Here is a 72,089-nt window from a genome sequence, read left to right as displayed (position 1 = left end):
TACTACTACTGGTCTTCCAGGAATCGATCAAAGCACAGACAGTTTGAGACATTACTCAATTGGAGATAAGTGGGCATGGTACCTGTTGTATCCAATCCCGAAGCAATCTCTGTGTTTCATCAACACCCTGAAAGTCCACAGATTTCAGAATGTATCAAGATGAGCTTCGGATACTACTATTGGTCTTCCAGGAATCGATCAAATCGTACACAGTTTGAGTCAATACTCCCATGGAGAAAAGTCGGCAGGGTGCCTGTTGTATTTAATCTCGATGCAAATTCTGTGTTTCATCAACACTCTGTGGGTCCATAGATTACAGAATGCCTCCAGATGTGCTTCGGATATTACTACATTTCTCCCAGGAATCGATCAAAACGTAGACAGTTTGGGACAATACTCCAATGGAGAAATGTCTGCATTATGCCTGTTGCATTCAATCCCGCTGCAATTTCTGTGTTTCATCGAAGATATGAATGTCCACAGATTACAGAATGCCTAGAGATGTGCTTCGGATACTACTAATGGTTTCCCAGGTATCGATCAAGGCGTAGACAGTTTGAGACATTACTCCTATGGAGAAAAGTCAGCATTGTGCCTGTTGTATTCAATCCCGATGCAATTTCTGTCTTTCATCAACACTCTGAAGGTCCACAGATTACAGAATATTTCCAGATGTGTTTCGGATACTACTATTGGTCTTCCAGGAATCGAAAAAAACGTAGACAATTTGTGACATTTCTCTTATTGAGAAAAGTCGCCATTGTGATTGATGTATTCAATCCCGATGCAATTCCTGTGTTTCATCAACACTCTGAAGGTCCTAAGATTACAGAATGCCTCCAGATATGCTTCGAATACCACAACTGGTCTCCTAGGAATCGATCAAACCGTAGACAGTTTGGGACATTGCTCCCATGGAGAAAAGTCTTCATGGTGCTTGTTGTATTCAATCCCTATTCAGTTTCTCTGTTCCATCAACAATCTAAAGGTCCACAGATTACAGAATGCCTCCAGATGTGCTTCGGATACTACTATTGGTCTTCCAGGAATCGATCAAAGCGTAGACAGTTTGAGACATTACTCCCATGGCGAAAAGTCGGCATGGTGCCTGTTGCAATCAATCCCGATGCAATTTCAGTTTCTCATCAACACTCGAAATGTCCACAGATTACAGAATGCCTCCAGATGTGCTTCCGATACTACAACTGGTCTCCTAGGAATGGATCAAAGTGTAGACAGTTTGGGACATTGCTCCTATGGCGAAAAGTCGGCATGGTGCCTGTTGTATTATATCCAAATGAAACATCTGTCTCTCATCAACACTCGGAAGGTAAACAGATTACAGAATGCCCCCAGATGTGCTACGAATACCACAACTGGTCTCCTAGGAATCGATCAAACCGTTGACTGTTTGGGACATTACTCCCATGGAGAAAAGTCAGCATGGTGCTTGTTGTATTATATCCCTATTCAGTTTCTGTGTTCCATCAACAATCTGAAGGTCCACAGATTACAGAATGCCTTCAGATGTGCTTCGGATTCTACTACTGGTCTTCCAATAAACGGTCAAAGCGTAGACAGTTTGACACATTAGTCCCATGGAGAAAAGTCAGCGTGGTGCCTGTTGTATTCTATATCGATGCAATTTCTGTGTCTCATCAACAGTCTGATTGTCCACAGATTACAGAATGCCTCCAGATGTGCTTAGGATACTAGCACAGGTCTTCCAGGAATCGACCAAAGCGTAGACATTTTGAGACATTACTCCCATAGAGAAAAGTTGGTATGGTACCTGTTGTATTCAATCCCGATGCAATTTCAGTTTTTCATCTACACTCGGAACGTCCACTATTACAGAATGCCTCCAGATGTGCTTCGGAAACTACTATTGGGGTCCCAGGTATCGATCAAAGCATAGACAGTTTGGGACATTACTCCCTTGGCGAAAAGTCGGAATTGGTGTTTGTTGTACTCAAGTCCGATGATGTTTCTGTGTTTCATCAACAATCTGAAGGTCCACAGATTACAGAATGCCTCCAGAGGTGTTTCGGATACTACTACTTGTCTTCCAGGAATCGATCAAAGCGTAGGCAGTTTGAGAGATTACTCAAATAGAGATATATCGGCATGGTGCCTGTTGTATTCAATCCAGATGCAATTTCTGTGTTTCATCAACACTGTGAAGGTCCACTGATTTCAGAATGTATCCACATGTGCTTCTGATACTACTACTGGTCTTTCAGGGATCGATCAAAGCATAGACAGTATGAGACATTACTCCTATGGCGAAAAGTCGGCATGGTGTCTGTTGCATTCAATCCCGATGCAATTTCTGTGTGTCATCAACACTCTCAAGATCCACAGATTACAGAATGCCTCCAGATGTGCATCGGATACTACTACTGGTCTCCCAAGGGTCGATCAAAGCGTAGACAGCTTGGGATTTTACTCCCATGAAGAAAAGTGCTGGTTGTATTCAATCCCGATGCCCTTTCTGTGTTTCATCAACACTCTGAATGTCCACAGATTGCTGAGTGCCTCCAGATGTGCTTCGGATACTACTACTGGTCTCTCAGGAATCGATCAAAGCGTAGTTAGTTTGGGACATTACTCAAATGGAGAAAAGTCGGCATGGTGACTGTTGTATTCAATCCTGATGCAATGTCGGTGTTTCATCAACACTCTAAAGGTCCACAGATTACAGAACACCTCCATATGTGCTTCGGATACTACTACTGGTCTTCCAGGAAACGATCAAAGCGCAGACAGTTTGAGATATTACTCAAATGGAGATAAGTGGGCATGGTACCTGTTGTATCCAATCCCGAAGCAATCTCTGTGTTTCATCAACACCCTGAAAGTCCGCAGATTACAGAATGTATCAAGATGTCTTTCGAATACTACTATTGGTCTTCCAGGAATCGATCAAAGCATAGACAATTTGAGTCAGTACTCCCAAGGAGAAAAGTTGGCATGGTGCCTGTTGTATTTATTCCGGATGCAATTTCTGTGTTTCATCAACACTGAAGGTCCACAGCTTACATTATGCTTCCAGATGTGCTTCGGATGCTATTACTGGTCTTCCAGCCATCGATCAAAGCGTAGACAGTTTGAGACATTACTGCCGTGGAGAGAAGTTGGCATGTTGCCTGTTGTATTCAATCCCAATGCAATATCTGTGTTTCATCAACACTCTGAATGTCCACAGATTACAGAATGCCTCATGATGTTCTTCCGATACTACTACTGGTCTCATAGGAATCAATCAAATCGCAGACAGTTTGAGATATTACTCAAATGGAGATAAGTCGGCATGGTGCCTGTTGTATTCAATCCCGATGTAATTCCTGTGTTTCATCAAGACCCTGAAGGTCCACAGATTACAGAATGCCTCCAGATGTACTTCGGATACTACTACTGGTCTCCTAGGAATCGATCAAAGCGTAGACTGTTTGAGACATTACTCCCATGGAAAAATGTCGTCATGGAGGATGTTCTATTCAATCCCGAGGCAATTTCGGTAATTCATCAACACTCTGAAGGTCCACAGATTTCAGAATGTATCAAGATGTGCATCGGATTCTACTATTGGTCTTCCAGGAATCGATCAAAACGTAGACAGTTTGAGACTTTAGTCCCATGGAGAAAAGTCGGCATGGTGCTTGTTGTATTCAATCCCTATGCAGTTTCTGTGTTCCATCAACAATCTGAAGGTCCACAGATTACAGAATGCCTCCAGATGTGCTTCGGATACTACTACTGCCCTCCCAGGAATCGATCAAAGCATAGACAGTTTGAGACATTACTCCCATGGACAAACGTTAGAATGGTGGCTGTTGTATTCAATCCCGATGTAATTCCTGTGTTTCATCAACACCCAGGACGTCCACAGATTACAGAATGCTGCCAGATGTGCTTCGAATACTACTACTGGTCTCCTAGGAATCGATCAAAGCGTAGACAGTTTGAGACATTACTCCTATGGAAAAATGTCGTCATGGTGGGTGTTCTATTCAATCATAATACTATTTCGGGGTTTCATCAACACCCGGAAGGTAACCACAGAATTCAGAATGTATCAAGATGTGTTTCGGATACTAGTATTGGTCTTCCATTAATCTATCAAAACGTAGACTGTTTGAGACATTACTCCCTTGGGAAAAGTCGGCATGGTGCTTGTTGTATTCAATCATTATTCAGTTTCTGTGTTCCATCTACAATCTGAAGGTCCACAGATTATAGAATGCCTCCAGATGTGTTTCGGATACTACTACGGCTCTCCCAGGATTCGATCAAAGCATACACAGTTTGAGACATTACTCCCAAGAAGAAAGGTCGGCATGGTGCATGTTGTATTCAATCCCGATGCAATTCCTGTGTTTCATCTACACCCTGAAGGTCCACAGCTTACATAATGCTTCCTGATGTGCTTCGGATACTATTACTGGTCTTCCAGCCATCGATCAAAGGGTAGACAGTTTGAGACATTACTGCCGTGGAGAGAAGTCGGCATGGTGCCTGTTGTATTCAATCCCGATGCAATTTCTCTGTTTCATCAACACTCTGAAGGTCCACAGATTACAGAATGCCTCCAGATGTGATTCGGAAACAACTACTAATTTTCCAGTAATCGATCAAAGCGTAGACAGTTTGAGACATTGCTCCCATGGAGAAAAGTCCGCATGGTGCCTGTTATATTCAATCCCGATGCTATTGCTATGTTTGAACAACACACTGAAGGTCCACAGATTAGAGAATGCCTCCAGACGTGCTTCGGAAACTACTACTGGCCTTGTAGAAATCGATCAAAGCATAGACAACTTGAGACATTACTCTCAAGGAGAAAAGTCCGCATGGTGCCTGTTGTATTCAATCCCGATGCAATTTCTGTGTTTCAACTACACTCTGAAAGTCTACAGATAACAGAATGCCTCCAAATGTGCTTCGAAAACTACTGCTGGTCTACCAGGAATCGTTCAAAGCGTAGACAGTTTCAGAAATTACTCCCATGTCGAAAAGTCAGCATGGTGCCTGTTGTATTCAATCTCGATGCAATTTCTGTGTTTCATCAACACTCTGAAGGTCCACAGATTACAGAATGCCTCCAGATGAGATTTGGAACCTACTACTAATTTTCCAGTAATCGATCAAAGCGTAGACAGTTTGAGACATTACTCCCAAGGAGAAAAGTCGGCATGGTGCCTGTTGTATTCAATACCAATGCAATATCTGTGTTTCATCAACACTCTAAATGTCCACAGATTACAGAATGCCTCATGATGTTCTTCCGATACTACTACTGGTCTCATAGTACTCGATCAAATCGCAGACAGTTTGAGATATTACTCAAATGGAGATAAGACGGCATGGTGCCTGTTGTATTCAATCCCGATGTAATTCCTGTGTTTCATCAAGACCCTGAAGGTCCACAGACTACAGAATGCTTCCAGATGTTCTTCCGATACTACTACTGGTCTCCTAGGAATCGATCAAAGCGTAGACTGTTTGAGACATTACTACCATGGAAAAATTTCGGCATGGAGGATGTTCTATTCAATCCCGAGGCAATTTCGGTATTTCATAAACACTCTGAAGGTCCACAGATTTCAGAATGTATCAAGATATGCATCGGATTCTACTATTGGACTACCAGGAATCGATCAAAACATAGACAGTTTGAGATATTACTCAAATGGAGATAAGTTGGCATGGTGTTTGTTGTATTCAATCCCTAAATAGTTTCTGTGTTCCATCAACAATCTGAAGGTCCACAGATTACAGAATGCCTCATGATGTTCTTCCGATACTACTACTGGTCTCATAGGAATCGATCAAATCGCAGACAGTTTGAGATATTACTCAAATGGAGATAAGTCGGCATGGTGCTTGTTGTATTCAATCCCTATTCAGTTACTGTATTCCATCAACAATCTGAAGGTCCACAGATTACAGAATGCCTCCAGATGTGCTTCGTATACTACTACTGCTCTCCCAGGAATCGATCAAAGCATAGACAGTTTGAGACATTACTCAGAAGAAGAAAAGTCGGCATGGTGCCTGTTGTATTTAATCCCGATGTAATTCCTGTGTTTCATCAAGACCCTGAAGGTCCACAGAGTACAGAATGCCTCCAGATGTGCTTCGGAAACTACTACTGGTCTCCCAGGAATCGATCAAAGCATACACAGTTTTAGACATTACTCCCAAGAAGAAAAGTCAGCATGGTGCCTGTTGTATGTAATCCTGATGCAATTTCTGTGTTTCATCAACACTGAAGGTCCACAGATTACAGAATCACTCCAGATGTCCCTCGGAAACTACTACTGGTCTCACACTAATCGATCAAAGCGTAGAAAATTTATGACATTACTCCCTTGGGAAAATGTCGGCATGGTGCATGTTGTATTCAATCCCGATGCAATTCCTGTGTTTCATCTACACCCTGAAGGTCCACAGCTTACATAATGCTTCCTGATGTGCTTCGGATACTATTACTGGTCTTCCAGGGATCGATCAAACCGTAGACAGTTTGAGACATTATTCCCATGGAGAAAAGTCCTCATGGTGCCTGTTGTATTCAATCCCGATGCAATTTCTCTGTTTCATCAACACTCTGAAGGTCCACAGATTACAGAATGCCTCCAGATGTGATTCGGAAACTACTACTAATTTTCCAGTAATCGATCAAAGCGTAGACAGTTTGAGACATTACTCCCATGGAGAAAAGTCCGCATGGTGCCTGTTATATTCAATCCCGATGCTATTGCTATGTTTGAACAACACACTGAAGGTCCACAGATTAGTGAATGCCTCCAGACGTGCTTCGGAAACTACTACTGGCCTTGTAGAAATCGATCAAAGCATAGACAACTTGAGACATTACTCTCAAGGAGAAAAGTCCGCATGGTGCCTGTTGTATTCAATCCCGATGCAATTTCTGTGTTTCAACTACACTCTGAAAGTCTACAGATAACAGAATGCCTCCAAATGTGCTTCAAAAACTACTGCTGGTCTACCAGGAATCGTTCAAAGCGTAGACAGTTTCAGAAATTACTCCCATGTCGAAAAGTCAGCATGGTGCCTGTTGTATTCAATCTCGATGCAATTTCTGTGTTTCATCAACACTCTGAAGGTCCACAGATTACAGAATGCCTCCAGATGAGATTTGGAACCTACTACTAATTTTCCAGTAATCGATCAAAGCGTAGACAGTTTGAGACATTACTCCCAAGGAGAAAAGTCGGCATGGTACCTGTTGTATTCAATCCCGATGCAGTTTCTGTGTTTCAAAAGCACTCTGAAAGTCCACAGATTACAGAATGCCTCCAGATGCGTTTCGGAAACTACTACTAGTCTTCCAGGGAACGATCAAAGCGTAGACAGTTTGAGACATTACTCGCATGGGGAAAAATCCGCAAGGTGCCCGTTGTATTCAATCCCGATGCAATTTCTGTGTTTCATCAAATCTCTGACGGTCCACAGATTACAGAATGCCTCAAGATGTGCTTCGGAAACTACTAGTGGTCTTCTACAAATGATCAAAGCAATGACAATTTGAGACACTACTCCTAAGGAGAAAAGTCCGCATAGTGCCTGTTTCATTCAATTCCGATGCAATTCCTGTGTTTCAAAAACACTCTGATGATCCACAGATTACAGAATGATTCAAGATGTGCTTCGGAAGCTACTACTGGCCTTCCAGGGAAAAATAAATCGTAGACAGTTTGAGACATTCCTCCCATGGAGAAAAATCCGCATAGTGCCAGTTGTATTCAATCCCGATGCAATTTCTGCATTTAATCAACACTCTGAAAGTCCACAGATTATAGAATATCTCCAGATGTGCTTCGGAAACTACTACTTGTCTTTCAGTGAACGATCAAAGCATAGACAGTTCGAGACATTATTCCTATGGAGAAAAATCCGCAAGGTGCCCGTTGTATTCAATCCCGATTCAATTTCAGTGTTTCATCAACACTCTGAAGGTCCACAGGTTACAGAATGCCTCCAGATGTGCTTCGGTAACTACTACTAATTTTCCATTAATCGATCAAAGCGTAGACAGTTTGAGACATTACTCCCATGGCGAAAAGTCCATATGGTGCCTGTTGTATTCAATCCCGATGGAACTGCTATGTTTCAACAACACACTGAATTTCCATAGATTAGAGAATGCCTCCAGACGTGCTTAGGAAACTACTACTGGCCTTTTAGAAATCGATCAAAGCATAGACGACTTCAGACATTACTCCCAAGGAGGAAAGTCCGCATGCTGCCTGTTGTATTCAATCCCGATGCAATTTCTGTGTTTCAACAACACTCTGAAAGTCCACAGATTACAGAATGCCTCCAGATGTGCTTCGGGAACTACTACTGGTCTACCATGAATCGATCAAATCGGAGACAGTTTGACACATTACTCCCTTGGAGAAAAGTCCGCATGGTGCCTGTTGTATACAGTGCCGATGAATGTTCTCTGTTTCATCAACACTCTGAATGTCCACAGATTACAGTATGGCCCCAGATGTGCTTTGGAAACCACTACTGGGCTTCCAGGGAACGATCAGAGCGTAGACAGTTTGAGACATATCTAACATGGAGTAAAGTATGTATGGTGCCTGTTGTATTCAATCCGGATGTTCTTTCTGTGCTTCATCAACACTCTGAATGTCCACAGGTTACAGAATGCCTCCAGATGTGCATCGGAAACTACTACTGGTCATCCATATAAGGATCAAAGCATAGACAGTTTGAGACATTACTCCCATGGAGAAAGGTACGCATGGTGCGTGTTGTATTCAATCCCGACGCAATTTCTGTGTTGCATTAACACTCTGAAAGTAAACATATTACAGAACGCCTGCAGATGTGCTACGGAAACTACAACTGATCTTCCAGGAATCGATGAAACCATAGACAGTTTGAAACATTACTCCCATGGAGAAAGGTACGCATGGTGCGTGTTGTATTCAATGCCGATGCAATTTCTGTGATTCATCAACACTCTGAAAGTAGGCAGATTACAGAATGACTCCAGATGATGTGCTTCGGAAACTACTACTGATCTTCCAGTAATCGTTCAAAGCGTAGACAGTTTGAGACATTACTCCCATGGAGAAAAGTCCGCATGGTGCCTATTGTATTCAATCCCGATGTAATTTCTGTGTTTCATACACACTCTGAAGGTCCACAGCTTACAGAATGGCCCCAGATGTGCTTCGGAAAGTAACCTAGTATCCAGGAATCGATCAAAGCGTAGACAGTTTAACACTTTACTAACATGGAGAAAAGGCCGCATGGTGCCTGTTGTATTCAATCCAAATGCATTTTCTGTGTTTCATCAACACTCTGAAGGTCCACAGATTACAGAAAGCCTCCAGATGTGCTTCGGAAACTACTACTGGTCTACCAGGAATCGATCAAAACGTAGACAGTTTGAGACATTACTGCCATGGAGAAAACTACGCATGGTGCTTGTTGTATTCAATCCCGATGTAATATCTGTGTTTCTTCAACACTCTGAAGGTCCACAGATTACAGAAAGCCTCCAGATGTGCTTCGGAAACTAATACTGGTCTTCCAGGGAACGATCAAAGACGTAGACTGTTTGAGACATTACTCCAATGGAGAAAGGTCCACATGTTTGCCTGTTGTATTAAATCCCGATGCAATTTCGGTTTTTCATCAACACTATGAACGTCCACAGGTTACCGAATGCCTCCAGATGTGTTTCGGAGACTTCTACTGGTCTTAAAGGGAATGATCAAAGCGTAGTCAGTTTGAGGCATTACTCCCATGGAGAGAAGTCTGCATGGTGAGTGTTGTATTTAATCACGACGCAATTTCTGTGTTTCATCAATACTCTGAAGGTCCACAGATTACAGAATGCCTCCAGAGGTGCTGCGGAAACTACTGCTGGTCTACCAGGGAACGATCAAATCGTAGACACTTTGAGACATAACTCCCATGGAGTAAAGTCCGCATGGTGCCTGTTGTATTCAATCAGAATGCAATTTCTGTGTTTCATTAACATTCTGAAGGTCCACTGATTACAGAATGCTTCCAGATGTGATTCGGAAACTACAATAGGACTTCCATAGAAGGATCAAAGCGTAGACAATTTGAGACATTACTCGAATGGAGAAAAGTTCGCATCGTGCCTGTTGTTTTAAATCCCGTTGCAATTTCTGTGTTTCATCAACACTCTGAAAGTAGGCAGATTACAGAATGACTCCAGATGATGTGCTTCGGAAACTACTACTGATCTTCCAGTAATCGTTCAAAGCGTAGACAGTTTGAGACATTACTCCCATGGAGAAAAGACCGCATGGTGCCTGTTGTATTCAATTTCGATGCAACTGCTATGTTTCAACAACACACTGAAGGTCCACAGATTAAAGAATGCCTCCAGTTGCGCTTCGGAAACTACTACTGGTCTTCCAGGGAACGATCAAAGCGTAGACAGTTTGAGACATTACTCACATGGAGAAAAATTTGCAAGGTGCCCGTTGTATTCAATCCCGATGCAATTTCTGTGTTTCATCAACACTCTGACGGACCACAGATTACAGAATGCCTCAAGATGTGCTTCGGAAACTACTAGTGGTCTTCTACAAATTGATCAAAGCAATGACAATTTGAGACACTACTCCTAAGGAGAAAAGTCCGCATGGTGCCTGTTGCATTCAATCCCGTTGCAATTCCTGTGTTTCATCAACACTCTGATGGTCCACAGATTACAGAATGATTCAAGATGTGCTTCGGAAGCTACTACTGGCCTTCCAGGGAAAAATAAATTGTAGACAGTTTGAGACATTCCTCCCATGGAGAAAAATCCGCATAGTGCCTGTTTTATTCAATCCCGATGCAACTGCTATGTTTCAACAACACACTGAAGGTCCACAGATTAGAGAATGCCTCCAGACGTGCTTAGGAAACTTCTACTGGCCTTGTAGAAATCGATCAAAGCATAGATGACTTGAGACATTACTCCCAACTAGAAAAGTCCGCATGGTGCCTGTTGTATTCTATCCCGATGCAATTTCTGTGTTTCAACAATACTCTGAAAGTCCACAGATTACAGAATGCCTCCAGATGTGCTTCGGAAACTACTACTGGTCTTCTAGGAATAGATCAAAGCCTAGACAGTGTGAGACATTATTCCCATAGAGAAAAGTCCGCATGGTGCCTGTTGTTTTCAATCCCAATGCAATTTCTGTGTTTCATCAACACTCTGATTTTCCACAGATTACAGAATGCCTCCAGATGTGCTTCGGACACTACTACTGGTCTTCGAGTAATAGATCTAAGTGTAGACAGTTTGAGTAATTACTCCCATGGAGAAAAGTCCACATGGTGCTTGTAGTATTCAGTCCCGATGCAATTTCAGTGTTTCATCAACACTCTGAAGGTCCACAGATTACAGAATGCCTCAAGATGTGCTTCGGAAACTACTACTGGTCTTCTAGAAATCGATCAAACCATAGACAAATTGAGACATTACTCGCAAGGAGAAAAGTCCGCATGGTGCCTGTTGAATTCAATCCCGATGCAATTTCTGTGTTTCATTAACACTCTGAAGGTCCACAGATCACAGAATGCCTCAGGATGTGCTTTGGAAACTACTACTGGTCTTCCAGGGAATTATCAAAGCGTAGACAGGTTGGGACATTATTCCCATGGAGAAAAGTCCGCATGGTGCCTGTTGTATTCAATCCCGTTGCAATTTCTGTTTTTCATCAACACTCAGATTGCCAATAGATTACACAATGCCTTCAGATGTGCATCGGAAACTACTACTGCTCTTCCAGTTGACGATAAAAGCGTAGACAGTTTGAGACCCTACTCCCATGGGAAAAGTCCACATGGTGCCTGTTGTTTTCAATCCCAATGCAATTTCTGCGTTTCATCAACACTCTGAAGGTCCACAGATTAAAGAATGCATCCAAATGTGCTTCGGAAACTACTACTGGTCTTAAAGGAATAGATCAAAGCGTAGACATATTGAGAAATTACTCATATGGAGAAAAGTTAACATGATGCCTGTTATATTCAATCCCGATGCAATTTCAGTCCTTCATCAGGACTCTGAAGGTCCACAGATTACATAATGCCTCCAGATGTGCTTCGGAAATTACAACTGGTCATCCAGTAATCGATCAAAACGTAGGAAGTTTCAGACATTACTCCCATGAAGAAAAGTGCGCATGGTGAATGCTGTGTTTAATCCCGATGCAATTTCTGTGTTTCATCATTACTCAGAAGGTAAACAAATTACAGAATGCCGCCAGACGTGCTTAGGAAACTACTACTGGTCTTCCAATGAACGATCTACATTACTCCCATGGAGAAAAATCCGCAAGGTGCCCGTTGTATTGAATCCTGATGCAATTTCAGTGTTTCATCAACACTTTGAAGGTCAACAGATTACAGAATGCCTCCAGATGTACTTCGGAAACTGATACTGGTCTTTCAGTGAACGATCAAACATAGACAGTTTCAGACTTTTCTCCCATGGAGAAAAGACCGTATGGTGCCATTTGTATTCAATCCCGATGCAGTTTCTGTGTATCACCAACACTCTGAAAGTCCACAGATTACTGGACGCCTCTAGATGTGTTTCGGGAACAGATACCGGTCTTCCAGGGAACGATCAAAGCGTAGACAGTTTGAGACATTTCTTCCATGGAGAAAAGGCCGCATGGTGCCTTTGTATTCACTCCCGATGCATTTGCTGTGTTTTATCAACACTCTGAAGGTCCACAGAAAACAGAATGCCTCCAGATGTGATTCTTAAATTACTACTTGTCTTGCAGTAATCGATCAAAGCGTAGAAAGTTTTAGACATTACTCCCATGGAGAAAAGTCCGCATGGTGCCTGGTTTATTGAATCCCGATGCAATTTGTGTGTTTCATCAACACTCTGATTTTCCACAGATTACAGAATGCCTCAGATGTGCTTCGGACACTACAACTGGTTCTCCAGTTAACGATAAAATCGTAGACAGTTTGAGACAATACTCCCATGGAGAAATGTCCGCATGGTGCCTGTTGTATTCAATCCTGATGCAATTTCTTTTTTTTTCATCTACACTCTGAAGGCTCACAGATTACAGAATGCCTCCAGAGGTGCTTCGGAAACTACTACTGGTGTTTCAGGAATAGATCAAAGCGTAGACAGTTTGAGACATTACTCCCATGGAGAAAAGTCCGCATGGTGCCTGTTGTTTTCTATCCCAATGCAATTTCTGTGTTTCATCATTACTCTGAAGGTAATCAAATTACAGAATGCCTCCAGATGTGCTTCGGTAACTACTACTGGTCTTCCAGAAATCGACCAAAGCGTAGATAGTTTGAGACATTACTCCCATGGAGAAAAGTCCGCATTGAGGATTGTGTATTTAATCCCGATGCAATTTCTGTGTTTCATCAACACTCTGAATTTCCACAGATTACAGTATGCCTCAAGATGTGCTTCGGACACTACTATTGGTCTTCCAGTTTACGATAAAATCGTAGACAGTGTGAGACAATACTCCCATGGAGAAAAGTCCGCATGGTGCTTGTTGTATTCAATCCCGATGCAATTTCTGTTTTCCATCTATACTCTGAAGGTCAATAGATTACAGAATGCCTCCAGATGTGATTTGGAAACTACTATTGGTCTTCCAGGATTAGATTAAAGCGTAGACAGTTTGAGAAATTTCTCCCATTAAGAAAAGTCCGTATTGTGCCTGTTGTATTCAATCCCGATGCAATTTCTGAGTTTCATCATTACTCTGAAGGTAAACAAATTACAGAATGCCTAAAGATGTCTTTCGGAAACTACTTCTGGTCTTCCAATGAACGATCAACGCGTAGACAGTGTGAGACATTACTCCCATGGAGAAAAATCCGCAAGGAGACTGTTTTATTTAATCCCTATGCAATTTCTGTGTTTCATCAACACTCTGAAGGACAACAGATTTCAGAATGCCTCCAGATATGCTTTGGAAACTACTACTGGTCTTTCCGTGAACGATTTAAGCATAGACAGTTTGAGACATTACTCCCATGGAGAAAAGTCCGCATGGTGCCTGTTGTTTTCAATCCCAATGCAATTTCTGCGTTTCATCAACACACTGAAGGTCCACAGACTACAGAATGCCTCAAGATGTGCTTCGGAATCTACTACTGGTCTTCTAGAAATCGATCAAACCATAGACAAATTGAGACATTACTCCCAAGGAGAAAAGTCCCCATGGTGCCTGTTATATTCAATCCCGATGCAATTTCAGTATTTCATCAGGACTCTGAAGGTCCACAGATTACATAATGCCTCCAGATGTGCTTCGGAAACTACTACTGGTCTTCCAGGAATAGATCAAAGCCTAGACCTGTTTGAGACATTACTCCCAAGGATGAAAGTCCGCATAGTGCCTGCTTATCCAATCCGGATATAATATCTGTGTTTCATCAACACTCTGAAGGTCCACAGATCACTAAAGGCCTCTAGATGTGCTTTGGAAACTACTACGGGTCTTCCAGGGAATTATTAAAGAGTAGACAGGTTGGGACATTATTCCCATGGAGAAAAGTCCGCATGGTGCCTGTTGCTTTCAATCCCAATGCAATTTCTGTGTTTCATCAACACTCTGATTTTCCACAGATTACAGAATGCCTCCAGATGTGCTTCGGAAACTACTACTGGTCTTCCAGATAACGATCAAAGAGTATACAGTTTGAGACATTAACCCCATGGAGAAAAATCCGCAAGGTGCCTGTTGTATTCAATCCTGAGGCAATTTCTGTTTTTCATCTACACTCTGAAGCTTCACAGATTACAGAATGCCTCCAGATGTGCTTCGGAAACTACTACTGGTCTTTTAGTGAACGATCAAAGCATATACAGTTTGTGACATTACTCTCATGGAGAAAAGTCCGTATGGTGCCATTTGTTTTCAATCCCGATTCAATTTCTGTGTTTCATCAACACTCTGAATTTCCACAGATTAAGGAATGAATTTAGATGTGCTTCGGACACTACTATTGGTCTTCCAGTTTACGATAAAAGCGTAGACAGTTTGAGACAATACTCCCATGGAGAAAAGTCCGCATGGTGCCTGTTGTATTCAATCCCGAGGCAATTTCTTTTTTCCATCTATACTCTGAAGGTCCACAGATTACAGAATGCCTCCAGATGTGCTTCGGAAACTACTACTGGTCTTTTAGTGAACGATCAAAGCATATACATTTTGTGACATTACTCTCATGGAGAAAAGTCCGTATGGTGCCATTTGTTTTCATTCCCGATTCAATTTCTGTGTTTCATCAACACACTGAATTTCCGCAGATTAAGGAATGAATTTAGATGTGCTTCGGACACTACTATTGATCTTCCAGTTTACGATAAAAGGGTAGACAGTTTGAGACAATACTCCCATGGAGAAAAGTCCGCATGGTGCCTGTTGTATTCAATCCCGAGGCAATTTCTTTTTTCCATCTATACTCTGAAGGTCCACAGATTACAGAATGCCTGCAGATGTCCTTCGGACACTACTATTGGTCTTCCAGTTAACGATAAAAGCGTAGACAGTTTGAGACAAGCCTCCCATTGAAGAAAGTCCGCATGGTGCCTGTTGTATTCAATCCCGATGCAATTTCTGTTTCCCATCTATACTCTGAACGTCCACAGATTACAGAATGCCTCCAGATGTGCTTCGAAAACTACTACATGTCTTTCAGGGAACGATCAAAACGTAGACAGGTTGAGACATTATTCCCACGGAGAGAAGTCCACATGGTGCCTGTTGTTTTCACCCCAGTGCAATTTTTGTGTTTCATCAACACTCTGAAGGTCAACAGATTAAAGAATGCCTCATGATGTTCTTCGGAAACTACTACTGGCCTTCCAGGGAACGATAAATCGTAGAGAAATTGAGACATTACTTCCATGGAGAAAAGTCCGCATGGTGCCTGTTGTATTCAATCCCGATGCAATTTCTGTTTTTCATCAACACTCTGAAGGTCCACAGATTACAGAAGGCCTCCAGATGTGCTTCGGAAACTACTACTGATCTTCCAGAAATCGATTAAAACGTAGACAGTTGGAGACATTACTCCCGAGGATAGTGCCTGTTTATTCAATCCCGATATAATATCTGTGTTTCATCAACACTCTGAAGTTCCACAGATCACAGAAGGCCTCCACATGTGCTTTGGAAACTACTACTGGTCTTCCAGGGAATTATCAAAGCGTAGACAGTTTGGGACATTATTCCCATGGAGAAAAGTCCGCATGTTGCCTGTTGTATTCAATTCCGTTGCAATTTCTGTTCTTGATCAACACTCAGAATGCCAACAGGTTACATAATGCCTCCAGATGTGCTTCGGAAACTACTACTGGTCTTCCAGGGAACGATCAAAGCGTAGACAGTTTGAGACATTACTCACATGGGGAAAAGTGCGAATGGAGGCTGGTCTATTCAATCCCATGCAATTTCTGTGTTTCATCAACATTCTGAAGGTAACCAGATTACAGAAAGCCTCCAGATGTGCTTCGTAAACTACTACTGGTCTTCCAGTTAACGCTCAAAGCGTAGACAGTTTGAGACATTACTCACATGGAGAAAAGTCCGCATGGATTCTGGTTTATTCAATCCCGATGCAATTTCGGTGTTTCATCAACACTCTGAGGGTACACAGATTTCAGAATGCCTCCAAATGTGCTTCGGAAACTACTACTGGCCTTCCAATGAACGATGTGAGACAGTGTGAGACATTACACCCGTGGAGAAAAATCCGCAAGGTGCCCGTTGTATTCAATCCCGATGTAATATCTGTGTTTCATCAACACTCTGAAGGTCAACAGATTATAGAATGCCTCCAGATGTGCTTCGGAAACTACTACTGGTCTTCCAGTGAACGATCAAATCATAGACAGTTTGAGACATTACTCCCATGGAGAGAAGTCCGTATGGTACCTGTTGTATTCAATCCTGATGCAATTTCTGTGTTACATCAACACTCTGAAAGTCCACAGATTACAGAATGCCTCCAAATGTGCTTCGGAAACTGCTCCTGGTCTTACAGGTAACGATCTAATCGTAGACAGTTTGAGACATTACTCACATATAGAAAAGTCGGTATTGAGGCTTGTGTATTTAAACCCGAGGCAATTTCTTTGTTTCATCAACAATCTGATTTTCCACAGATCGCAGAATGCCTCCAGATGTGCTTCAGACACTACTATTGGTCATCCAGTTAACGATAAAATCGTGGAGAATTTGAGACAATACTCCCATGAAGAAAAGTCTGCATGGTGCCTGTTCTATTCAACACCAATAAAACTTCTATGTTTCATCAACACTCTGAATGTCCACAGATTACAGAATGCCTCGAGAACTGCTTCGGACGCTACTACTGGTCTTCCAGTTAACGATAAAAACGTAGACAGTTTGAGACGTTACTCTCATGCAGAAAAGTATGAATGGTGCCTGTTGTTTTCAATCCGAATGCAATATCTGCGTTTCAAAAACACTATGAAGGTCCACAGATTAAAAAATGCATCCAGATGTGCTTCGGAAACCGTTACTGGTCTTCCAGGAATAGATCAAAGCGTAAACAGGTTGAGACATTATTCCCAAGGAGAAAAGTCCGCATAGTGCCTGTTCATTCAATCCCGATATAATATATGTATTTCATCAACACTCTGAAGGTCAACAGATCGCAGAATGCCTCCAGATGTGCTTCGGAAACTACTACTGGTCTTCCAGGAATCGATCAAAGTGTAGACAGTTTGAGACATTACTCCCATGGAAAACAGACCGCATATTGCTGTTGTATTCAATCCCGATGCAATTTCTGCTTTTCATCAACACTCTGAAGGTCCACAGATTACAGAATGCCTCCAGATGTGCTTCGGAAACTACAACTGGTCTTCCAGGAATAGATCAAAGCGTAGACAGTTTGAGACATTACTCCCATGCATAAAAGCCCGCATGGCGCCTGTTGTTTTCAATTCCAATCCAATTTCTGCGTTTCATTAACACTCTGAAGGTCCACAGGTTAAAGAATGCCTCCAGATGTGGTTCGGAAACTACTACTGGTCTTCCAGGAATAGATCAAAGCGTAGACAGTTTGAGATATTTGTCCCATGGGGAAAAGTCCGCATGGTGCCTGTTGTATTCAATCCCGATGCAATTTCTGGGTTTAATCAACACTCTGATTTTCCACAGATTACAGAATGCCTCCAGATGTGCTTCCGAATCTACTACTGGTCTTCCAGGTAACGAGCAAAGGGTAGACAGTTTGAGACATTACTCCCATGTAGAAAAGACCGCATGGTGCCTGGTTTGTTCAATCCCGATGCAATTTCTGTGTTTTATCAACACTCTTAAGTTCCACAGATTACAGAAAGCCTCCAGATGTGCTTCGGAAACTACTACTGGTCTTCCAAGGAACGATCAAAACGTAGACAGGGTGAGACATTACTGCCATGGAGAAAAGTCTGCATGATGCCTGTTGTATTCAATCCCATTGCAATTTCTGTGTTTCAACGACACTCTGATTTTCCACAGATTACAGAATGCCTCCAGATGTGCTTCGGAAACTACTACTGGTCTTCCAGATAACGATCAAAGAGTATACAGTTTGAGACATTAACCCCATGGAGAAAAATCCGCAAGGTGCCTGTTGTATTCAATCCTGAGGCAATTTCTGTTTTTCATCTACACTCTGAAGCTTCACAGATTACAGAATGCCTCCAGATGTGCTTCGGAAACTACTACTGGTCTTTTAGTGAACGATCAAAGCATATACAGTTTGTGACATTACTCTCATGGAGAAAAGTCCGTATGGTGCCATTTGTTTTCAATCCCGATTCAATTTCTGTGTTTCATCAACACTCTGAATTTCCACAGATTAAGGAATGAATTTAGATGTGCTTCGGACACTACTATTGGTCTTCCAGTTTACGATAAAAGCGTAGACAGTTTGAGACAATACTCCCATGGAGAAAAGTCCGCATGGTGCCTGTTGTATTCAATCCCGAGGCAATTTCTTTTTTCCATCTATACTCTGAAGGTCCACAGATTACAGAATGCCTCCAGATGTGCTTCGGAAACTACTACTGGTCTTTTAGTGAACGATCAAAGCATATACATTTTGTGACATTACTCTCATGGAGAAAAGTCCGTATGGTGCCATTTGTTTTCATTCCCGATTCAATTTCTGTGTTTCATCAACACACTGAATTTCCGCAGATTAAGGAATGAATTTAGATGTGCTTCGGACACTACTATTGATCTTCCAGTTTACGATAAAAGGGTAGACAGTTTGAGACAATACTCCCATGGAGAAAAGTCCGCATGGTGCCTGTTGTATTCAATCCCGAGGCAATTTCTTTTTTCCATCTATACTCTGAAGGTCCACAGATTACAGAATGCCTGCAGATGTCCTTCGGACACTACTATTGGTCTTCCAGTTAACGATAAAAGCGTAGACAGTTTGAGACAAGCCTCCCATTGAAGAAAGTCCGCATGGTGCCTGTTGTATTCAATCCCGATGCAATTTCTGTTTCCCATCTATACTCTGAACGTCCACAGATTACAGAATGCCTCCAGATGTGCTTCGAAAACTACTACATGTCTTTCAGGGAACGATCAAAACGTAGACAGGTTGAGACATTATTCCCACGGAGAGAAGTCCACATGGTGCCTGTTGTTTTCACCCCAGTGCAATTTTTGTGTTTCATCAACACTCTGAAGGTCAACAGATTAAAGAATGCCTCATGATGTTCTTCGGAAACTACTACTGGCCTTCCAGGGAACGATAAATCGTAGAGAAATTGAGACATTACTTCCATGGAGAAAAGTCCGCATGGTGCCTGTTGTATTCAATCCCGATGCAATTTCTGTTTTTCATCAACACTCTGAAGGTCCACAGATTACAGAAGGCCTCCAGATGTGCTTCGGAAACTACTACTGATCTTCCAGAAATCGATTAAAACGTAGACAGTTGGAGACATTACTCCCGAGGATAGTGCCTGTTTATTCAATCCCGATATAATATCTGTGTTTCATCAACACTCTGAAGTTCCACAGATCACAGAAGGCCTCCACATGTGCTTTGGAAACTACTACTGGTCTTCCAGGGAATTATCAAAGCGTAGACAGTTTGGGACATTATTCCCATGGAGAAAAGTCCGCATGTTGCCTGTTGTATTCAATTCCGTTGCAATTTCTGTTCTTGATCAACACTCAGAATGCCAACAGGTTACATAATGCCTCCAGATGTGCTTCGGAAACTACTACTGGTCTTCCAGGGAACGATCAAAGCGTAGACAGTTTGAGACATTACTCACATGGGGAAAAGTGCGAATGGAGGCTGGTCTATTCAATCCCATGCAATTTCTGTGTTTCATCAACATTCTGAAGGTAACCAGATTACAGAAAGCCTCCAGATGTGCTTCGTAAACTACTACTGGTCTTCCAGTTAACGCTCAAAGCGTAGACAGTTTGAGACATTACTCACATGGAGAAAAGTCCGCATGGATTCTGGTTTATTCAATCCCGATGCAATTTCGGTGTTTCATCAACACTCTGAGGGTACACAGATTTCAGAATGCCTCCAAATGTGCTTCGGAAACTACTACTGGCCTTCCAATGAACGATGTGAGACAGTGTGAGACATTACACCCGTGGAGAAAAATCCGCAAGGTGCCCGTTGTATTCAATCCCGATGTAATATCTGTGTTTCATCAACACTCTGAAGGTCAACAGATTATAGAATGCCTCCAGATGTGCTTCGGAAACTACTACTGGTCTTCCAGTGAACGATCAAATCATAGACAGTTTGAGACATTACTCCCATGGAGAGAAGTCCGTATGGTACCTGTTGTATTCAATCCTGATGCAATTTCTGTGTTACATCAACACTCTGAAAGTCCACAGATTACAGAATGCCTCCAAATGTGCTTCGGAAACTGCTCCTGGTCTTACAGGTAACGATCTAATCGTAGACAGTTTGAGACATTACTCACATATAGAAAAGTCGGTATTGAGGCTTGTGTATTTAAACCCGAGGCAATTTCTTTGTTTCATCAACAATCTGATTTTCCACAGATCGCAGAATGCCTCCAGATGTGCTTCAGACACTACTATTGGTCATCCAGTTAACGATAAAATCGTGGAGAATTTGAGACAATACTCCCATGAAGAAAAGTCTGCATGGTGCCTGTTCTATTCAACACCAATAAAACTTCTATGTTTCATCAACACTCTGAATGTCCACAGATTACAGAATGCCTCGAGAACTGCTTCGGACGCTACTACTGGTCTTCCAGTTAACGATAAAAACGTAGACAGTTTGAGACGTTACTCTCATGCAGAAAAGTATGAATGGTGCCTGTTGTTTTCAATCCGAATGCAATATCTGCGTTTCAAAAACACTATGAAGGTCCACAGATAAAAAAATGCATCCAGATGTGCTTCGGAAACCGTTACTGGTCTTCCAGGAATAGATCAAAGCGTAAACAGGTTGAGACATTATTCCCAAGGAGAAAAGTCCGCATAGTGCCTGTTCATTCAATCCCGATATAATATATGTATTTCATCAACACTCTGAAGGTCAACAGATCGCAGAATGCCTCCAGATGTGCTTCGGAAACTACTACTGGTCTTCCAGGAATCGATCAAAGTGTAGACAGTTTGAGACATTACTCCCATGGAAAACAGACCGCATATTGCTGTTGTATTCAATCCCGATGCAATTTCTGCTTTTCATCAACACTCTGAAGGTCCACAGATTACAGAATGCCTCCAGATGTGCTTCGGAAACTACAACTGGTCTTCCAGGAATAGATCAAAGCGTAGACAGTTTGAGACATTACTCCCATGCATAAAAGCCCGCATGGCGCCTGTTGTTTTCAATTCCAATCCAATTTCTGCGTTTCATTAACACTCTGAAGGTCCACAGGTTAAAGAATGCCTCCAGATGTGGTTCGGAAACTACTACTGGTCTTCCAGGAATAGATCAAAGCGTAGACAGTTTGAGATATTTGTCCCATGGGGAAAAGTCCGCATGGTGCCTGTTGTATTCAATCCCGATGCAATTTCTGGGTTTAATCAACACTCTGATTTTCCACAGATTACAGAATGCCTCCAGATGTGCTTCCGAATCTACTACTGGTCTTCCAGGTAACGAGCAAAGGGTAGACAGTTTGAGACATTACTCCCATGTAGAAAAGACCGCATGGTGCCTGGTTTGTTCAATCCCGATGCAATTTCTGTGTTTTATCAACACTCTTAAGTTCCACAGATTACAGAAAGCCTCCAGATGTGCTTCGGAAACTACTACTGGTCTTCCAAGGAACGATCAAAACGTAGACAGGGTGAGACATTACTGCCATGGAGAAAAGTCTGCATGATGCCTGTTGTATTCAATCCCATTGCAATTTCTGTGTTTCAACGACACTCTGATTTTCCACAGATTACAGAATGCCTCCAGATGTGCTTCGGAAACTACTACTGGCCTTTCAGGGAACGATCAAACCGTAGACAGTTTGAGACATTACTCCCATGGAGAAAAGTCCGCATGGAGCCTTTTGTATTCAATCCCGATGCAATTTAAGTGTTTCATCGACACTCTGATGGTACACAGATTACAGAATGCCATCAGATGTGCTTAGGAAACTACTACAGGTCTTCCAGGGAACGATCAAATCGTATACAATGTGAGACATTACTCCCATGGAGAAAGGTCCGCGTGGTGCCAGTTTTATTCAATCCCGATGCATTTCTGTGTTTCATCAACACTCTGAAGGTCAACAGATTACAGAATGCCTCCCGATGTGCTTCTGAAACTACTACAGGTCTTCTACCAATCGATCAAAGCATAGACAATTTGAAACATTACTCCCATGGAGAAAAATCCACATGGTGCCTGTTGTATTTAATCCCAATGCAATTTCTGTGTTTCATCAACAGTCTGACGGTCAACAGATTACAGAATGCCTCCCGATGAGCTTCGGAAACTAATACTGGTCTTCCAGGAATCGATCAAAGCGTAGCCAGTTTGAGACATTACTCCCATAGAGAAAAGTCCGCCTGGTGCCTGATGTATACAATCCCGATGCAATTTCTGCGTTTATCAACACTCTGAAGGTCCACAGATTACAAAATGCCTCCAGATGTGCTTCGGACACCACTGCTTGTCTTCCAGGGAACGATCACAGCGTAGACAGTTTGAGAAATTTCTCCCATGGAGAAAAGTCCCCATGGTGCCTGTTGTATTCAATTCCGATGCAATTTCTATGTTTCATCAACACTCTGAATGTCCACAGGTTACACAATGCCACCAGATGTGCTTCGTAAACTACTACCGGTCTTCCAGGGAACGATCAAAACGTAGACAGGGTGAGACATTACTGCCATGGAGAAACTGAAAGTCCACAGATTAAAGGATGGCTCCAGCTATGCTTCGGAAACTACTACTGGTCTTCCAGGAATAGATCAAAGCGTAGACAGTTTGAAACATTACTCCCATGCAGAAAAGTCCGCATGGTGCCTGTTGTTTTCAATCCCAATGCAATTTCTGCGTTTCATTAACACTCTGAAGGTCCACAGATTAAAGAATGCCTCCAGATGTGCTTCGGAAACTACTACTGGTCTTCCAGGAATAGATCAAAGCGTAGACAGTTTGAGACATTACTAACATATAGAAAAGTCCGCATGGGGCTTGTTGTATTCAATACCGATCCAATTTAAGTGTTTCATCAAGACTCAGAAGGTCCACAGATTACAGAATACCTCCAGATGTGCTTAGGAAACTACTACAGGTCTTCCAGGGAACGACCAAATCGTATACAGTGAGACACATTACTTCCATTGAGAAAAGTCCGTGTTGTGCCAGTTTTATTTAATACCGATGCATTTCTGTGCTTCATCAACACTCTGAAGGTCAACAGATTACAGAATGCCTCCCGATGTGCGTCGGATACTACTACTGGTCTTCTACAAATCGATCAAAACGTAGACAATTTGAAACATTACTCCCAAAGCGAAAAGTCCGCATAGATCAAAGCGTAGACAGTTTGAGACATTACTAACATATAGAAAAGTCCGCATGGGGCTTGTTGTATTCAATACCGATCCAATTTAAGTGTTTCATCAACACTCTGATGGTCCACAGATTACAGAATGCCTCCAGATGTGCATCGGAATCGACTACTGGTCTTCTACAAATCGATCAAAGCATAGACAGTTTGAGACATTACTCCCAAAGAGAAACATACGCATAGTGCCTGTTTTTTCAATCCCGATATAACATATGTATTTCATCAGCACTCTGAAGGTCCACAGATTACAGAATGCCTCCAGACGTGCATCGGAAACTACTACAGGCCATACAGAAATCGACCAAAGCGTAGACCATTTGAGACATTACTCCTATGGAGAAAAGACCGCATGGTGCCTGTTGTATTCAATCCCGATGCAATTTATGCGTTTCATCAACACTCTGAAAGTCCACAAATTACAGAATGCCTCCAGATGTGCTTCGGACACTACTACTGGTCTTCCAGGGAACGATTAAAGCATAGAAAGGGTGTGACATTACTGCCATGGAGAAAAGTCTGCATGATGCCTGTTGTATTCCATCCAGATGCAATTGTTGTGTTTCATCAACACTCTGATTTTCCACACATTACAGAACGCCTCCAGATGTGCGTCGGAAACTACCACTGGTCTTCCAGGGAACGATCAAAGCGTTGACAGTTTGAGACATTACTCCCGTGGAGAAAAGTCCGCATGGTGCCAGGTTTATTTAATCCCGATTCAATTTCTATGTTTCATCAACACTCTGATTTTCCACAGATTACAGAATGCCTCCAGATGTTCTTCGGAAACTACTACTGGTCTTCCAGTTAAGGATAAAAGCGTAGACAGTTTGAGACAATACTCCCATGGAGAAAATTCCGCATGTTGCTTGTTGTATTCAATCCTGATTCAATTTCTGTTATTCATCTACACTCTGAAAGTCCACAGATTACAGAATGCCTCGAGATGTGCTTCGGAAACTACTACTGGTCTTCCAGGAATAGATCAGAGCGTAGACAGTTTGAGACATTACTCCCATGGAGAAAAATCCACATGGTGCCTGTTGTATTCAATCCCGATGCAATCTCTGTATTTCATCAACACTCTGAAGGTCCACAGATTGCAGAATGCCTCCAGATGTGCTTCGGAAACTACAACGGGTCTTCCAGGGAACAATCGAAAGGTAGACAGTTTGAGACATTAATACCATGGAGAAAAAACCGCATGGTGCCTGTTGTATTAAAACCCGATGGAATTTCTGTTTTTCATCAACACTCTGAAGGTCCACAATTTACAGAATGGTTAGAGATGTGCATCGGATACTATTACTGGTCTTTCAGGAATCGATAAAAGCGTAGACAGTTTTAGACATTTCTCTCATCTAGAAAAGTCCACAAGGTGCCTGCTGTATTCAATCCCGATGCAATTTCTGTGTTTCATCAACACTCTGAAGGTCAACAGATTACAGAATGCCTCCTGATGTGCTAAGGAAACTACTACTGGCCTTCCAGTTAACGATCAAATCGTATACAGTGTAAGACATTATTCCCATGGAGAAAAGTCCTCGTGGTGCCAGTTTTATTCAATCCCGATGCATTTCTGTGTTTCATCAACACTCTTAAGGTCAACAGATTATAGAATGCCTCCCGATGTGCTTCGGAAACTACTACTGGTCTTTCAGGGAACGATCAAAGGGTAGACCATTTGAGACAGTACTGCCATGGAGAAAAGTCCTCATGGTGCCTGTTTTATTCAATCCCGATCCAACTTCTGTGTTTCTTCAACACTCAGAACGCCCACGGTTTACAAAAAGCCCCCTGGTCTTCCAGGAATCGATCACAGCGTAGACAATTTGAGACATTTCTCCCATGGAGAGAAGGCGGCATGTTGCCTGTTGTATTCAAACCCGATGCACAATCTGTGTTTCTGATGGTCCACAGATTACAGAATGCCTCTAGATGCGCTGTGGAAACTACTACTGGTCTTCCAGGGAACGATCAATGCGTAGACAGCTTGAGACATTCTTCCCATTGTGAAAAGTCCGCATGGTGCCTCTTGTATTCAATCCCGATGCAATTTCTGTATTTCATTAACACTCGGAAGGTCCACAGATTACAAAATGACTCCAGATGCGCTTCTGAAACTACTACTAGTGTTCCAGGGAACTATCGAAACATAGACAGTTTGAGACATTACTCCCAAGGAGAAACGTCCGTATGATGACTGTTGTATTCTTTCCCAATGCAATTTCTGTGTTTCAACACACTCTCAAGGTCCACAGATTATAGAAATCCACCAGATGTGTTTCGGAAACTACTACTGGCCTACCAGGTAACGATCAAAAGGTAGACAGTTTGTGACATAACTACCTTAGAGAAAAAACCACAAGGTGCCTGTTTTATTAAATCCCGATGCAATTTCTGTTTTTCATCAACACTCTGAAGGTCAACAATTTACAGAATGGTTAGAGATATGCATCGGAAACTGCTACTGGTCTTCCAGGAATCGATAAAAGCGTAGACAGTTTGAGACATTACTCACATGGAGGAAAGTCCGCATGGTGCTTGTTATATTCAATTCCGATGCAATTGCTGTGTTTCATCAACACACTGAAAGTCCAGAGGATACAGAATGCATCCAGATGTGCTTCGGAAACTGCTACTGGTCTTCCAGGGAACGATAAAAGCGTAGACAATTTGAGACATTACTCCCATGGAGAAAAGTCCGCATGGAGGCTTGTGTATTCAATCCCGATACAATTACTGTGTTTCATCAAGACTCTGAAAGTCCACAGATTACAGAATGCCTCGAGATGTGCTTCGGAAGCTACTACTGGTTTTCCAGGATTAAATCAAAGCGTAGACAGTTTGAGACATTACTCCTATGCAGAAAAGTCCGCATGGTGCCTGTTGTTTTCAATCCCAATGCAATATCTGAGTTACATTAACACTCTGAAGGTCCACAGATTAAAGAATGCCTCCAGATGTGCTTCGGAAACTACTACTGGTCTTCCTGGAATAGATCAAAGCGTAGACAGTGTGAGACATTACTCCCAAGGAGTAAAATCCGCAAGGTGCACGTAGTATTCAATCCCGATGCAATTTCTGTGTTTCATCAACACTCTGAAGGTCCACAGATTACAGAATCCTTCCAGGTGTCCTTCGGAAACTACTACTGGTCTTTCAGTGAACGATCAAAGCATAGACAATTTGAGACATTACTCCCATGGAGAAAAGTCCGTATGGTTCCTGTTGTATTCAATCCCGATGCAATTTCTGTGTTTCATTAACACTCTGAAAGTCCACAGATTAAGGAATGCTTCCAGATGTGCTTCGGAAACAACTACTGGTTTTCCTGGAATCGATCAAAGCTAGACACTTTGAGACATTACTCCCATTAGGAAAGTACGCATGGTGCTTGTTGTATTCAATCCGGAGGCAATTGCTGTGTTTCATCAACACTCTGAAGTTCCACAGTTTACAGAATGGATCCTGATGTGCTTCGGAAACTGCTACTGGCCTTCCAGGGAACGATCAAAGCGTAGACAGAGTGAGACATTACTCCCATGGAGAAAAATCCGCAATGTGCCCATTGTATTCAATCCCGATGCAATTTATGTGTTTCATCAACACTCTGAAGGTCCACAGATTACAGAATGGCTCCAGATGTGTTTCGGAAACTACTACTGGTCTTTTAGTGAACGATCAAAGCATAGACAGTTTTAGACATTACTCCCATGGAGAAAAGTCCGCATGGTGCCAGGTTTATTCAATCCCGATTCAATTTCTATGTTTCATCAACACTCTGATTTTCCACAGATTACAGAATGCCTCCAGATGGGCTTCGGAAACTACTACTGGTCTTCCAGTTAAGGATAAAAGCATAGACAGTTTGAGACAATACTCCCTAAGAGATAAGTCCGCACGGTGAATGTTGTGTTCAACACCGATGCAATTTCTGTCTTTCATCAACACTCTGAAGGTGCTGTGTTTAGAGAATGCTTACAGATGTGCTTCAGAAGCTAGTACTGGTCTTCCAGGAATCAATCAAAGCGTAGACAGTGTGAGACATTACTCCCAAGGAGTAAAATCCGCAAGGTGCCCGTAGTATTCAATCCCGATGCAATTTCTGTGTTTCATCAACACTCTGAAGGTCCACAGATTACAGAACCCTTCCAGGTGTGCTTCGGAAACTACTACTGGTCTTTCAGTGAACGATCAAAGCATAGACAATTTGAGACATTACTCCCATGGAGAAAAGTCCGTATGGTTCCTGTTGTATTATATCCCGATGCAATTTCTGTGTTTCATTAACACTCTGATAGTCCACAGATTACAGAATGCCTCCAGATGTGCTTCGGAAACTGCTACTGGTCTTCCAGGGAACGATCAAAGCGTAGACAGTTTGAGACATTACTCCCATGGAGAAAAGTCCGCATGGAGGCTTGTGTATTCAATCCCGATTCAATTTCTGTGTTTCATCAACACTCTGATTTTCCACAGATTACAGAATGCCTCCAGATGTACTTCAGAAACTACTACTGGTCTTCCAGGAATAGATCAAATCGTAGACAGTTTGAGACATTACTCCCATGCAGATAAGTCCGCATGGTGCATGTTGTTTTCAATCCCAATGCAATTTCTGCTTTTCATTAACACTCTGAAGGACCACAGGTTAAAGAATGCCTCCAGATGTGCTTCGGAAGCTACTACTGGTCTTCTAGGAATAGATCAAAGCGTAGACAGTTTGAGAAATTACTCCCATATAGAAAAGTCCATGTGGTGCCTGCTGTATTCAATCCCGATGCAATTTCACTGTTTCATCAAGACTCTGAAGGTCCATAGATTACAGAATGCCTCCTGATGTGCTTAGGAAACTACTACTGGTCTTCCAGGGAACGATCAAATCGTATACAGTGTAAGACATTACTCCCATGGTGAAAAGTCCGCGTGGTGCCAGTTTTATTCAATCCCGATGCATTTCTGTGTTTCATCAACACTCTGAAGGTTAACAGATTACAGAATGCCTCCCGAAGTGCTTCGGAAACTACTACTGGTCTTCTACAAATCGATCAAAGCATAGACAATTTGAGACATTTCTCCCAAAGAGAAAAGTCCGCATTCAGTCTGTTGTATTCAATCCCGATGCATTTTTTGTGTTTCATTAACACTCTGAAGGTCCACAGATTACAGAATGGCTCCAGATGTGCTTCGAAAACTACAACTGGTCTTCCAGAAATCGACCAAATCGTAGACAGTTTGAGACAATACTACCATGGAGAAAAGTCCTCATGGTGCCAGATGTATACAATCCCGATGCAATTTCTGCGTTTAACCAACACTCTAAAGGTCCACAGATCACAGAATGCCTCCAGATGTGCTTCGGAATTTACTACTGGTCTTCCAGGGTATTATCAAAGCGTAGACATGTTGCGACATTATTCCCATGGAGAAAAGTCCGCATGGTGGAAAATGTATACAATCCCGATGCAATTTATGCGTTTAACCAACACTCTGAAGGTATACAGATTACAGAATGCTTCCAGATGTGCTTCGGACATTACTGCTGGTCTTCCAGGGAACGATCAAAGCGTAGACAGTTTGAGACATTACTCCAAGGGAGAAAAGGCAGCATGGTGCCTGTTGTATTCAATCCCGATGCATTTGCTATGTTTCATCAACACTCTGATTTTCCACAGATTACAGAATGCCTCCAGATGTGCTTCGGAAGCTACTACTGGTTTTCCAGGATTAAATCAAAGCGTAGACAGTTTGAGACATTACTCCTATGCAGAAAAGTCCGCATGGTGCCTGTTGTTTTCAATCCCAATGCAATATCTGAGTTACATTAACACTCTGAAGGTCCACAGATTAAAGAATGCCTCCAGATGTGCTTCGGAAACTACTACTGGTATTCCAGGAATAGATCAAATCGTAGACAGTTTGAGAAATTACTCCCATTGGGAAAAGTCCACATGGTGCCTGCAGTATTCAATCCCGATGCAAATTCAGTGTTTCATCAAGACTCTGAAGGTCCACAGATAACAGAATGCCTCCTGATGTGCTTACGAAACTACTACTTGTCTTCCAGGGAACGATCAAATCGTGTACAGTGTAAGACATTACTCCCATGGAGAAAAGTCCGCGTGGTGCCAGTTTTATTCAATCCCGATGACATTTCTGTGTTTCATCAACACTCTGAAGGTCAACAGATTACAGAATGCCTCCCGATGAGCTTCGGAAACTACTACTGGTCTTCTACAAATCGATCAAAGCATAGGCAATTTGAGACATTTCTCCCAAAGAGAAAAGTCCGCATTGTGCCTGTTGTATTCAATGCCGATGCTATTTCTGTGTTTCATCAACAGTCTGACGGTCAACAGATTACAGAATGCCTCCCGATGAGCTTCGGAAACTACTACTGGTCTTCTACAAATCGATCAAAGCATAGGCAATTTGAGACATTTCTCCCAAAGAGAAAAGTCCGCATTGTGCCTGTTGTATTCAATGCCGATGCTATTTCTGTGTTTCATCAACAGTCTGATGGTCCACAGATTACAGAATACCGCCAGAGTGCTTCGGAAACTACTACTTGTCTTCCAGGTATAGTTCGAAGCGTAGACAGTTCGAGACATTACTTCCCATGGTGAAACGCCCGCATGTTGAATCTTGTATTCATCCCCGTTGCAATTTCTGTGTTTCATCAACACTCTGAAGGTCCACAGATTAGAGAATGACTGCAGATGTGCTTCGGAAACTACTACTGGTCTTCCTGGAATCGATCAAAGCGTAGACAGTTTGAGACAATACTCCCATGGAGAAAAGTACTCATGGTGCTAGATGTATACAATCCCGATGCAATTTCTGCGTTTAACCAACACTCTGAAGGTCCACAGATTACAGAATGCCTCTAGATGTGCTTCGGACATTACTACTGGTCTTCGGGGAACCGATCAAATAGTAGAAAGTTTCAGACATTACTCCCATGGAGAAATGGCCGCATGGTGCCTGTTGCACTCAATCCCGATGCAATATCTGTGTTTCATCATTACTCCGATGGTCCACGGATTACGGAATGCTTCCAGATGTGCTTCGGAAATAACTACTGGTCTTCCAGGGAGCGATCAACGCTTAGACAGTGTGAGACATTACTGCCATGGAGAAAAGTCCGCAAGGTGCCCGTTGTATTCAATCCCGCTGCAATTTCTGTTTTTCATCAACACACTGATTTTCCACAGATTACAGAATGCCTCCAGATGTGCTTCGGACACTACTACTGGTCATCCCGTTAACGATAATGCGTAGACATTTTGAGACATTTCTCTCATGGAGAAAAGTTAGCTTGGTGCTTGTTGTATTCAATCCCAATTCAATTTCTGTGTTTCACAACACTCTGAAGGTCCACAGATTAAAGAATGCCTGCAGATGTGCTTCGGAAACTACTACTGGTCTTCCAGGAATCGATCAAAGGTAGACAGATTGAGACATTACTCCCATGGAGAAAAGTCCGCATGGTGCCTGTTGTATTCGATCCCGATGCCATTTCTGTGTTTCATCAACACTCTGAAAGTCCACAGATTACGGAATAGCTCCATATGTGCTTCAGAAACTGCTATTGTTCTTTCAGGGAACGATCAAATCGTAGACAGATTGAGACAATACTCGCATGGAGAAAAGTCCACATGGTTCCTGTTTTGTTCAAGTACGTTGCAATATCTGTGTTTCATTAACACTCTGAAGGTCCACAAATTACAGAAAGCCTCCTGACGTGCTTCGGAAACTACTACTGGTCTTGTAGGGAACGATCAAAGCGTAGAAAGATTTAGACATTACTCCCATGGAGAAAAGTCCACATGGTTCCTGTTGTATTCAATTACGTTCCATTTTCAGTGTTTCATCAACACTCTGAAGGTCCACAGATTACAGAATGGCTCCAGATGTATTTTGGAAACTACTACTGGTCTTCCAGGAAAGGATCAAAGCGTAGACAGTATAAGACATTACTCCCATGGAGAAAGTCCGCATGCTGCCTGTTTTATTCAATCCCGATTCAATTTTAGTGTTTCGTCAACACTCTGAAGGTCCACAGATTGCAGAATGCCTCCAGATGTGCTTCGGAAATTACTTCTGGTCTTCCAGGGAACAATCAAAGCGTAGACAGTTTGAGACATTACGCCCATGGAGAAAAGTCCGCATGGTGTCTGTTGTATTCATTCCCGATGCAATTTCTGTGTTTCATCAACACTCCGAGGGCCCACAGATTACAGAATGCCTAGAGATGTGCTTCGGAAACTACTACTGGTCTTTCAGGAATAGATCAAAGCGTAGACTGTTTGAGAAATTACTCCCATGTAGAACAGTCCACCTGGTGCCTGCTGTATTCAATCCTCCCGATGCAATTTCAGTGTTTCATCAAGACTCTGAAGGTCAACAGATTACAGAATAACCCCCAAGTGCTTCGGAAACTACAATTGGTCTTCTACAAAACGATCAAAGCATAGACAATTTGAGACATTTCTCCCAAAGAGAAAAGTCCGCATTGTGTTTGTTGTATTCAATCCCGATGCAATTTCTGTGTTTCATTAACACTCTGAAGGTCCACAGATTACAGAGTGCCTCCAGATGTGCTTCGGAAACTACTACTGGTGTTTCAGTGAATTATGAAAGCGTAGACAGTCTGAGACATTACTCCCATGGAGGAAAGTCCTTATGGTGCCTGGTTTATTCAATCCCGATGCAAACTCTGTGTTTCATCAAGACTCTGATTTTCCACAGATTACAGAATGTCGCCAGATGTGCTTCGGACACTACTACTGGTCATCCAGTTAACGATAATGGGTAGACAGTTTGAGACATTTCTCTCAAGGAGAAAAGTTCGCTTGGTGCTTGTTGTATTCAATCCCGATGCAATTTCTGTGCTTCATCAACACTCTGAAGGTCCACAGATTACAGATGGCCTCGAGATGTGCTTCGGAAACTACTACTGGTCTTCCAGGAATCGATCAAAGCTAGACAGTTTGACACATTACTCCCACGGAGGAAAGTCCGTATGGTGCATGTTATATTCAATCCCGATGCAATTGCTGTGTTTCATCAACACTCTGAAGGTCCACAGGTTACAGAATGCATCCAGATGTGCTTCGGAAACTGCTACTGTTCTTCCAGGGAACGATCAAAACGTAGACAGTTTGAGACATTACTCCCACGGAGAAACGTCCGCATGGAGGCTTGTGTATTCAAATCCGATACAATTGCTATGTTTCATCACCACTCTGAAAGTCCACAGATTACAGAATGCCTCGAGATGTGCTTCGGAAAACGTTACTGGTCTTCCAGGAAGAGATCAAAGCGCAGACAATTTGAGACATTACTCCCATGGGGAAAAGTCCGCATGGTGCCTGTTGTTTTCAATCCCAATGCAATTTCTGCGATTCATCAATACTCTGAAGGTCCACAGATTACAGAATGCCTCCAGATGTGCTTCGGAAACTGCTACTGGTCTTCCAGGGAACGATCAAAGCGTTGACAGTTTGAGACATTACTCCCATGGAGAGAAGTCCGCATGGAGGCTTGTGTATTCAAACCCGACGCAATTTCTTTGTTTCATCAACACTCTGATTTTCCACAGATTACAGAACGCCTCCAGATGTGCTTCGGAAACTACTACTGGTCTTCCAAAAATAGATCAAAATGTAGACAGTTTGAGACATTACTCCCATGCAGAAACGTCCGCATTGTGCCTGTTGTTTTCAATCCCAATGCAATTTCTGCGTTTCATTAACAACTCTGAATGTCCACAGATTAAAGAATGCCTCCAGATGTGCTTCGGAAACTACTACTGGTCTTTCAGGAATAGATCAAAGCGTAGAAAGTTAGAGAAATTACTCCCATGGAGAAAAGTCCACCTGGTGCCTGCTGTATTCAATCCTCCGATGCAATTTCAGTGTTTCATCAAGACTCTGAAGGTCCACAGATTACAAAATGCCTCCTGATGTGCTTAGGAAGCTACTACTGGTCTTCCAGGGAACGATCAAATCGTATACAGTGTGAGACATTACTCCCATGGAGAAAAGTCCGTATGGTGCTTGTTATATTCAATCCCAATGCAATTTTTGTGTTTCATCAACACTCTGAAGGTCAACAGATTCCAGAATGCCTCCAGATGTGCTTCGGAAACTACTACTGGCCTTCCAGATATCGACCAAATCGTAGACAGTTTCAGACATTACTCCCAAGGAGAAAAGTCCGCATAGTGGCTGTTTTTTCAAACCAGATATAATATATATGTGTTCCATCAACCCTCTGAAGGTCCACAGATAACAGAATGCCTCCAGATGTGCTTCGAATTTACTACCGGTCTTCCAGGGTATTATCAAAGCGTAGACATGTTGAGACATTATTCCCATTGAGAAAAGTCCGCATGGTGCCTGTTGTATTCAATCCCAATGCAATTTCTTTGTTTCATTAACTTTCTGAAGGCCCACAGATTACAGAATGCATATAGATGAGCTTCGAAAACTGCTACTGGTCTTCCTGGAATCGATCAAAGCGTATGCAGTTTGAGACATTATTCCCATGGAGAAAATTCCTCATGGTGCCACATGTATACAATCCCGATTCAATTTCTGCGTTTAACCAACACTCTGAAGGTCCACAGATTACAGAATGCCTCTATATGTGCTTCGGACATTACTGCTGGTCTTCCAGGGAACGACCAAATCGTATACAGTGTAAGACATTACTCCACTGGAGGAATGTCCGCATGGTGCCTGGTTTATTCAATCCCGATGCAATCTCTGTGTTTCATCAAGACTCTGATTTTCCACAGATTACAGAATGTCGCCAGATGTGCTTCGGACACTACTACTGGTCATCCAGTTAACGATAATGGGTAGAAAGTTTGAGAAATTTCTCTCATGGAGAAAAGTTCGCTTGGAGCTTGTTGTATTCAATCCCGATGCAATTTCTGTACTTCATCAACACACTGAAGGTCCACAGATTACAGAATGCCTCCAGATGTGCTTTGGAAACTAGTACTAATCTTCCAGAAATCGGTCAAAACGTAGACAGTTTGAGACATTACTCCCAAGGAGAAAAGTCCGCATGGTGACTGTTGTATTCAATCCCAAATCAATTTCTGTGTTTCACAACACTCAGAAGGTCCACAGATTAAAGAATGCCTCCAGATGTGCTTCGGAAAATACTACTGGTCTTCCAGGAATCGATCAAAGCTAGACAGTTTGAGACATTACTCCCCTGGAGGAAAGTCCGCATGGTGCTTGTTTTATTCAATCCCGATGCAATTGCTGTGTTTCATCAACACCCTGAAGGTCCACAGGTTACAGAATGCATCCAAATGTGCTTCGGTAACTGCTACTGGTCTTCCAGGGAACGATCAAAACGTAGCCAGTTTGACACATTACTCCCACGGAGAAAAGTAGGCATGGAGGCTTGTGTATTTAATCCCGATGCAATTGCTGTGTTTCATCAACACTCTTATTTTCCACAGATTACAGAATGCCTCCAGATGTGCTTCGGAAACTACTACTGGTCTTTCAGGATTAGATCAAAGCGTAGACAGTTTGAGACATTACTCCCTTGCAGAAAGGTGCGCATGGTGCCTGTTGTTTTCAATCCCAATGCAATTTCTGCGTTTCATTAACACTCTGAAGGTCTACAGATTAACGAAAGCCTCCAGATGTGCTTCGGAAACTATTACTGGTCTTCCAGGAATAGATCAAAGCGTAGACAGCTTGAGAAATGACTCCCATGGAGAAAAGTCCACATGATGCCTGCTGTATTGACTTCCGATGCAATTTTATTGTTTCATCAAGACTCTGAAGGTCCGCAGATTACAGAATGCCTCATGATGTGCTTAGGAGACTACTACTGGCTTCCAGGAACGATCAAATCGTATACAGTGTAAGACGTAACTGCCATGGAGAAAAGTCCGCGTCGTGCCAGTTTTCTTCAATCTCGATGCATTTCTGTGTTTCATCAACACTCTGAAGGTCAACAAATTACAGAATAACTCCCAATGTGCTTCGGAATCTACTACTGGTCTTCTACAAATCGATCAAAGCATAAACAATTTGAGACATTTCTAGCAAAAAGAGAAAAGTCCGCATTGTGCTTGTATTCAATGCCGATGCCATTTCTATGTTTCATCAACACTCTGATGGTCCATAGATTAAAGAATGCCTCCAGATGTGCTTCGGAAACTACTACTGGTCTACCTGGAATCGATCAAAGCATAGACTGTTTGAGACATTACTCCCATGGAGAGAAGTCCGCATGGTGCCTGTTGTATTCAATCCCGATACAATTTCTGTGTTTCATTTACACTCTGAATGTCCACAGAATAACGAATGAATCCAGATATGCTTTGAAAGCTACTACTGGTCTTCCAGGGAACGATCAAAGCGTAGACAGTTTAAGACATTACTCAAATGGAGAGAAGTCCGCATGGTGCCTGTTGTATTCAATCCCGATGCAATTTCTGTGTTTCATCAACACTCAGATTTTCCACAGATTACAGAATGCCTCCAGATGTGCTTCGGACACTACTACTGGTCTTTCAGTTAACGATAATGCGTAGACAGTTTGAGACATTACTCCCATGTAGAAAAGTCCGCATGGAGCCTGTTCTATTCTCTCCCGATACAATTTCTGTGTTTCATTTACACTCTGAAGGTCCACAGAATAAGGAATGAATCCAGACATGCTTTGAAAGCTACTACTGGTCCTCCAGGGAACGATCAAAGCGTAGACAGTTTAAGACATTACTCAAATGGAGAGAAGTCCGCATGGTGCCTGTTGTATTCAATCCCGATGCAATTTCTGTGTTTCATCAACACTCAGATTTTCCACAGATTACAGAATGCCTCCAGATGTTCTTCGGACACTACTACTGGTCTTTCGGTTAACGATAACGCGTAGACAGTTGAGACATTACTCCCATGTAGAAAAGTCCGCATGGTGCCTGTTCTATTCTCTCCCGATACAATTTCTGTGTTTCATTTACACTCTGAAGGTCCACAGAATAAGGAATGAATCCAGATATGCTTTGAAAGCTACTTCTGGTCTTCCAGGGAACGATCAAAGCGTAGACAGTTTAAGACATTACTCAAATGGAGAGAAGTCCGCATGGTGCCTGTTGTATACAATTCCGATGCAATTACTGTGTTTCATTAACACTCTGATGGTCCACAGATTACAGAATTCCTCCAGATGTGCTTCGGAAACTACTACTGGTCATCCAGAGAACGATCAACTCGTAGACAGTTTGAGACATTACTCCCATGGAGAAAAGTCCGCATGGTGCCTGTTGTATTAAATCCCGAAGATATTTCTGTGTTTCATCAACACTCTTAAGGTCCACAGGTTACATAATGGCTCCAGATGTGCTTCGGAAACTACTACAGGTCTTCCAGGGAGCGATCAAGGCGTAGACAGTTTGAGACATTACTCCCATGGAGAAAAGTCTGCAGGGTGCCTGTTGTATTCAATCCCGATGCAATTTCTATGTTTCATCAACACTCAGAAGGCCCACACATTACAGAATGCCTCCAGATGTGCTTTGGGATCTACTACTGGTCTTCCAGGAATCGATCAAAGTGTAGCCATTTTGAGACATTACTCCCATGGAGAAAAGGCCGCATGGTGCCTGTTGAATTCAGACCCGATGCAAAATCTGTGTTTCACCAACACTTAGATGATCGACAAGTTACAGAATGCCTCTAGATGCGCTGTAGAACGGTTTGAGACATCGTTCCTATTGTGAAAAGTTCGCATGGTGCCTGTTGTATTCAATCCCGATGCAATTTCCGTATTTCATTAACACTCTGAAGGTCCACAGATTACAAAATGCCTCCAAATGTGCTTCGGAAACTACTGCTAGTCTTCCAGAAATCGACCAAAGCGTAGAAAGTTTGAGACAGTTCTCCAAACGAGATAAGTCCGCACGGTGAATGTTGTGTTCAACACCGATGCAGTTTCTGTGTTTCATCAACACTCTGAGGGTCCACAGATTACAGAATTCCTCGAGATGTGCCTTGGAAATTACTACTGGTCTTCCAGAAATCGATCAAAGCGTAGACAGTTTGAGACATTACTCCCAAGGAGAAAAGTCCGCATGAGGACTGTTGTATTCATTCCCAATGCAATTTCTGTGTTTCACAACACTCTGAAGGTCCACAGATTATAGAATTCCTCCAGATGTGCTTCGGAAACTACTACTGGCCTTCCAGGTAACAATCAAAATGTGGACAGTTTGAGACATTACTACCATGGAGAAAAGTCCGCATGGTGCTTGTTATATTTAATCCCGATGCAATTGCTATGTTTCATGAACACTCTGAAGGTCCACAATTTACAGAATGCATAGAGATGTGCATCGGAATCTACCACTGGTCTTCCAGGAATCGATAAAATCGTAGACAGTTTGAGACGTTTCTCCCATGGAGAAAAGTTCGCTTGGTGCTTTTTGTATTCAATCCTGATGCAATTACTGTGTTTCATCAACACTCTGAAGGTCCACAGATTACAGAATTCCTCGAGATGTGCTTCGGAAATTACTACTGGTCTTCCATAAATCGATCAAAGCGTAGACAGTTTGAGACATTACTCCCAAGAAGAAATGTCCGCATGGTGACTGTTGTATTCAATCTCAATGCACTTTCTATGTTTCACAAAACTCTGAAGGTCCACAGATTAAAGAATGCCTCCAGATGTGCTTCGGAAACTACTACTGGTCTTCCAGGAATCGATCAAATTTAGACTGTTTCAGACATTACTCCCATGGAGAAAAGTCCGCATGGTGCTTGTTATATTTAATCCCGATGCAATTGCTATGTTTCATCAACACTCTGAAGGTCCACAGGTTACAGAATGCCTCCAGATGTGCTTTGGAAAGTGCTACTGGTCTTCAAGGAACGATCAAAGCGTAGACAGTTTGAGACATTACTCCCGTTGAGAAAAGCCCGCATGGTGCCTGTTGTATTCAATCTTGATGCAATATCTGTCTTTTATTAACACTCTGAAGATACACAGATTACAGAATTCCTCCAGATGTGCTTTGGAAACTACTACTGGTCTTCCAGGGGACGAACAAAGCGTAGAAAATTTGAGACATTTCTCCCATGGATAAAATTCCGCTTGGTGCCTTTTGTATTCAATCCCGACGCAATTTCTGTGTTTCATCAACACTCTGAAGGTGAACAGAATACACAAAGCCTCCAGATGTGCTTCGGGAACTACAACTAGTCTTCCAGAAATCGATCAAAACGTAAACAGTTTTAGACACTACTCCCAAGGAGAAAAGTCCGCATGGTGAATGTTGTATTTAATCCCGATGCAATTTCTGTTTTTCATCAACACTCTGAAGGTCCACAGATTACAGAATGCCTCCAGATGTGCTTCAGAAACTACTACTGTTCTTCCAGGAATCGGTAAAAGCATGGACAGTTTGAGACATTACTCCCATGGAAAAAAGTCCTCATGGTAGCTGTTTTATTCATTCCCGATGCAATTTCTGTGTTTCATCAACACTCTGAAGGTCCACAGATTACAGAATGCCTCCAGATGTGCTTCGGAAACTACTACTGGTCTTCCAGCAATCGATCAAAGCGTAGACATTTTGAGACATTACTCCCATGGAGAAAAGTCCGCATGGTGACTGTTGTATTCAATCCCGATGCAATTTCTTTTTTTCCTCAACACTCTGAAGGTCCACTGATTACAGAATGCCTCCAGATGTGCTTCGGAAACTACTGCTAGTCTTCCAGAAATCGACCAAAGCGTAGAAAGTTTGAGACAGTTCTCCAAACGAGATAAGTCCGCACGGTGAATGTTGTGTTCAACACCGATGCAGTTTCTGTGTTTCATCAACACTCTGAGGGTCCACAGATTACAGAATTCCTCGAGATGTGCCTTGGAAATTACTACTGGTCTTCCAGAAATCGATCAAAGCGTAGACAGTTTGAGACATTACTCCCAAGGAGAAAAGTCCGCATGAGGACTGTTGTATTCATTCCCAATGCAATTTCTGTGTTTCACAACACTCTGAAGGTCCACAGATTATAGAATTCCTCCAGATGTGCTTCGGAAACTACTACTGGCCTTCCAGGTAACAATCAAAATGTGGACAGTTTGAGACATTACTACCATGGAGAAAAGTCCGCATGGTGCTTGTTATATTTAATCCCGATGCAATTGCTATGTTTCATGAACACTCTGAAGGTCCACAATTTACAGAATGCATAGAGATGTGCATCGGAATCTACCACTGGTCTTCCAGGAATCGATAAAATCGTAGACAGTTTGAGACGTTTCTCCCATGGAGAAAAGTTCGCTTGGTGCTTTTTGTATTCAATCCTGATGCAATTACTGTGTTTCATCAACACTCTGAAGGTCCACAGATTACAGAATTCCTCGAGATGTGCTTCGGAAATTACTACTGGTCTTCCATAAATCGATCAAAGCGTAGACAGTTTGAGACATTACTCCCAAGAAGAAATGTCCGCATGGTGACTGTTGTATTCAATCTCAATGCACTTTCTATGTTTCACAAAACTCTGAAGGTCCACAGATTAAAGAATGCCTCCAGATGTGCTTCGGAAACTACTACTGGTCTTCCAGGAATCGATCAAATTTAGACTGTTTCAGACATTACTCCCATGGAGAAAAGTCCGCATGGTGCTTGTTATATTTAATCCCGATGCAATTGCTATGTTTCATCAACACTCTGAAGGTCCACAGGTTACAGAATGCCTCCAGATGTGCTTTGGAAAGTGCTACTGGTCTTCAAGGAACGATCAAAGCGTAGACAGTTTGAGACATTACTCCCGTTGAGAAAAGTCCGCATGGTGCCTGTTGTATTCAATCTTGATGCAATATCTGTCTTTTATTAACACTCTGAAGATACACAGATTACAGAATTCCTCCAGATGTGCTTTGGAAACTACTACTGGTCTTCCAGGGGACGAACAAAGCGTAGAAAGTTTGAGACATTTCTCCCATGGATAAAATTCCGCTTGGTGCCTTTTGTATTCAATCCCGACGCAATTTCTGTGTTTCATCAACACTCTGAAGGTGAACAGAATACACAAAGCCTCCAGATGTGCTTCGGGAACTACAACTAGTCTTCCAGAAATCGATCAAAACGTAAACAGTTTTAGACACTACTCCCAAGGAGAAAAGTCCGCATGGTGAATGTTGTATTTAATCCCGATGCAATTTCTGTTTTTCATCAACACTCTGAAGGTCCACAGATTACAGAATGCCTCCAGATGTGCTTCAGAAACTACTACTGTTCTTCCAGGAATCGGTAAAAGCATGGACAGTTTGAGACATTACTCCCATGGAAAAAAGTCCTCATGGTAGCTGTTTTATTCATTCCCGATGCAATTTCTGTGTTTCATCAACACTCTGAAGGTCCACAGATTACAGAATGCCTCCAGATGTGCTTCGGAAACTACTACTGGTCTTCCAGCAATCGATCAAAGCGTAGACATTTTGAGACATTACTCCCATGGAGAAAAGTCCGCATGGTGACTGTTGTATTCAATCCCGATGCAATTTCTTTTTTTCCTCAACACTCTGAAGGTCCACTGATTACAGAATGCCTCCAGATGTGCTTCGGAAACTACTACTGGTCTTCAAGGAATCGATCAAAGCGTAGACAGTTTGTCACATTACTCCCATGGAGAAAAGTCCTCATGGTGCCTTTTGTATTCAAACCCGATGCAATTTCTGTGTTTCATCAACACTCTGAAAGTCCACAGATTACAGAATGCCTCCAGATGTGCTTCGGAAACTACTACTAGTCTTCCATAAATCGATGAAAGCGTAGACAGTTTGAGACAATACTCCCAAGGAGAAAAGTGCGCATGGTGAATGCACTTTACATCAAAAGAACCCTGTTTTTGATTAATAAGAACAGAAATAACATCACCGCCCGACTATTCACAATTGTCCAGCCAGGTTCCCTGCAACCCCCGGTGAATGTGGGCAAACTAAACAACACACTAACGCATATCAAGAAAGCTTATATTGAGGTCAGCTACTTAGAGGCACGCACACTGTACAAGTGAAATATAACTACTAAGGAGATTCTAAATACCTGGCACAAATCGGATACACAAAATACCATAGAAATCAAATATCCGAACGTCATATGGCGTACTGCATGGAAAAATCTTAGCCTCAAAATCCATTCAACAGGCGTGGATTCCACTTGGTACATGATAGTCAGCGACACTGTACTAACCAATGCAAAACTTTATCGGATAGGACTGTGTGCTATAAATCACTGCACTAAGTGTGGATTCGTGGACACACTTCAACACAGATTCACGTGCAGAGGACAATTTCACAATTGGATATGGATCAGACGGAAGATTGCACTCCTCACCAAAAGTGATGGCCTCAATTATACACCACAAATGCTGTTACAGCCTGAAGTGATATTTTTTTCCAAAAAGCAAAAATAACGCTGTCATGTGGCTCATGGGTCACTACACACATTAGGTAATTGGAAGGAATGGGTCTGACAAGTCAGTTGATTTCATCTTCTATATGGAATCCGCTTATTGGGAATCAAAAAAATACAGTGACCATAAAAAACACTACGGCAACATGTTGAATATAGTCTTCGAGAGGACAGGCATAGGATAACAACGAACAGCACGATATAAACTATAGCCGGCCGTGGTGGTCTCGCGGTTCTAGGCGCGCAGTCCGGAGCCGTGCGATTGCTACGGTCGCAGGTTCGAATCCTGCCTCGGGCATGGATGTGTGTGATGTCCTTAGGTTAGTTAGGTTTAAGTAGTTCTAAGTTCTAGGGGAGTAATGACCGCAGCAGTTGAGTCCCATAGTGCTCAGAGCCATTTGAACCATTTTGATATAAACTATAAGGAAGTAACAAGCAAACAGTGGACTGTGTGACCTATTTTATTAATCTCTGAGGACTGAGTACGGCTTCTACAAGGTATTATGTACGAAAAAAAAAACACAACAGAAAAAGGTAAAAAAAATTACAACTTTCAAGAACCAAACAGGGCATATAAACAAAAACAAATAACAAAAACATGCAATAACGTAAGGCCAAAACCACAATGTCCAAAGTAAAAACTTTGTTCCATGATATAAATAATATCAGAGGAGACAGACAAAAAGTCTGTGTAGTCTAATGTCATGATGGGGGAGGGGTTCTGCGTCGTGACGCACTTGCAATGCCGCGAAGAGGCCCCACTGCTTTTGCTGCGCGCCCGGGATCCTGCCTTCATTGCGATCAACTTATTGAAAAGAGAGGTAAAGAAAAATGGGGTTAAGGCGTTGGATAGAAAAAAAGTGGTAGAGCATTGGTCAATCTGTTAATAAAAGGAAAAAAAAATTGGTTAGAACGTAAAAAAAAGGGGGTATGAATCCTAAAAAAATATGGATAAGGCATCGGTCTAAACCTGTCAAAAAAATTAAAAAAAAGTGGCAGAGCACTGGTCTAGTAAACCAGGGGTCTTGAGTTCGATCCTCACAGGAGGCAGACGAATTTTGGAAATCAGTTGGCGTCGTGGCCGTATAGCAAACAGTATCTGGGATGACGAACAATTAGCGATAGGCGTTTTATTAAGACTCTCAAATGTGATTAAGGCGAATGGCGCAGATAAAGCATTTACCAAAGCGGTACAACATAAGGTGGCCGGTCCGAGTTGAGCTGCGGAAGAGGACGGACGTTGTTCTTACGGCGCTCGCCCGCCTTTGTCTGACTCAGCCTGGAAATTCCGACTGCTGGTTTTGTCGTACGAGCCACCATCCCTGCTTGGAGGTCGTGTACTTGGTCTCCGACTTGCGCCCGCGCTCGGGCGTAAAGACGCAAATTGTCGTGTTGTCGCATCTTCAACGCTGCATACGATGCATTTCGTGACACCAGACTAGCTGTGTCTAGGCTGTTAGCTAGGGTATTCGTGAGTCAGGGCCCCCTTCACGTGGGACCAGCCCGCGCTGACAGAGGCCAAGGCAGACTTTAAGACGCATCGCAGCCGACTGTCTGAGATTTCAGAAACGTCTTTTCTCCCACCCCCGCCAGCCGCGGCGCTCACTGGGGCACCCGCGGCCAGCACACATCATACAGAGCACACAGAACAACATACAGACGATGCACACAGACATGACTGCGTAATAGGCGATGAACGCAATAAAAAGAAACGTCCAATGGACTCCAACCAGTGTGAGGAGGTTTCTGACCCGAAAAGAAAGACTGACGACATCATATCGGACAGTGACTCTGACTTGGACTCCGATCCTGGGTGCCTGGTGGTTGACGAGGACGCCATGGACTCACAACCAACAGACGAACACATTGAGGCACAAGTTCCAACAGCGAACAGATTCAGTGCGCTAAGAGACGATGACGCGGGGGACCGACCGACTCCCGAGAAGACAACAGAAAAACGACCGCGAGTACCCCCGATCGTTGTGTATGACACAAAGAATTACATGAACATCTTCTCGGTAATAAAACCAAAACTAGAGGGGTCCATGAAGAAACACTCCAGAGGGGGGCGGGTCACGTACCAGTTCTCCCTTCCTCAAGACTATCATAAACTCGTAACTCTTCTGAGAAACGAAAAAATCCAGTATTATACCCAAGAAGTAACCCCCAACAAACCACTGAAAGTCTTAGTTAAAAAGCTCCTAGCCACTATGGACCCAACACTGGTCCATGAAGCTCTGAGGGAGCTTAACTTCGCAGTGTTGAAGGGTAGCACAGATGGCTACGCTAGATGAAGGGGCAAAGGAAATAGGCTACAACCAAATTTTCAAGTGCACCTCGAAAACACTGAGGAAGCCAAGAAAATCTACCAATTAAAGTCACTCCTACACTTACAGGTGAATGTAGAGTCATACAGAACGCCAAATGGCCTGACACAGTGCCACAACTGCCAGGGCTTCCATCATGGCGACAGGAACTGTAATCTTCGACCGAACTGCGTGAAATGTGGCAAAGACCACCAAACCAAAGACTGTACAAAGCCCTTCCAAACAACGCCGACCTGTGTGAACTGCAAAGGCCCACACACAGCTAATTTCTAAAAGTGCCCCACACACTTGGCAATCATCCAGGCTAAACAGAATAAGGCACAGGCAAAGGCAGCCCAAAGCAAGCCACCCCCACCTCCAGCTCCAGCTGTGGATGCCAAGAACTATCCTCAAATGAAGAAAGGAAACTCACGACATCCCCTCTCCAACCCCTGGGCTACGCAAAAGAACGCACAGCCAACTTCCTCTACAACAGCCACAGTACCACCTGAGGAACCACAAAATTCTACTGCTCCTACTGCCTCACCCGGATTAGGAGCTGATCTGATGGACTTCCTAGGCCTCCTGTCCCAATTCAACATTCCGAAACTCCTACACACAATACATGAAACTGCAGCTAAACTCCAACAAGCATCAGATCCAATCACAAAAATCAGTATCATCTTCTCCGCTGCGATACCATTCTTAGTCCATAATAAGGAGGTAAATATCATGAATTGGAATGCCAATGGCATTCTCGACCAAAGGAACGTCTTGCAGGAGTTCCTTGACTCGCACAGGGTAGACATTGCCCTAGTAACTGAGACACATCTGGAACCTAACACCACATTCAAAATTCGGAACTATACAGTCGTTAGAACGGGCAGACCAAACAGACCTGGAGGGGGCACGGCTGTGCTCATCAAAAACAGAATCGCTCATCGCCAAGTTCAACTGCCAAGACTACGCACAGCTGAGGCCACTGCCATAGAAGCGAAAGTAGAGGGTAGACTAATGCATATAGTGGCAGCCTACAACCCCCCAGGGACGCCAAACCTACAGACAAACGATCTAGACGTCAAATTCGGCCAAGCAGACAGAGTCATACTAGGTGGTGACCGCAATTCCAAACATGGCGACTGGCAGTGCAGAGCCACAAATACAAACGGCAGGGTACTACGCGCATACCTAAACGCAAAAAGGTATATTACAGTAATAGCACCAGATGTTCCTACCCATTATCCATACTATCCAAATCATAGGCCAGACATCCTCGATATCTACTTGTTAAAGAACATCAGACTCCAGGCATCGGTCAGTCATCAACGACCTGGACTCTGATCACAATCCTGTGAATTTTACCCTGGGAGGCGACCCCACAAGACAAGTAGATACGACAACGATACGGACATCACACACGAACTGGGAGAGGTACACCGGCTTGACAGAGCAAGCAACACCGCCTATAGCTCGCCTTCAGTCTAGAAGGGACATTAACAAAGCTATAGGAGAGATAACTGAAGTCCTAACAGAGTGTGGCAAGAAAGCCACAGTTACCATCACACACACAACCTCCAGAACAGATCTCCCACAGCAGATACAGGACCTCCTAGCTGAGAAGAGGTACTATAGGCACAGGTGGTAAAACTACAGAGACCCTGCCGACAGGGCACAGATGTACCGCCTGGCCAGGAGGGTCAAACAAGAACTTCGAACACACAGAAGTGACTGCTGCGAAGCTCTGTTATCCGAAATGGAGAGTACACCAGACAAGTTTTGGAGGGTAATCAAAACAAGGAAAACAGGCATCACCTCGCTCCAGCCACTTCACGGGAGGAACGGCATAGTCTATGAGCCGCAAGAAAGGGCAGAGGCTATGGCCGATTCCCTAGAACTACAGTTCAGAACGCCCACTACTAACGATCAGGAAAGTGACGTCCATGAAGAGCAGGTGATCGCTAGTGTTAACAGGTTCCTCAGGGCACTAGTAACAACTTCATTTACACCGGTAGGAGTGGAGGAAGTTAACATGATCATAAAAACGATAGCCAACAAGAAAGCAGGTGGACCAGACAAAGTCAGCCCACTGCACCTTAAATACCTCGCACCAAACGCTCTGGAATTCATCACGACGATACTGAATGCTTGCCTGGAGAGGAACTACTCCCCACTCCCATGGAAGAAAGCGAAAGTAATTACCATACCAAAGCCACAGAAGGACCAACTCTTTCCCCAAAATCACAGGCCAATATAACTCCTGTGCTTTTTGGGGAAAGTCCTGGAAGGAATTATACTGAAAGAACTAAATATATTCCTAAAAGAAGGTAATATAATCATTCCAGAGCAGTTTTGGTTCAGGCGAGAAAACAGCACACTCCACAAGGCTATGAGATTATCGGAGTATACATTCAAGGCCAGGAATGTCAGGCATAGCACTGGCGCGGTCTTTGTCGACATAGAGAAAGCCTTCGACCGCGTCTGGCACTACGGCCTGATGTACAAACTTAATGCGTACAGTTGCCCAAAACACCTACTCCATATGCTAACTTCCTTCCTCCGAAACCGAACGTTATATGTACACGTACCAGGAGCTGACAGCTCGACCAAACAGATAGAGGCTGGAGTGGCGAAAGGCTCCGCAATGTGCCCAGTCCTCTACTCTGTATATACAAACGACATACCTCAGCAACGGGGAGGTCAACTCTCCCTCTTTGCTGATGACACAGCTGTATACAGAAGTGGACCAAACCTGCACTTCATTGCTTGCAAACTACAAGAGCACCTTGAGATCATCCAGTAGTGGGCCAACCTATGGAAGATTACTATAAATAGCACAAAAACCCAGGCTATAATGTTCACTCATCGTAGGATGAGTCCTAATTTAATTGTTAGATTTAATGAAATAGATTTAGATTGGCAGGACAAGATTAAGTACTTAGGATTAGTACTCGACAAACAGATGACCTTCAAGCATCACATCAACCAAATTTGCAACCAGGGATCCCAGCTCATTTATCAGTTGTATCCTCTCCTGAAAGGGGATGGCCTCACAGTTAGTGCAAAACTAAGGATGTACAAGACAATTGTATTACCAGCCATCTTATATGGATCGGAACTCTGGTCACTGGCTAGCGACAAAAACCTGAAGAGAGTCAAATCAGTCCATAACAGATTCCTCCGACTGGCGATAAATGCACCCGTTTCCTGTCAAACCGTAATCTATACAATCTCAGAAACTTCCCCCTCATCACCGACATCATTAAACAAAAATCAGAATCATTTTCCATCAAAGCGGCCGTCTCCGAATATCATCACATCCGGAACATTGGAATAAACCCAGAGCACCCCATCACCAAAATTCCAAAAATGACAATCAAAAATGACATTTCATGGTTAAGCAATCTACACCATTTCTACAGTTACACTACAAATGAAACACTCAAGATAACACCAAGCCATCAGTTTCGTTCATAACAAATATCAGACAGAAAGCAGGAGCTGAATTAAAGTCTCGGTCCTTTAGAACCACAGGGGTCACTGAATCCATCCGACACACACACAGCATAAGGTGGGACGAGGCAGTCTGAATTATATTTTATAGATGTATTTCTCACATATCTCAGAGCATTTGGCGGTCGTCGTCGTCGTCGTCGCCGCCGCCGCCGCTTCTGCAGAAGTAGCAAATGGCCATCGTAGCAAATGCGGCGAGGGACGCCCTGCCTTCGATTCCTAATGCTCAAAGTGTGTGGTCTTGTTTCCCAGTCTATATTTGGTCGGTCTCGTAAGAGGTTGAATGTAACGAATGGATGGGAAACAGCAAGGGGCAGAGGCTGTGTAGAACGAAAACACAATTCCTCAGGGGTGTGAGCGTTTCGAGATGAGTCGTATATAAATTATACTTGGTCGTTAGTGACTGTGTGGCCTAATGGATAAATCGTCAGATTTCGGATCCGAAGATTGCAGGTTCGAATCCTGTCACGGTGGTGTTTGTCGTGAAAGAGAAACATACCGTCTTAGTGTAGCACTTGAGCAGTACGAAACCGTGTGAATGTTGCTGTTGACCATTTTTTGCTTGGAGATGCTCTTGAGCTTGAATCACGCACAACAAGACTGGTGTTAACTAGCGAAATGGTCGGCAGAGTGCCGTCGCCGTTATTTTTGACCTGTACTTGCACATCTAAAACAACGTCGGAAAGTAACTCGTTCGGCTTATGAGTCACATCAAGTATGTGTGTTAATTTTGAAGAAACTAGCTCTGCAGGTTGTCATGCAATTCTTTTACCTCTCAGAAATGATTATGAAATAAAAGTGAACTACGTGACGAGTGTGACGTTAGGAAAACATTAGGCAACATGGAGAGTTTCTGTATGGGACCAATCAACCCAAACGAGTACTGTGTGACGTGCTTATCGGCACGTATTCACCGAGAGAGCGCGGCTAGCTCAGTCTGTAGAGCATGAGGCTCTTAATCTCACGGTCGTGGGTTCGAGCCCCACGATGGGCGGAACGGAATATCGTTCCGCTGCAGATGTAAATTACTGTTTTTTTGATTAACATGATGTAATGGAAATAGCAACTTTAAACTTTGCCTACGTCTCCGTCAGTCGCAAGGAAACTGTATTTGAATGTGAAGGTGATTTTGTAGACATGTGTGAAAGACATGTTCTGAAATGCAAGTGGTGTAGTTTGGAGAGCACATTGGTTACGTGTCAGATGTGCAGCCAAGCAGTAATGGGTCGCCATAGCTGCAAATATTAGTCGGTAATATGAAGTGTTGTCAGCTGAAGTCTGGTGATCCAGACGACCGTAAGGACGAAGTACGCAAAACTACCGCTAGGGCACGCCTCTTTGGCTCAGTGGCAGAGCACTAGTCTTGTAAACCAGTGATCGTGAGTTCGATCCTCACAGGAGGCAGACGAATTTAGGCAATCAGTTGCGCGTCGTGGTCGTATACCAAACTGTATCTGGGATGACGAACAATTAGCGACAGGCGTTTTATTAAGAATTATTCTCTGATGTGATTAAGGCGAATTGCGCAGATAAAGCATTTGCCAAAGCGGTACAGCATAAGGTGAGGCGAGGTAGTCTGAATTATATTTTGTAGATGTATTTATCACATATCTCAGAGCCTTTGGCGGTCGTCGTCGTCGTCGTCGTCGTCGTCGTCGTCGTCGTCGCCGTTTTTGCAGAAGTAACAAATGGTCATCGTACAAATGCGGCGAGGAACGCCTTGCCTTAAATTCCGAATGCACAAAGTGTGTGGTCTTGTTTCACAGTCTATATTTGGTCTGTCTCGTATGAAGTTGAATGTAACGAATGGGTGGGAAAGAGCAAGGGGCAGCGGCTGTGTAGAACGGAAACACAATTCCTCAGGGGTGTGAGCGTTTCGAGATGAGTCGTATATAAGTTATAATTGGTCGTCAGTGACTGTGTGGCCCCCAGTGTACCCGTGACTCGCGCCGGGACGCAGAACAACGTTCGGTTGTGAACATGCAGCAAAACACGCGATACGGAGTGATTGTGCGAGTTGAAGGACGAAGAGGATGTTCAGGAAGAAAACAAGTGTGTGTGTTCAGTGGTTCCAGCAATATAGGAAGACTACTGAATATAAACTTTCAGATCCGACTGTGGGTGTTGACTTTTTTGCTCGTCTCATAGAAGTGAAAGATGGCACCATAATAAAACTTCAACTCTGGGACACAGCTGGACAGGAGAGATTCAGGTCCATAACCAAATCGTATTACAGAAATTCTGTCGGTGCTCTGCTTGTATACGACATCTGTAACAGAGCAAGTTTTGAACATATTCCTCTATGGATGATGGAAGCCCGTAGGCATATAGAACCTCATCGCCCTGTATTTGCCCTGGTTGGCTGCAAGCTGGATGTAGTGTTGGCTGGTGGAAGACGTGAGGTATCGGGTGAAGAAGCACATGCCTTTGCTGAGCAGCACGGCTTACATCATGTTGAAACTTCTGCGCGAACTGGTGTAAATGTAGAAGAGGCATTTCATGCAGTAACCCAGGAAGTTTATAACAGGATACAAACTGGTGAATACAAAGTGGTGGATGGTTGGGATGGTATTAAAACAGGATTTCAGCGCCCAAGTGGGTATGACTTCAATTTAGTTGAAACAGAACCTGCCAAATCAACTTGTTGCTGAGATGATGTACTGATATAAACTATTGTACATATTCTGTGTGAACTGATATGGAATGTTGTTTCCCTGTGCATTTTTGAATCCTGACATAGTATGTTGTATACTTGCAGTATTTAATAATTTACAACTTACATTTGTACAGACAGAACTGCGGTGACTACCAGTATACTTCTCAGAAAAAAAATACTCATAAGGAAAGGCCTATATTACATATTTGGTACATATGGTAATGATTATGTGCCAAGAAGTTTAAGCAGTAAACTATGTTTGATCTTTATTGGGGTGTCGTGTATTTATCGCACTTCAGTCAGAAACAATGGCAATGGACAATGTCCTAACATCTTTTAGACCATTGTGATATTGGTAAAACTGGAACTGACAGAAAAAATTGGTGCTTTCGAAATAAGTTTTACTATAAGGAGTGTGTGTCATAGGCTGATAGTAATATTCACATTACGTGTTTTTCAGAGAGAACACACAACTTGTGCGTTAAGTTGTTGTTGAAAAACACACACTGAAATTGCATGAAAAATTTGTAATACAATGACTAAATTGCTTCATATCATCCTGAAAGTAATTTGATAGGCAGCAGGCAAGTGTAGCAACATTAATGGATAATACAGGCTTGTGGACTTAAAGGCTACTCTACTATTGATTGTCTTGTGCTGTCATTTTCTATTTTGGTACTGCTTTTCCCATTGGCTAATATACCAAAATTTTTCCTTAGGAAAAAAGGGTCAGTGTAGAGAAATTGTAACCCATTCTGTTTCTTTGCGTAACATTACGGCTGTGGAAGAATTTCCACATTAACAGTCTGCGTTTCTTGCACAGTTGTTTCTTTCCTTAGGTCAAGAACAAAAGTTTGTCATTGATTGAAGACAATTAAAGTAATTATGATTCAATTTTTGTGTGTAGAATTTAGTGTGTAAATATGAGAGATGTTTGAGAATTTTCCAGCAATGACAAAGAAGATTTGGAAGATTTCTCAGAACTATCATCTTCTGGCGCCTTAATTCAGCTAGACATAGCACGTTGCAAGTTATTTGTTTGAGCTTTAGTTCCAAACATTTTATAGAATTTGAGAATATGAAAATGATGTGCATTGTGAAATATACCAATATGATACGGAACAAAGAAATGGATTACATACTAAATGCAATGGTCATTTGAAGTATGAGTTGAATCTTGACTATTACAGACTTCTCTCATTTCATATGTGGTATCTTAGTTAACATAGCATTCTGTGTAAAACTGATGCATTATAAATAAGCAATAAATTGTGTTTATTTAAAAAAAATGGATAAGGCGTCGGACTTCGGATCCGAAGATTGCAGGTTCGAATCTTCTCACGGTGTTGTTTGTCCAGTTGTGAAAAAGAAACATACCGTTTTAGTGTAGCAGTTGAGCAGTACGAAACCGTGTGAATGTTGCTGTTGAAAATTTTCTGCTTGGAGATGTTCTAGAGCTTGAAACACGCACAACAAGACCGGTGTTAACTAGCGAAATGGTCGGCAGAGTGCCGTCGCCGCGAGGTTTGACCTGTACTTGCACATCTAAAACAACGTCGGAATGTAACTCGTTCGGCTTATGAGTCACATCAAGTATGTGTGTTAATTTTGACGAAACTAGCTCTGCAGATTGTCATGCAATTCTTTTACCTCTCAGAAATGATTATGAAATAAAAGTGAACTACCTGACGAGTGTGACGTTAGGAAAATATTAGGCAACATGGAGAGATTATGTATGGGACCAATCAACCCAACGAGTACTGTGTGACGTGCTTATCGGCACGTATTCACCGAGAGAGCGCGGCTAGCTCAGTCTGTAGAGCATGAGGCTCTTAATCTCACGGTCGTGGGTTCGAGCCCCACGATGGGCGGAACGGAATATCGTTCCGCTGCAGATGTAAATTACTGTTTTTTTGATTAACATGATGTAATGGAAATAGCAACTTTAAACTTTGCCTACGTCTCCGTCAGTCGCAAGGAAACTGTATTTGAATGTGAAGGTGATTTTGTAGACATGTGTGAAAGACATGTTCTGAAATGCAAGTGGTGTAGTTTGGAGAGCACATTGGTTACGTGTCAGATGTGCAGCCAAGCAGTAATGGGTCGCCATAGCTGCAAATATTAGTCGGTAATATGAAGTGTTGTCAGCTGAAGTCTGGTGATCCAGACGACCGTAAGGACGAAGTACGCAAAACTACCGCTAGGGCACGCCTCTTTGGCTCAGTGGCAGAGCACTAGTCTTGTAAACCAGTGATCGTGAGTTCGATCCTCACAGGAGGCAGACGAATTTAGGAAATCAGTTGCGCGTCGTGGTCGTATACCAAACTGTATCTGGGATGACGAACAATTAGCGACAGGCGTTTTATTAAGAATTATTCTCTGATGTGATTAAGGCGAATGGCGCAGATAAAGTATTTGCCAAAGCGGTACAGCACTTCTTCGACGGAACTCGAGAGAGTTGTGCCCTTCGAGGATTGATTTCCGCAATCGTCGAAGCGATAGATTTAGCAGCAGTTCCAGCAGTTCCGGCAGCGCAGGCACCAGTGTCAGCAGCCGCCGCCCCCGCAGCGCGACTCCTGTCGCCGGTGCAGCCCATCCTGCTCATCGTTCTCGTCGCCGGCTGACGCAGTCTGCCTCGTTCGTCGTCATCGCCGCCGCCTCCGCCAGCCCGCCGCCTAGCCCGTCCTCCTCCGCCGCCGCAGCAGCAGGGCGGGGCCCCGGACCCCGCTCCCCGCCGTCGCAGCAGCAGCCGCCGCCGCCGTCTTCGCCTTCCTGGACTTGTGCAGTGTAGTGTAGTGTAGTGTTCATCTTCGTCTTCGTTGTCTGTTATCCTTAGTGTTTCTTTTTCCCTCGTCCCGTTCAGTTGTTTCATTTCAACATGACCAACCCTACCACCACCTCCACTATCACAGCCATAACTTACACCTCCCCCTCAGCAGCTGCCACCACCATTACTTGGTGTGCTCAAACACACCCCGCCCCCTACATCCCACCCCTCCTCACCCTTCCCTCCCCAGCTCCCTTTGTCGCTCCTTCTCCCCCAGCTACCTCACCTGACCCCATCCGTCCACTCTCCCATGTCACTTCATCCGCTCATGCAGCCCCCGCCAGGGTTGTGGCTCGGAGAGCCACCACCCGTGCCGCACATTCACCAGCACCAGCACCAGCACCAGCACCTGCGCCCGCACCTGCATCATCTGCAGCACCGACCCCAGCACCACTGCCGGGACCTGCCTCCCCCCACCATCTCCGGGTTGCTCCTGTACCCCGCCCCTCTTCCCATCCTGTAAAACGTCCAAATGGCACCCCTGCCCACTCCACTCCCAAGAAATCACAGCCCCTTCCCCCTCCTCCCCCCAAAGATACCATCAATGTCTTCCCGCCCGCCCCTTCTACTGCTTCCTCTACCACCCCCTCCTACAGATACCTCCCTTCCCATCCGGATCCCTCTCTCCTGGAGGCCCACAACCTCACCTTGCTCCTCTGCCAACACATTCCTAAAGCCCCTATCTCCCTTCTCACCCCCCGTAGGGACTCTGTCCTTATCACCTCCTCTAGCCCCACGCTCCACACCGACATCCTATCCCACATCCCCATTACCCGCTTCGGCCCCAATGCCTCTCTCGCCCCTGCTCCTTCCCCTTCCTCCTACCGTCAACCCCAACCCCCGCGTCGCCCGCCAACCCTCACCGCCGTGATCACTCGGCTTAGTCTGACGATCACTGAGGAGGAGGTGTTGGCAGTGCTTAAGGCGCATCCCTACCTCGATTTTCGTGCCGTTCGCCGGATCCACAACCGTGCCGGCCCCACCCGCCTTATGCGGGTTTTTTCTGAGCACGCTCCTTCGATCGACCTTCTCCTTAAGGAGGGTGCCCTCCTCTTCAACCGCCGCTACAAGGTTGACCCTTCCCACTCCCCTCCCATCCGATAACAGAGGTGCCTGCGCTATAATGCACACCCAACATCTGAGTGCCGCAAGGCCCCTGTCTGCCCGCACTGAAAGCAAGTGCACTTCCTCCGGCAGTGCCCCAACCTTCAGTCCCCTCCATCTTGCAACACCTGTAACCTCCCTCACCCTACATACTCCCAGAAATGCAAGGCTCGACCAGCCCCTTCCACTTCTGAACTCACCGTCCCTGTCCGCCATCTGGATGACCCTACCCCCCTGATAACTCCCTTCGTCCCCCCCCCCCCCACTGCCAGGACATCATCCGCTTTGTCACCATTATCCTCCAAAACGTCCATCCTTTTCAGCGCCCCCACACCCTCCAGCAGATATCCCTCGCCGCACTCTCCATGTTCCATCTCAATACCTATGCCACCTACTCCCATAACCAGCCCCACTTCACCTTCTCCCGTCTTGACACCCTCATCTAAATTCCCATCATGGCGCGACAGCACCGTATCTTGTTCAGTAACATCCGCTCCCTTCCTGTCAACAAGAACCTCCTTCTGGATACACTCACGACCCACCGCGTGGATACCTTCCTCCTAAACGAAACCTTTCTCCAGCCCCACATCACCGTTCACACCTCCCCCTACCTCCTTCATTGCTCCGACAATCCCCTCCCAATAGCGCGTGGTGGAGTCGCCATTGGCCACCACCGCCAGATCCCTGTTCGGCTCCAACACCTCCTTTCTGACCCCACAGAACATCTGATCCTCAGCCTCTTCTTCCCCGGCCTCACCGTTACCTGTGCCACCATTTATGTCCGCTCCACTGCCCCTATTCCTTTCGACTTCCTTTCCCACATCGACCGAAGCCTTCTCCTCCTACGTGATTGCCGCCGACCTTAACATCCATAGACACTCCGCTGCCCAGCTACAGCGGTGGCATCGGTTCCTCGCCACCATCCAAGGTGATGTCCTTCCTCTTCCCCAACACACCCGCGCTGAATCCAATACCACTCCCGATGTTGTCCTGGCCTCCCCCAACTTCCTTGGCCGCTTAGCGGTGGACGTCCTTGATCCTATTGGCAGTGACCATCTCCCTGTCCTCCTTACCATATCTGATGGTCGTCGCCCCTGTCCTGGCCCTCGCTTTGACCCACCCCCCAAGTATGTCCATGATTACTCCCGTGCCGACTGGAATGCCTACTGGGATACCCTTACTGCCCGAGTCGATAGCCACCCCCTCACCTACCACCAACCTGATGACATCACCCATGCCGCGTCCTTTCTCCAGCAGACCTTGTCTGAGGCCGTGGAGGCCCACATCCCTACCGTCGCTATCCACCCGCACCGTCCCACTTTACCCCCACAGGCCGTTCTCCTCTTTCGAGAATCCCGTCGTCTTTACCGTGCCTTCCTTCACACGCGTGACCGGGGCACATTACGACGCCACCGGCAACTCCAGAGACACATCCGGAACTTGCTCGCGGCTAAGAAACGCCGGGACTGGCGGCAGACATGCACCCGTCTTAATGCTACCCTACCTCTTAACTCGTCCAACTACTGGTCTGCCTTCCGCCGCCTTACCGGATCTAAACCCCCCCCCCCCCCCTTACTATCCTATCCTCCATAATGACAGTCCCTTTCCTGACAACCTTAGTAAGGCCAACCATTTTGCCTCCTACCTCACGGATATCTTTACTGTCCCTGACGATCCCCCGTTCGATTATTCCCTCTTCCCCAATGTCTACATCTACATCCACATCTACATCTACATCTACATCTACATCTACATGACTACTCTGCAATTCACATTTAAGTGCTTGGCAGAGGGTTCATCGAACCACAATCATACTATCTCTCTACTATTCCACTCCCGAACAGCGAGCGGGAAAAACAAACACCTAAACCTTCCTGTTCGAGCTCTGATTTCTCTTATTTTATTTTGATGATCATTCCTTCCTATGTAGGTTGGGCTCAACAAAATATTTTCGCATTCGGAAGAGAAAGTTGGTGACTGAAATTTCGTAAAAAGCTCTCGCCGTGACGAAAAACGTCTATGCTGTAATGACTTCCATCCCAACTCGTGTATCATATCTGCCACACTCTCTCCTCTATAACGCGATAATACAAAACGAGCTGCCCTTCTTTGCACCCTCTCGATGTCCTCCGTCAATCCCACCTGGTAAGGATCCCACACTGCGCAGCAATATTCTAACAGAGGACGAACGAGTGTAGTGTAAGCTGTCTCTTTAGTGGACTTGTTGCATCTTCTAAGTGTCCTGCCAATGAAACGCAACCTTTGGCTCGCCTTCCCGACAATATTATCTATGTGGTCCTTCCAACTGAAGTTGTTCGTAATTTTAACACCCAGGTACTTAGTTGAATTGACAGCCTTGAGAATTGTACTATTTATCGAGTAATCGAATTCCAACGGAGTTCTTTTGGAACTCATGTGGATCATCTCACACTTTTCGTTATTTAGCGTCAACTGCCACCTGACACACCATACAGCAATCTTTTCTAAATCGCTTTGCAGCTGATACTGGTCTTCGGATGACCTTACTAGACGGTAAATTACAGCATCATCTGCGAACAGTCTAAGAGAACTGCTCAGATTGTCACCCAGGTCATTTATATAGATCAGGAACAGTAGAGGTCCCAGGACGCTTCCCTGGGGAACACCTGATATCACTTCAGCTTTACTCGATGATTTGCCGTCTATTACTACGAACTGCGACCTTCCTGACAGGAAATCACGAATCGAGTCGCACAACTGAGACGATACCCCATAGCTCCGCAGCTTGATTAGAAGTCGCTTGTGAGGAACGGTGTCAAAAGCTTTCCGGAAATCTAGAAATACAGAATCAACTTGAGATCCCCTGTCGATAGCGGCCATTACTTCGTGCGAATAAAGAGCTAGCTGCGTTGCACAAGAGCGATGTTTTCTGAAGCCATGCTGATTACGTGTCAATAGATCGTTCTCTTCGAGGTGATTCATAATGTTTGAATACAGTATATGCTCCAAAACCCTACTGCAAACCGAAGTCAATGATATAGGTCTGTAGTTAAATGGATTACTCCTACTACCCTTCTTGAACACTGGTCCGCGATCGAACTGACACCTCTGTCCCTCCACTCGCTCCTGGCTTCCAATACTTGGACAACATTACACACACCGAACTCAATACCCCTATCACTACTCAAGACATCCTAGCTATACTCCGCACCAAATGCAACACCGCTCCTGGTCAAGACCGTGTTACTTACCGTCACCTCCCTGAAACTCCCCCCTCCTTCCTCTCCACCCTGGCCAGACTGTACAATGTGGTCTTGTCCACCGGCTTCTACCCCGACCTGTGGAAAACCTCCCGGATCCCGATGTTCCTCAAACCTGATAAACCTCCTTCCGCTGTCTCCTCCTACCGTCCTATAAGCCTTACCTCGGTCTTCAGCAAGGTCCTGGAATCCATTCTTACCCGCCGCATCCACCAGCACCTCCACCAGCACCGCTTCCTTCCCTCCACCCAATGTGGCTTTCGGCCATCCTTCTCTGCCGATGACCTTCTCCTTCACCTCACTCACCTCCTCTCAGAACAACTCATCTTCTGTCGCTCTGCCATCTTCCTCTCCCTCGACCTTGAACGCGCATACGACTGTGTATGGCATTCTGGTCTCCTCTTCAACCTCCAAACCTTTGCCCTTCCCCTAAACTACGTCTGTCTGGTCGCCTCCTTCATTTCCCACCGTCCTTCCTATGTCACCATCCACAACACAGATTCCTACACCTTCTACCCCTCCGCCGGTGTGCCCCAAGGCTCCATCCTTTCCCCTCTTCTTTACCTTCTTTATACGGCGGACATGCCTCCGCCTGCACCCCCCCCCCCCCTACACCTTCTCCAGTACGCCGATGACACCGCCTTCCTTGCCCTCGCCCCCACCCTGCAACGCTCCCAGCACCTTCTCCAATCCCATCTTGACCGGTTCACCTCTTGGTGTAACCAGTGGTTGCTCAAGGTCAATCCTTCCAAGACCCAGGCAATCATCGTAGGCAAAACCACCCCTTCCTTCCGTCTCCTTGATTTCTATCTTATAATTTATGGCCGTCCTATTAATCTCACCCCCACCCTCAAGTACCTTGGCGTCACTCTTGATCGTCGCCTCTCCTGGACCCCTCATCTCCGGACAATCCAAGCCAAGGCATGCTCCCGACTCCTCCTCCTCAAGCTCCTCTCTGGCCGCACATGGTGTCTGGACCCGTCCACCGTCCTCCACACCTATAAATCCCTCATCCGTCCTATCCTTTGTTATGCTCATCCCGCCTGGATCTCCGCCCCTCCTACCTTTTACCAATCCTTTCAAATCGTTGAACGCCATGCACTCTGCCTCGCCTATCGCATCCGCCTCCCTTCCCCCACGCGGATCCTCTATGACCTCTTCCCATTCCCACACCTCCTCCTTTTCCTCGAACGGATATGGATCCTCTACACCTCTCGCAAGCTTGATCCTCCTGACCCGCTTGTCTCTCCCATCCTCTCCCACCCCAACCTGCTGCCGCGCCTGTACTCCTGTATCCCACCTGCTCTCCACACTCTCCACACCCTCTCCCAAGGTGGCTTCCGCCAACTCCCCCTCCCGGATGATGCCCTCCTCCCCTCCATCTATCCCTCCTACCAACTTAGAGCCTTGCCTTCCCTCTCCTCTCCTTATCCTGTAGGCACCCTCTCTCCCTTCTCTCCCTCCCTCCTTCCCTCCCCTCCCCCTCTCCCTGGGCCTCCACAGTCCACCCCTCCCTCTCCCATTCTCTCCCCATTGGCATCAACCCCTCCCCCATTCCCTCCTACCCTCGCCCCTTCCCTCTGGCAGGTCCCCGGCCTTACTCGTGTGACAAGTGCATCACTAACCGCCGGAGATTGTCGCCGCAGTGCTTATGTGTTTTGTCGTCCCGTTAGTGCATCCGTGTCTCTTCTTCCGTGCTCCATCGTTCACGTGTGCTACTTTGTATCTCTCCGTTATGTGCTGTGTGAATCACTTTTAACTTGACTGCTCCACAGTGTACGGCTTCTGTTCTTTTACTCTGTTTGCCTACTGTTTTTTAACCTCCATGTCTCTTTGTATCTCTTACTGCTTGTACTATGTTCATGTCTGTGGCCGAAGAGCCGCTGCTGGCCTACCTATGTATAGGTATAAAATAACAATAAAGAAAGAAAAAAAGGTACAGCATAAGGTGGACGGGGACGTCTGAAATATATTTTATAGCTGTATTTCTCACGTATATCTCAGAGCCTTTCGCGGTCGTCATCGTCGTCGTCGTCGTCGTCGTCGTCGTCGCCGCCGCTGCTTCTGCAGAAGTAGCAAATGGCCATCGTAGCAAATGCGGCAAGGGACGCCCTGCCTTCGATTCCAAATGCACAAAGTGTGTGGTCATGTTTCCCATTCTATATTTGGTCGGTCTCGTAAGAGGTTGAATGTAACGAATGGGTGGGAAAGAGCAAGGGGCAGCGGCTGTGTTGAACGAAAACACAATTCCTCAGGGGTGTGAGCGTTTCGAGATGAGTCGTGTATTAGTTATACTTGGTCGTCAGTGACCGTGTTGCCTAATGGCAGTCGGCTTTCGGCCGTGGTCGCGTGCGGACCGGCTCCGCGCGCCGGACAGCGCACCGTAGTTTGTTTACTTCCGCGTCGCGGTATTTCGTGTTGTGTAGCGTCCATTTCTATTGCACCTCATGGCGCACTGTTACCGCCGAGCGACAGTTAAAGTAACATTCCAAGCCGAACATGCTAGACCACGCGCTTTTGAAATTGAGCAATTCATTCGCGAAGAGCTACGTCTGGACCCTCAGGAAGTGATAGGTATTCATTTCTCTATCACTAGCAGCATCGTCTATATTAAGATGACGACGGAGGAAGCGTGTGCTAACGTAGTTCGACAACACGCACGCGGACTCAAGTTCAAACATTCTGACGGGCATATTGGAGAGGTGACGGTCGATCACGCTGGTTTCGGACTTCGAACAATCCGGGTTTTTGAGCTCCCTTTCGAAGTGCCGCAAGATGTGGTCGTCGAAGCTTTCCGACCCTATGGCAATGTTGTGGGGCACATCGCGGAGAAATGGCAGACATTCACGACATACAACGTGTTGAATGGTGTCCGCCAAATCAAAATCGAACTCTCCAAACATGTACCATCCTATCTGCTGATAGGTGGCGTGCGAGCCATCGTTATGTATGATGGCCAGCCGCGGACGTGTGCCGGTTGCGGACAGGAGGGCCATGTTCGGTCAGAATGTCTCCGCCGACGTTTGCTCCAGGTCCCGACCAGTGACTCAGCTCCCAAAGTGACGGCCGCTTCTTTACCAGATAGCTACGCCACAGCCGTACGCAGCCCCGATGCGTCACTTCAGGAAGCACCTCTTCTCCACCCGGCACTCCCCACTGGAAATGACGGTGCTGCCATGGCCTCACCGGCACCATCTCCTCTGACGGCTACGACACCACCAACTCTCCAGAGCTCGATGGACATCGACGCGAATGCGGTGCCTACCTCTGCCTTTCTTCAGACTGGCGCGACCTCGGACATCGAACATCCACATTCTGATTCAGAACAGCACCTCCGAAAGCAACGGTCGCCCAGAAAACGGAAGAAGAGGAGTCAAACGCCATCTGACGACACACTTCTTCATCTGGCATCACAGGCAGTGGAGCTGATACACGACAGTGATCTCCCTTCGAGCGTTCTGACGACAGGAGAGGCTGCTCCTGATGTCCCATCTGAAGAACGATCTCACACGAATATGACGGATTCCAAGGAGGGTGCCTCCCTGGACCCCACTACAGCAGCGTCGCTACAACTCGCCCCCGAGGAGTGTGACAGTCGCTCACCGTCTGTTCCAGTCTCCTGGGCTGATGATATCGACGAAGAAGCAGTTCGAGATGGTGGTCCTCCCATCAGGCAGTGCCCCATGGAGGTGCCTGACCCACCTTCCAGCCAGTGATTACGACAACGGTGACTACGTCAGATGTTACACGCCAGCCAGACATCTCTGCCGGAACATCTGTGCCAATGGTGGGAGCACGCCCCCAACATTACCGCATAGCGACGATGAATCTGGCCACCATTCGGGCCCCCCATAAACTGGCAATGTTCCGTGAGACCATTTATGCTGCTGATGTCGACATTGCCCTCCTCCAAGAAGTGTTTGTCGCCGATTTCCATGCCCCCACTGGCTACGTGGCACACATCTCCCATGCTTCTGACAACGGTAGTGGAGTTGCCATCCTCCTCCGTTCTGGACTCCCTGCTGAAGATGTAGTGTACCTTGCTAATGCTAGGGGTATGGCTCTCACGCTGTTCGGCGTCCGTATCCTCAATGTATATGCGCCGTCCGGCTCCAGTCGACGTCGTGATCGACACACTTTCTTTGCTGACGAGGTAACGCCGCTGTTTGAGGGTCCCCTAGATGATATGGTCCTCGGTGGCGATTTCAACTCCACGCAAAGGCCTGAAGATCAATTACCGCATCATTCCCCTTGTGCGGCCCTCTCCGTCATCATCGACAGACTCCAGCTTGTTGACACATGGACAAAGGTGCATGGCACCCGTGCAGGTTTCACATATTATACGGCGCATTCATCTAGTCGTCTCGATCGTATATACCTCACACGTTCCCTTGCTGCCGACACTCGACATGCCGAAGTATGGCCTCTGGCTTTCTCTGACCATGACGCCTACATCTGCGATGTCGTCCTCGCCCGCCAACAAGTGTGGCACAGCCGCGGCTTGTGGAAATTCAACGTTTCCCACCTGACTGTCCCTGACTGCCGACGAATCGTTGAGGATGCGTGGGCCCTCTGTCATCGTCGTCGCCCCGCCTACGCATCCACCTTATCGTGGTGGGTATCATGCGCGAAACCAGCTCTGCGCAGGGCGCTGATAGGATATGGCAAAGACTTCAAAGCCTGGCAAGCGAGCACCATGGACTTTTATTATGCAGTCCTTCGTGACTGCACTTCGATGGCCTTCTCTCCTGATCGTCAGATGATGGTGCATCGTGCTAAAGCGCAGATCACTTCCCTCATGCGACGGCGCTTAGAAGGGACTCTTGTCAGATCCTGCACCCGTGACCATATGCCTCATGAAACGCCATCGATGTACCACCTTCTCAGGGAACGCCGACGTCGTCGTCGAACCCTCATCCACGATCTCACAGATGCGGAAGGAAGACGACACACTACGCAATGCGACATTGGTCACGCTTTCTATTCTCATTTCCGTCAACTGTTCGCTGCCGTCCCTCATCCCCTGACCTTAATTGAGGAGGTGGCAGCAATGACTGTCAACACCATGCCAGAGGATGTGGCTCAAGAACTTCAGGAACAAGTGACCTCTGATGAAGTCCTAGATGCAATCAAGGTGGGGGCTGCCAACAAGTCCCCTGGACCTGACGGCCTCCCCCTCGACTTTTACAAGTATTTTAGCTACCTTTTGTTACCTGCTTGGACGTCCATCTGTCGTGAATTGATGTCACCCACAACGATGATCCCAGCCACCTTCCTTGATGGGGTCATCATCCTGGTCCCTAAGCCACATGGGCGATCACGGATCTGTGATTACCGGCCCATCACTCTACTCAACAGTGACATGAAAATTTTCACCCGTTTGTTGGCCTCACGCCTCAAGAAGGCAGCAAGACCCGTCACCTCCCTTGATCAGACTTCGTTGGGCGGTGACAACAACATCCATACGGCCCTTTGCCGTTATAGGGACATGATTGCGCTCGCGCGCTCGCGACATTTACCTGGCGCATTGGCATCGCTTGACTTCCGTCAAGCTTTCGACCGTGTCGACCATACTTTTCTGAAATCGGTCCTCCAACACATGGGTTTTCCGGTTCGTACAATCACCGTGGTAATGCGGCTCTTGAGCGGCGCAACTTCAAGAATACTCTGTAATGGTCGCCTCAGCGCGCCTCTAGCGATCGAGCGCTCTGTCCGACAGGGATGCCCACTTTCCACGATACTGTATGCTTTGGCATTAGAGCCCCTCCTACAGGGGCTTCGCCAACGCCTGGTGGGCCTGACATTGCATGGGCACCGCTTCTGTTGTACAGCCTATGCTGACGATCTAGTCCTCTACCTCCGCAATGAAGACGATGTTCGCGCTGCTCTGACTTGGGTGACGACTTATGGGGAGGCATCGGGCAGTTCTCTTAACATTTCCAAATCGAAGGTTCTGCTCATTGGTGAGGGTCTACCAGAAAGATCTGTCGCTCCTCTAAGTGTGGCCACCAGTGTCCGCTGTTTGGGCATTGATTTTATGAATGACCTCCGTCGCTCAGCGGCAACCAACGGTCGACGTCTCCTACAAACGATCAGGGCTGGCCTTGTGGAACACCGGCTTCGATCCCTCGACATTATACAGCGCGCGCAATACGTGAATGTTTATCACGCCTCACGCATCCCCCATGTGGCACAAGTGTTCCCGGTTCCGATTACCCTCGCACGTCGTATGTTGATGGCGATGGGATCCTTTGTCTGTGCCGGGATGTTATTTAAAGTTCAATATTCCTCCCTTGCCCTCCCGCGGGAGCGTGGTGGAGTGGGCTTATTCCATGTGCCAGACAGAGTTACCGCACTTTTTGTTAGCTCCCAACTGAAAGTCTGGCGTCGCTGCCCGACGAGCCTGACCGGACTGCTTTTGCGTGAATACGCACCAGTCTCCATGTCAGCCCCGGTCATGTTATCCGACATTCCACCCCCCTTTTATCACTTTCGGTACTTCTTCTTTGAAATCAGTTACATTCTGCACTCCTTACCCCTTCTCCGTATACTCCAGACAAAGACTGTATACGACACCTTACAAATGTGTCAAACCCCCAACCCCATTGAACACAAGTTTCCCCAGATCATATGGCGCCGTGTGTGGAAAGCAGTGCATGCTGGTTACCTCGACACCAGCGTTCAGTCCACCTGGTATATCACCGTCAATGGCAAACAGGTCAACCAGTCTCGTTTGCACCGCATCCGCCTTGCTGACACACCACTCTGTGTTCACTGTGGTGTAGAGGACACGGACGCTCATCGGTTCTCATGTGGTCCGTCTGCTGACGTCTGGAGGCTCGCGCAGCGTATCCTGGCTTTCCTCACCCGACAGCCGCCTGCTCAGATTATTTTCCTGACGCTTCTATTCCCGGATGTGATTCATTACCCCACAACAAAAACTAATGCCGTGAATTGGATACGCGGTCATACAGTCCGCTACCTTTTTGGGCCCGATGAGAAATCAGAACTAGGTTATTGGACGTACCTTAACGATCGACATTGTGCACTTGTTCGCAACCCCAGATACAAGCAGTTCTTTTCCAATTTTCTACGGAGCGCCTTTCATGACCCGCCTTCCAGCTGGAACGTCCAAGCCATGAGATGCTGATGCTTTTTTGCCGATATGATGTTCTGAACGTACTACGCACGGAATCCCCACTAAAATTTCGAGAAGACACGTTTGGATGTTCCGCCAATCAGACGGCGCAAGCGACTCCTAGAATTCTGGTGCAACGACTGCCATAATACAAAAAAAAATGAATAAATAAAAACATACATACAAAAAAAAACAAAGAAAAATAAAGAAAACAAAAATGCAATACAATAAACTAAAAAAAAAAAAAAAATGGATAAGGCGTCGGACTGCGGATCCGAAGATTGCAGGTTCGAATCCTGTCATGGTAGTGTTTTCCCAGTTCTGAAAAAGAAACTTACCGTTTTAGTGTAGTACTTGAGCAGTACGAAACCGCGTGAATGTTGCTGTTGACCATTTTTTGCTAGGAGATGCACTTGAGCTTGAAACACGCACAACAAGACCGGTGTTAACTAGCGAAATGGTCGGCAGAGTGCTGTCGCCGCGGGTTTTGACTAGCACTTACACATCTAAAACAACGTCGGAAAGTAACTCGTTCGGCTTATGAGTCACATCAAGTATGTGTGTTAATTTTGACGAAACTAGCTCTGCAGGTTGTCATACAATTCTTTTACCTCTCAGAAATGATTATAAAATAAAAGTGAACTACGTGACGAGTGTGACGTTAGGAAAACATTAGGCAACATGGAGAGGTTCTGTATGGGACCAATCAACCCAAACGAGTACAGTGCTAACCGGCACGTATTTCACCGAGGCAGCGGGGCTAGCTATAAGTCAGCCGGCAGCGGCCTTGGCGGTCGGACGCGGGTTGTTTTCGCTCTCGCCTGTGGCGGTCGCGTGCTGTTTGGTGAGTGTGCGCATTGCTACGTAGTTTTATTGTGGCGTGATGAATTGCATTCGACTATAATGGATCAACTTTTATGGAAAGACACGTCGAAATTGAGTTTTGACCCTCATTATGCACGACCCAAATCCTTTGAGGTTGAGTTATTTATTAGAGACGTCATGCAAATAACTATTGAGGATATGATTGGCATTCACCTATCTATCGTCAGCAGTACGGTGTACCTCAAATTGTTGAATCCCGAGAAATGCGAGCAGGTCTTTCAATCTTGTGGAGGAAAGTTGAAGTTCAACCATTCTGACGGCAATGTTGGTGATGTCAGAATTTCGCTTGCTGGTCTCGGAGTGAGAACTGTTCGCATATTTGAATTACCCTTTGAAATTTCCGCTGACCAGATTCATGCCACATTGAGGGAATATGGAACAGTCATGAGCAATACAGCAGAAAAGTGGTCAACTATGCATATTTTCCCGGTGCTAAACGGTGTCTGTCAGGTGAAGATAGATATGTTAAAGCACATTCCGTCTTACATCACTGTGTGTGGCTACAGGGCCATAGTGATTTATGACGGGCAGCCTAGAACTTGTGCGGGATGTGGGTCCACAGAACATATCCGTGCTCAGTGTGTCCAACGACGCGTGGCGCAAATACCGGCCGGTGAGCGTGAGTTGCGCGGCCCGACGTCTACGTTGTCATTATCATACGTCGCCGCCGCTCGGGCTAATGTCACCTCGGAACCTAGTTTAGATGTTTCGCTAGAGGGTTTGCGCGCAGTGCACGAAGGCGCTACACCGATGGAAGCGAACGATGTACCGAATGTTCCTTCTTCACACACCCAGAAGGAGGGCAATACTCACTCGCAGATGGGGCACCCACCGGACACCGAAAGTATTCCGGCGGGCGTACCGGTTCGAGACGACAAGTCCGACGTGGACCGGATGAAGTCGAACGAGATGGCTGGCCACCAGCCCCCGCGGTCTCCCAAATCTCAGAAGAAACGCCGGCTAGCACATCAAGGGGCAGAAGCAAAGGCACCAATATTGCGTGAAAAGGCAAACCACGTCAGACAGAAACTGACTGAAGTAACTGACCCATCCTCGTCGGCAACCAGCAAAACGGCAAAAAAATCTCGGACGGACGAATCGGACACTGATCACGGACGATCGCCCTCAGGGGACCCTGCGGTGTCCGATTCATTGGATCCGAACCCTATGCCTGAATGTTCCAAGCTCTCGGATTGCGATATGAACGCAGACAAGTTCGTGTGCGATTGGTCAGATGACGTTGAAGAGGGTGGTCGGGAAGAAGATTTAGTACGGGATCGGCGCGGTATAGAGATTCCGTCATCAGAAGCTCAAGCAGATGTGTCTCACCAGCAACACACGGCTACCGCCGGTGTCGGTGCCGTGGCTGATGACGCGGACTTCTTTTAGATGATGTTCGCCATGAACATCAATAGTAGGCATATTGTCACCTAGACCTCTGTTCTCATGACGTCCTTGCAAGCTTACCGCATTGCGACATTGAACATCAATAAGATCACTAGCCCACTCAACTTAAAAAACCTTCAATATTTTCTCTATGCCGCTGATATTGATCTCATTATGCTGCAGGAAGTGACCAATATTAACCTTGACCGTATCACAGGTTACAATGCCGTCGTTAATCCTGGAAATGGTACTGAACTAGGGACCGCGATCATGGCTAAGGAAGGGATAGTGATGTCACATAACGAACGCCTGGCGAATAGCAGAGGTATAGCGACTACTATCGATACTACCTGATTTATTAATCTCTACGCCCCTTCCGGTTCTGGGAGACGACGACAGAGAGCTGAGTTTTTTAAAGATGGCCTTGTGCCACTTTTCACACCACCTTCAGACCAACTTATATTCGCTGGTGATTTTAACTGTGTACTCAGTCCCAAAGACCAGACACCAAATTTCAATCCGTCCGCCGAGCTTCGCGCCATCATTGAAGAGTTAAATTTAATAGACACATGGGAGCATAGACACGGTGACAGGCCCGGATTCACATTCGTTACTGGTCACTCAGCTAGCCGCGTCGATAGAATCTACGCATCAGCAAATATGAGGGAACATGTTTTGCAGGCAGAGCTATGGCCGACTGTCTTTACAGATCATGTGGCATATATATGTACCGTCAATTTAGCCAAACAAGGGACGTACAGGGCAAAGGGACCCTGGAAACTAAATGTAGCGCATTTAACAGAACCCGAGTGTCACACAGTCTTCCGCAACACGTGGGCAGAATGCGAACGAAAGTTTCCCGCGTACGACTCTGCCATTACGTGGTGGGTAAAATGTGCAAAACCCGCCTTAACAAAAGCGATGAAGAATTATTCCAGAGATCGATGTGCCTGGCAGAAGCAAACCCTGGAATTCTACTTTCAGTGTTTAAGGGATTTATATCGAGAAGATGCAACGGTAATAGCAAATCGTATGCATATTAAACGAATACAGGCTACGATTTTAACCCTCAAACGGAAGCAATTGGAAGGCTGTAAAGTCAGGACACGTCTGCAAAACGCCGTACAGGACGAAACGACATCAATGTATCATGTTATTCGCGAACAGAAAAGGGGGCACAGAAAGATATTGACAGAACTGCAGACTGCAGATGGTCGACACTTACACCACCAGCGCAACATACGAGACGAGATTTATAAACATTTCACAGCACAGTTAACGGAACACCCGGTGGATATAGCGGCGCAGCAAGCCCTCATGGCACGCCGTTTTGCGACATGGAGCACGGAAGAAGCAGACGGCCTCGCTGCAGTAATAACCGACGATGAAGTAGCGGACGCCATTCGAGGGAGCCCACAGAATAAATCGCCTGGCCCCGACGGATTACCGGCCGAGTTTTATAGAACTTTTCGACACCATTTAGTTCCAAAGATGACCATGGTCTGTAATGATATCCTAAACGCTGGAGATGATATCCTAAGGGAATACTGTGAGGTAATAGTGGTATTGGTCCCCAAAACCCCAGCGGGCAAGACAGTCGACAATCTCCGACCGATTACATTACTTAATACGGATTATAAGATATTCGCGCGGGTCATGATGCAGCGATTCAGTACGGTACTCAGTACTGTCACGGGGGCCTATCAAACGAGCGTTGGGAAAACTAGAAACATTCAGCAGACGTTAAGCGAATATAGAGATATCATAGCTACAGCCGCCGCTTGTGACATCCGATGCGCTCTAGTCTCGCTAGATTTTGAAGAAGCATTCTATAAAGTCAGTCACTCATATCTTCTGTGCGCGATGGCAGCAATGAATTTTCCACGGAAAGTTATTGACACTGTTACACTCCTGCTGAGAAACGGAACATCCAAGATCTGTCTCAACGGACAACTAAGTAAACCTATTTCCATCACTAGGTCGGTCCGACAAGGTTGCCCGATGTCAATGGCTTTGTTTGCAGTTGCTCTTGAACCCTTGCTGTTCTCCCTGACGGAAGACCTTCCGGGATTACGTATACATGGCCAGAAGATTGTCTGCCAGGCATTTGTGGATGACGTCAGTTTCGTGGTGACGAAAGATGAAGACTTAGAACGCGCGTTTCAGCTGATAAACACTTATGAAGCCGCCTCAGGAGCGAAAGTCAACTGTAAAAAGTCTGGCGTTATGGCACTTGGTAGGGGACTAGAACTTGTCAATAGCCGTTCACTAAAAAGGATGGCAACTTTTAAATGTCTCGGCATTGAATACACGCGCAGCATCCGCTGCACGGCTGCTCTTAACTATAGGAGATTGTTGGCACAAATTCGGGCCGGCATACGGCAACATCATTTGCGAAATCTCAACGCCATACAAAGAGTGCTTTTAGTCAATACTTACATCGTTTCAAAAGTCAATTATGTCGCGAAAATCCTCCCAATACCAAAAGTCATAGCACAACGCATGCTTGCGGCGCTCGGCCACTTTGTCAGTAGGGGACAAATTTTCAAAGTCGCATTTGAAACCTTGACGCTCCCCATGGGAAAGGGCGGCCTCAATCTGACTGATGTTTACCACAAAGCGAAAGCATTATATATCAGCAACGTTTATAAACAATGGCAACGAACACCACATTCCTTAACGGCCCTTCGTCTCCATGAAATGGCACCAGCCAGCATGACGCCTCCTGTCAACGTAAGTCACATCCCGACTGCATTATGCCACTTTAGTAATTTTTTCCTAGACTACAGCTATGTTCAATGCACCATACCTGAGAATGATCTTTACAGGGTCAGAGCGCTTTACAGCTACCTGACGGACAGTAAATCGCGGAACAGAATAGAAGTAAAGTATAAAGACTGCAATTGGGCAAAGATCTGGGAAAACATTCACGACGGACACTTACCATCGCAGGTGCGGTCTACGTGGTACATGGCGGTCAATAGGATCATACCGACAAATTCAAAGCTACACATGATTCACTTGTCCGACACTCCGAATTGCGTTCACTGTACTTTACTAGATACCATTGAACATCGCTTTCTATGCGACGATGTGAAGGACATCTGGATTCTCTTTGCACGGAAGCTCTCAAGTATGCTGCGTACTGCACCTAGGATGATTACTCCAGCTGGACTCCTCACTCCCGATGCCGTTCCATACTCCCCCCCGCAAAACGACGAGCAGTCAATTGGCTTCAAGGTCAGACAGTGTATTATATATTATCGGCGCCAGAAAAAAATGAAGAAGACTATTGGTTATACCTACTAACTCAACACCAGAAACTTCAACGAATAGACAAATATAGAGAAAAGTATGCCTCTTTCCTACTCCGAACATTAACGTAGAGAGATATTCATCCAGGGCGACGTTTGCAGTACGAAACTACTGCTGGATGGCCCCTTCAGAATTATAATGGCAGCAATTAGGATTCGGATTGCGGGAATCGAACGGTCACGAATATGCGACGGACCGCCCCGACAGTGGTGACACTTTGGGGGGCGATGCCTCTCCTGTCGACAGCAATACGAGACGGTTCTACAGGAACCCCGTGGAATTTCGGAGATCTAATACTCACATTACAATTATTCTTTTCTTACTTATTTAGGAAGATTCGTTTATTTGCACAGAAGACGTGTTTCTTTTATGTTTGAATCTCCCATAAAAGAGGAGGAGAAGATTTGTTCCTTCATGCTGCGGAAGACTGCAGCACCCTCCAGTTTATTTTCACATATGCAGTCTTCCTTGGACGTTGTGATGAGTTACTCACATTCTCGCAGAAGAGTTAATTTGTTTAATCCCCACATGCAATATAGTGGTTTAACCTACTATCCAAATGCATACTGAAGAGCATTAAACTGTCACACGAATATTATTTAATATAAACGGTGACTTTTTTTATGGCGGAGAAGCCGAGCCGATGAAGGCAATAAAAAAAAAGAAAAGGGAAAAAAAAAGTAGGTAGAGCATGAGGCTCTTAATATCAGGGTCATGGGTGCGAACCCAAGGTGGGCGGAACGGAATTTTGTTCAGCTGCAGGTGTAATATACCGTTTTTCTGATTAACGTGAAGTAATGGAAATAGCAACCTTAAACTTTGCCTACGTCCCCGTCAGTCGCAAGGAAACTGTATTTGAAGGTGAAGGTAATTTTGTAGACATGTGTGAAAGACATATTCTGAAATGCAAGTGGTGTTGTTTGGAGAGCACATCGGTTACGTGTAATTTGTGTAGCCAAGCAGTAATGGGTCGCCATAGGTGCAAATATTAGTCGGTAATATGAAGTGTTGTCAGCTGAAGTCTGGTGATCCAGACGACCGTAAGGACTATCGCTAGGCCGCGCCTCTTTGGCTCAGTGCCAGAGCACTGGTTTACATAAAGTATGTGTGTTAATTTTAGTGAAATTTTGTCATTGCCACCGGCAGGTGGCTCGTTGGTC

The 72,089-nt window shown here is 45.0% G+C and overlaps 1 protein-coding gene and 4 non-coding genes across 5 annotated transcripts; all 5 read left to right on the top strand.

Moving 5' to 3' along the window:
- The first annotated feature begins 49,300 nt into the window (after window positions 1-49,300).
- Trnak-cuu (transfer RNA lysine (anticodon CUU)) lies at window positions 49,301-49,373 on the top strand. The gene has a single exon. It is a non-coding gene; the product is annotated as a tRNA-Lys (tRNA).
- Window positions 49,374-49,711: 338 nt separating this feature from the next.
- Trnat-ugu (transfer RNA threonine (anticodon UGU)) lies at window positions 49,712-49,783 on the top strand. The gene has a single exon. It is a non-coding gene; the product is annotated as a tRNA-Thr (tRNA).
- A 615-nt stretch (window positions 49,784-50,398) lies between these two features.
- On the top strand, window positions 50,399-51,030 carry LOC126267151 (ras-related protein Rab-39A-like). Its single transcript, XM_049972088.1, has one exon. It carries the CDS (start codon window positions 50,413-50,415, stop codon window positions 51,028-51,030), a length of 618 nt encoding a protein of 205 aa, XP_049828045.1. The 5' UTR covers window positions 50,399-50,412.
- Window positions 51,031-52,833: 1,803 nt separating this feature from the next.
- Window positions 52,834-52,906, top strand: Trnak-cuu (transfer RNA lysine (anticodon CUU)). The gene has a single exon. It is a non-coding gene; the product is annotated as a tRNA-Lys (tRNA).
- Window positions 52,907-53,244: 338 nt separating this feature from the next.
- On the top strand, window positions 53,245-53,316 carry Trnat-ugu (transfer RNA threonine (anticodon UGU)). The gene has a single exon. It is a non-coding gene; the product is annotated as a tRNA-Thr (tRNA).
- The last annotated feature ends 18,773 nt before the right edge of the window (window positions 53,317-72,089 follow it).

This window comes from Schistocerca gregaria, chromosome 4 (assembly GCF_023897955.1).
Source record: "Schistocerca gregaria isolate iqSchGreg1 chromosome 4, iqSchGreg1.2, whole genome shotgun sequence".
Classification (NCBI taxonomy): Eukaryota; Metazoa; Arthropoda; class Insecta; order Orthoptera; family Acrididae; genus Schistocerca; species Schistocerca gregaria.
Note: the sequence above shows the minus strand (reverse complement) of the source record. Positions and strands in the feature narration are given on the sequence as shown.

What these genes read in the sequence shown, in the direction of transcription:
- LOC126267151 (XM_049972088.1), top strand. Translation starts at nt 50,413, where the DNA reads ATGTTCAGGAAGAAAACAAGTGTGTGTGTTCAGTGGTTCCAGCAATAT.